Genomic DNA, 72089 nt, shown 5'->3' with positions numbered 1-72089 from the left:
ACCAACCCCGTCCGTACCTCACCAACCCCGTCCGTACCTCATCCACCCCGTCCGTACCTCATCAACCCCGTCCGTACCTCACCAACCCCGTCCGTACCTCACCAACCCACGTCCGTACCTCACCAACCCCGTCCGTACCTCACCAACCCCGTCCGTACCTCACCAACCCGCGTCCGTACCTCACCAACCCCCGTCCGTACCTCACCAACCCCGACCGTACCTCACCAACCCCGTCCGTACCTCACCAACCCGCGTCCGTACCTCACCAAACCGCGTCCGTACCTCACCCACCCCGTCCGTACCTCACCAACCCCGTCCGTACCTCACCCACCCCGTCCGTACCTCACCCACCCCGTCCGTACCTCACCAACCCCATCCGTACCTCACCAACCCCGTCCGTACCTCACCAACCCGCGTCCGTACCTCATCATATCTTGACTCGACCAGGGGTATTCATATGAGGATTCATGGTTCCCGCCTTAATATGAAATTCTCTACTGATGTCTGATTCTACCACTTATCCACAGACGTCACGGGCAACCTACCAACAAAGCTGCAGAGAAAAAAATATATGTATATATCATACATTGCAGTCAAAAGAGATCAAAAAAGGTGTGTATCCATCAACTCGGTGGAATGCCTGACCATAAACTCGCCCACGATTGTATTCATATTTAGAACACAATAAAAAAAACTTCTATTGTATGTGTTTATATTTTTGATGATAATGCAGTTACTTTATCTAGCCATGTAAAGAAAGTTCTGTCAGTGTGAATGAGGAAATGCATTAATAATAACTACGTGTAGAAAATGCGTATGTGTAAAAAAGAAAATATGTAAATGATGCATATTAAATGCGTGATATCAAACCTCAAAAGGAAAATAATATAACGTGTGTGTATAATACGTTTAAGTGAAGGCTAAATGAAATCATATCTAAAACACAAAACAGTTATCGTATACTTATATAAATTAGAAGTGCTTATGACACTAGTCATGGTACTCTCCGTCCTTCCAGGCTAATATAGAAGAAATATACTAATATCTTTTTGAGTATTTCCTTTGATAACAAATGATATGAATAAGGGTTGAATTGATAGGTATATGGCATTGATAAAATATGATCTAAACAGGGTTTGAATTGATGGGTATATGGCATTGATAAAATATGATCTAAACAGGGTTTGAATTGATGGGTATATGGCATTGATAAAATATGATCTAAACAGGGTTTGAATTGATGGGTTTAAGGCATAGATAAAATATGATCTAAATAGGGTTTGAATTGATGGGTTTATGGCATAGATAAAATATGATCTAAATAGGGTTTGAATTGATGGGTATATGGCATTGATAAAATATGATCTAAACAGGGTTTGAATTGATGGGTATATGGCATTGATAAAATATGATCTAAATAGGGTTTGAACTGATGGGTTTAAGGCATAGATAAAATATAATCTAAACAGGGTTTGAATTGATGGGTTTAAGGCATAGATAAAATATGATCTAAATAGGGTATGAATTGATGGGTTTAAGGCATAGATAAAATATGATCTAAACAGGGTTTGAATTGATGGGTATATGGCATTGATAAAATATGATCTAAATAGGGTTTGAATTGATGGGTTTAAGGCATAGATAAAATATGATCTAAATAGGGTTTGAATTGATTGGTATATGGCATTGATAGAATATGATCTAAACAGGGTTTGAATTGATGGGTATATGGCATTGATAAAATATGATCTAAATAGGGTTTGAATTGATGGGTTTAAGGCATAGATAAAATATGATCTAAACAGGATTTGAATTGATGGGTTTAAGGCATAGATAAAATATGATCTAAATAGGGTTTGAATTGATGGGTTTAAGGCATAGATAAAATATGATCTAAACAGGGTTTGAATTGATGGGTATATGGCATTGATAAAATATGATCTAAACAGGGTTTGAATTGATGGGTTTATGGCATAGATGAAATATGATCTAAATAGGGTTTGAATTGATGGGTTTATGGCTTTGATAAAATATGATCTAAATAGGGTTTGAACTGATGGGTTTATGGCATCCCATCTGAAAATCAAATTCTCACCCTTATTATCAGTCTTGATAATCGGATGACAGCCCCATGATAACTTAGAATCAACTGAATGATATATGATCTATCACTTTAGATATCAGTAAGCTAATGATTTTGCTGCACATCTTCCCCTCAAACATCACCAAAATGTAGCATTATACACAATTCCCTTTTTCTAACAGTTCTCACTCCAGTGGGGAATCCATTCTATATAAAACACTCATTACCATCCTCCCCTTCGTGAAAATGCTACCATTCGAGCACTGAACACAAACATATACTGTATTACATAAGTCACTCCTCGCATTTGGTGTGTGATGTCAAACAGCATTTTGAACGAAAACATCAGATCACCATAATTAAAACAATTAAATAACAGCCCATTAAGTCACCATACATCACAACAATTAAATTGAGAAGAAAGGCTCTTTGAATAAAATACTGAATAATAAGCCACACTGATCTATATAATTCGTTTCAGACTCACAGTGAGGGAGAGGAAGAGGAGGAGTCAGCAGTGGGGGAGTAATGGCAGTGGTATAAATAGGTGAGCGGGTCTGTAGCTGTCTGTAGCCTCCTAACCTCTGTCTACCACCACTTCTCCACGCACACTATACCACCCTCCATGCTCCAAGTCCCGAGGCTTGCAAGGATCGTATCTTGGCGGGGGGAGTCATTACGCAGGCGAAAAGCTGGGCCATTTTAATAATCCACTTTGCATTATTCAGCATAACTTCTTGGTGAAAGCAGGTGACACTTAGATCAATAAACCCTACCATGATGGTCATGACATGGTGTGGGAGTGGGAGTGAGTGTGGGGTTAGGTAGGGGTTGACTATACCCTGCCACCTTGATTTATTACCACTGGACCATTTATTAGGACAGACATTTCTATTTTTATTGAGTAGCATATCTAACTGTAAGTTCTGGTTATTGGTGTAATTAGCTCTTGTTACGGCTGATAAAGACGACACACGGGGGGGAACTGACAGCCTTGATATAGATATGAATACTGTGTGTGTGTTTTGTCTCTCTGTACGTCCATTTATCAAGATCGTCGGGAAAAGTAGAATCATTATCAGTGGAGGTTTGTTAGGTGTATGGTAGGAATATTCACCTTTAACTTAACGTCATTTTGTGTTATTATAGTTTACGGTTGTTATGTTTCGTTGTAGCGCAAAGACACAAAAAGATGCTAAAAAAGAAGAAGAGAGAGAGAGACAAACTAAGACAAGAAGAAGAAGAAGAAAGAGCATCTAGAGTAGAAAATAATGAAGAAAAAAGAAATAATAATACTCGTAGGTCACAAAAAAATTAACAAGAAAATCTGAATTGGAAAGAATTGAGAACTCAAAAATCTCGAAGAAAAAAAAGTTGTTAACGGAAACAATCATGTTTAGAAATAAATAGCGAGATACATATTCATCACAGATTTCAAGGAGATTAAAGACAAACAGAATTAAAGACAAACAATGCAAAGAGATCAGGAAAATGAACAAGATAGACCATCCAGTTAAACTGGCATTAAGTGAACAAGATAGACCATTCATTTAAACTGGCATTAAATGAACAAGATAGACCATTCACTGGCATTTATGTTATTGTAATTCGTAACTAAAAAAGAAAAAAGATTCTTTGCCTCAGGTAATCGCCTTTTAATCTATAACAAATAATGATACAGAAAATGAAGTGAAATTCTTTGTATCGTATCAACATTTGGAACGATGTATTGCAAAGAAATCTAACTTGGCCATTTTATACAGACTCTACTCAAATCAAATTGATCCTGCTGGGGTAAGGGTAGGAGTTTATATGTATATCATTTTATGATGTTGATTAATCTGGTTATACATTAAGTTTTCATGGCCTATGATAACCTTTCATTAAACATGAATTTCCATAAAAATCGTCCAGAGGACGATTTTTCCAACTGGTACAATATATATATATATCTTCTTTCTTTCTTTCATACTATTCGCCATTTCCCGCATTAGCGAGGTAGCATTGAGAACAGAGGACTGGGCCCTTGAGGGAATATCCTCACCTGGGCCCCTTCTCTGTTCCCTCTTTTGGAAAATTAAAAAAAAAAGTGAGAGGGGAGAATTTCCAGCCCCCCGCTCCCTCCCCTTTTAGTCGCCTTCTACGACACGCAGGGAATACGTGGGAAGTATTCTTTCTCCCCTATCCCCAGGGATATAAGGTCATAGTGGTGGGCTTGGTCTAGAATATGCATAAAACCACAGGGAAATGAAACACGATAAGTTCCCGAGTGCATTTTCGTGTAATGATCACATCATCAGGGAAGATAAAAGAATGAGATAGACGTAAGAACAGTCAGTTGATTTACAACGGAGACACGTAGCTAATACGCAATAGGTAAAGAAGGAAGATGAACAGCTGGGTTGACTATGGGCCAATTGCCTAGCGGGCCCGCGTGTCAATACTGTGTGTTAATAAGTACGGAAGCCCGAAACTTTACAACTTATATAATTTCTAGATAATCATACACTTGAATATTCTTCTTTTCTCTCCATTTCATAAAACTTGAGAGACAAGACTTCAGATGTTATTGCTCGTATCGTAACTTATATGAACGAAAAAATTTGTAAAAGCGACTGAAAACCTTTTGCTTGATTTCTTCCAGGTCATTATCACTATACGAACTGGATATAAGAATGCAAGCACGTCCATGCAAGCTCTACAAATTCGATATGGTGCAGCGGTATAACTGTTATTCAAAATATGGATTAGAGGGTAAAAAAAGAGCCCCAGCTCAGCATTCCTGGGAATTGTCTACATTATCAATGCGGTCCGACATTGACGTAGGAGCAGCTATCCAATAGTCGCCGCGCTGTGGAGAAACTTGAGTGTGGAGAACCTGGGTGAGTGCCATGTACAAATGCAGATGGTGCAGGACCACTGACTCTTCTTACTTTCCGAGTGCTGGGTTATTGGACTGTCAGTCTTTACGAGGTCCTGTCACGCACCAGTTGTCAATCACCCTCACTTAATGACGCAAATGATGATTATTATAGCAATATAATATAGTCCCCCCCCTCCTCCCTTTTCCTTCATTAGAGGTTTCCACCCATCGCGCGCGCGTGTTATGTATATCAACAGTATAATGAAGGGAGAGTTGAATGCTCAATTGATTATCAGTAATCGACATCAATTGTTCTTTCTCGAATATAATGACGATAATCAAGGGAGGTAAGTCTGCGTCTGGGGGATGTGTGTGTGTGTGTGATGTCACCATGGCTGTTTAATTTGTTTACGGATGGGGGTGGTGTGTGTGTGTGTGTGTGTGTGTGTGTGTGTGTGTGTGTGTGTGTGTGTGTGTGTGTGTGTGCAGGGATCTTGGAGAGGCAACAGGTATGCGGTCTGCAGGAGAAGAGAGGGACATGGGATGTGAGTCACTTGTTGTTTGAAGATGACACCGCGCTGGTGGCAGATTCAAGTGTGAAACTTCAGAATTTGGTGACTGAGTCTGGAAAGGTGAGGGAAGGAAGAGAGTAAAGAGTAAATGTGGATAAAAGCAAAGTAATTCGGTTTAGTGGTGAAAAGAGACAGGTTATTTCAAGCATGAGTTAGAGTGAAGAGAACCTAGAGGAGGAGCAGTGTTTTAGACTCGTCTCTATCGACCTTTCCTCACTCATTCTCTACATATGTCCAAACCATTTCAGCACATCCTCTTTAGCTCTGTCAGCCACACTATTTACTACCATACATCTCTCTTACCCCTTCATTACTTACTCGATCAAACCACCTCACACCACATATTGTCCTCCAACATGTCACTTGCCAACTCATCCACCCACCTCCGTACACCTCTATCTATAGCCCATGCCTCGCAATCATATAATATTGATAGGACGACTATACCTTCAACATACCCATTTTTTTCCTATTCCAAATAACGTTTTTTTTTCTTTCCAAACCTTCCTCAGCACTCTCAGAACCTTCGTCGCCTCCTCCTCCTCCACCTTATAACTTGCTTCCGTTTCCATTCTTCCATTCGCTGCCATGTCCTCTCCAAATATCTAAAACACTTCACTTCCTCCAATTTTTCTCCAATGAAACTCACATCCCAACTAACCTGTCCTTCAGCCTTGCTAAATATATTATAGTTGATCGCCGTTTCCCGCGTCAGCGAGGTAGCGACACACACACACACACACACACACACACACACTCATATATATATATATATATATATATATATATATATATATATATATATATATATATATATATATATATATATATATATCGGCTGCTGAATTCTTATCACCTTCACATTACGTCTTTATATAAACTATCAATCTACATTGTAGGAGAAAATCGCATCTTTCTTATTCCTCGTTTCAAACTGCTCGAGTCATTCAAACGAAAGATAACAAGTGAACAGTCATACCTGAGACAATGATAAGGTTTCTCTGATAACAATCATCATGAAGATCACTGGATAAGGAAGGATATGACAGAGTCCCCGGGAAAAAATTGACAGAAAATTGTGAGGACAGCAATTAACTTCTTGAGCACGATTGGATGGCGGCCTCTGAGCACGAAGCTGCTACCCTTTAGCACGAAGCTGCTACCCTTGAGCACGAAGCTGCTACCCTTGAGCACGAAGCTGCTACCCTTGAGCACGATGGTACGACACCTTGAGCACAAGGTTGTGGCCCTCGAACAAGACGTTACGACCCTTAGGCACGATTGTGCGACCCATGAGCACGACGTGACGACCCTTGGGCACAATGTTATGACTCATGAGCACGACGGTACGACCCTTAGGCACGATTGTACGACCCTTGAGCACGACATTACGGCCCTTAAGCACGACATAACGGCCCTTAAGCACGACATTAAGGTCCTTAAGCACGGCGTTATGGCCCTTGAAGTCGACAGTACGATCCTAAAGCCGTAAGGCCCAACCCCTTAGCTCGAATGGTTAAACCTTTAACCAGGTCCTTCAGACTCAGGTCAACGACTCAGGTTCACCGCACCCAAATGGTGTACCGTTGTGCTCAAGGGCCGTACCGTAGTGCCGTAGTACCACGGTGCAGCAACGGAGGGCAGCACGTAAGGTACTCCACCTCCCTGAGGATTGACAAGGCCGGCCTGGGTGAGGATGTTCGTGTGTCGAGACCATGAACCCGTTCCCCTGGGGCAGTGTAGGGACGTAGGTAGATAAGTAGGCGCGGGGGAAAGCTACGTAGGTAGATAAGTAGGTGTTAAGACAGCTACTTCGTTAGATAAGTAGGCGCGGAGAAACCTATTTAGGTAGAAAAGTAGGTGCGGAGAAAGCTACGTAGGTAGATAAGTAGGTGCTAAGAAAGCTACTTAGGTAGATAAGTAGGTGTCAAGAAAACTACTTAGATAGATAAGCAGGTGCAGAGAAATCTACATAGGTAGATAAGCAGGTGCAGAGAAACCTACATAGGTAGATAAGTAGGCGCGGAGAAAGCTACATAGGTAGATAAGTAGGTGCGGAGAAAGCTACATAGGTAGATAAGTAGGTGCGGAGAAAGCTACATAGGTAGATAAGTAGGTGCGGAGAAAGCTACATAGGTAGATAAGTAGGTGCGGAGAAACCTACATAAGTAGATAAGTAGGTGCGGAGAAAGCTACGTAGGTAGATAAGTAGGCGCGGAGTAAGTTAAGTATGCAAGCTAGTCAACAGATCATGGGGTATGTTAACCCACCAGTTCTGGCAGCTCGGGAGAGATCAGCGTTACTCCCTGCGCGCGCGCAGGGCGTCGTCACTGGACTTTCCCTAGGACGACTCCTACTGCGTCTGACGGTATGCCTCTCCAGCTGTGCTGACTATACATCAGAGGTTATCTTGGCTGGGATGGAGTCCTTCGCCGCCACATTTTCTACCAGATCTTTCTTCTCTCTCTCTCTCTCTCTCTCTCTCTCTCTCTCTCTCTCTCTCTCTCTCTCTCTCTCTCTCTCTCTCTCTCTCTACCATGGTGGGCTATGAAACATTTCTGTATCCCATTCTGCTTCCATATCCGCTTGGAATCGCTACAAAGCTGTTCTTCGTAAAGTCAAGTACACCTTCATAAAAAAAAAAAGAGCAAGGGCGTTGATTTGACTTTTCTTTGGCCTGATAAATCTCTCAGTTTCTTAACATAGATCATCAACAGTATCTTCTGAAATTCAACCTTTCCCCCCTCTCCTTCGACTTGATCAAGCCTATACACAACCCTCCAGCTGAGAAAACCGCTCTTTTCGCGGGCATTATCTTCTCTTTTGATTCTATTTTGGATGATTCCATTTCTCCTTCTCCTTCCTATCTGTCTACTGACCTTGCACCCCCTCTCTTCTTCCTTGTGCAGTGTCCGTGTACCTTTCCCAGCTCGAAGTGGGCAAGGTTTAAGAACCAGATGGCATATTTCGTATACTCGAGCGAGCGAGAGAGAGAGAGAGAGAGAGAGAGAGAGAGAGAGAGAGAGAGAGAGAGAGAGAGAGAGAGAGAGAGAGAGAGAGAGTTCCTCTAGGCCCAAGCTTTGGTCCTCGCTAATTCACTCTGCCTCAAAACACAATCTTTTCATTTTCCTCGGAAGCATGCATGCCTTGGTGCACCCCATCCCAAAGAAAAGAGACCGCTCTAACCAACCTTCCAACTATCGCCCCATTGCTCCCACAGCTGCCATCTCCAAGCTCTTTGAAATTCATCTCATCTCTCACTTTCCCATGTACATTTGAATCACGTCCCCCTTCTTCCCTAACTCCCTTGTATGTCTCTCGTGATGCAAAGTCTACTGGGAATCTCCTCCCCTTTTGTGACTCCTCCCTGGCCCTCTTACCCTAGAAATTCTGATGAAATCTCCCGTTGTGGGCTCCTTGACATGTGAGAACCATTTGACAGAGTTTGGCATATGTCTTTCACTTGACATTTTCGCTTCTCTCTCTCTCTCTGTTGTGTTATTCATAGTTTCTTCTCTTCATTGTTGATGGAGCGACTTCCTCATCTTCTTCTATCAACAGTGGTGTTTCTTAGGGTTCTGTCCTATCACCTAGTCTCTTTTGTCTCTCCGTAGGGCCATCTCTCCTCAACATTCAATCCTATTCTTCGTCCGTTGATATTTCCATAATTCATACTTTATTTTTTCCTCCCTTTCTCAATCTAATACCCGTTTTCTTTCTTGTACTGAACACACACACACTCTCTTAATTTGGACTTGTGCAATATCACGAGACGTAGATACAGAAACTCTACTGCATTTAATTGTGCTAACACGCATTTCCTTCCAGTATCTCTTTCAAGATGTTACTCTTCATCTTCAAAACACAACGTGCAGTAAAGTTGCATGTTATAACCATATCCCTCACTCTATCCTGGATACCCCATATAAACAACAAAATCTGTTTCCCAAAAGCTAGAGACGGTGTATAAATGTCGTAATTACCTCGTTTCTAAACAGCTAGTTACGTCTCCTGTTGCTTTACTACCCCCTAGTATGAAGGAGGACCTCCTCTCACACATTTCGTGTAGCCTACCCTCCACTTCATTACTGGCCAGAGTGGAATTAAAAAAAAAAAATTCCGACTCATTGATTCTCCTGCCATCATCATCTCTCTCTTCAGCCATACATCTCTGTCCACCGTGATGTTGATGCTCCTCTTTCCTTTATCATGCTGGTATTATTTTAGCAACTGCTATTATGATCAGCTGCTTCTCATAGTTTCCTTGTGGAAACCTGACACTCGAGTATCGACCGTTATATTACCTCTTTCTTCCTCGAATAGCAAAATTATGGAGACCATTTCATGTTTATCGTCTCTTTTCATAACCTTTCTACCTTCATAAATCAGGTTTACAAATGCCTAAAGAGCTTTGTCTAATTACGGTATTATTTTCACTCCTATTTTCCTTCAACCTTAAATTGGTCATGATTGGGGCATGTTTTGCCTTCGCCATGGCGGTCGCTATATGAATATAAAGATGGATAACTCAAACAATCTGGCAAGCTATAGCTGCTCGCCTCCCCTATACTCCATCACTAACTATGAACCACCTTCCACTTTCAATCAATCTTCTCGTTTTCGGCACTACCCCTTACAACCATCCACCAGCTCATTACCACTCCCTTAACTACCGTCCATTCCATTTACCCTAAGAGTAGCAATGTTCCTTAGCCACGGAGAGCAAAGGAGTGTTTACGCGTATTTATCAAGGATTGGTCGTAAACGCCTAACGAGCGATGCAATAAATGATAGCAATTCCCAGGTCTTTCGTTCAAACAATAGCACCCGCTAAAGGTCACGCATTTCTTCCGTGTCAACGGAAAGCGAGAACAAAGGAAGGTGCCGTGTGTGCGTGCGTGCGTACATGTCAAAGCTGTCCAAAGTCCCTCCATCTTGTGTACTTCATTTGAGCTGAGGATATTAACGTAATGTCTACACATCGTGAACAAGAAGAGATAACAAAGGAAAGAACAGTATCACATGCAAACAACAGCTGAGGAGCCAGCGAGGAAGGCAAAAGTATAAGAAAAAAAAAAGGACATAAATAATACCAACGAGAACACACGATTCTGGCAAAAATATCGCCCGTTTTCTGTCTTCACCTTTAACACAAGATTCTCAGTAGCTTTGTGTAAAGTATGCAAATGGCACTTGGGGTCCGCATGCATGGACCTTGCTTTGTATGTTTTGCATTATTAACCATGGAGCAGGTGGGGCGGAGGCCGAAGAGAGCTCTTGAAACCATTCTCTCTCTCTCTCTCTCTCTCTCTCTCTCTCTCTCTCTCTCTCTCTCTCTCTCTCTCTCTCTCTCTCTCTCCCATCCCATTCGCGAGAAAAGACGCACGAACCAAACCCCAAAACTATATTTGTCGACTTCCCTCCAGTCAATAATACTAGATAGATATTCATAGTTTTATGTCCTGTCTCCTGGAGTTGAAGTATTATTTTTCTGGGGTTTTTTTTTTCGGTATTTGCATTATCATTTTCGGAGAGGCTAGTTCGTTATCAGATCAAGTAAACATCAATATATCTTCTCTCCAGAGAGAAATATAATTCAGAAGATGGATAGTGAAGGACACACATTTCTTATAACCTCACACACACACACACACACACACACACACACACACACACACAAGAAAATGTAAGGAAGTGTAATTTCAACCACATAGAAAATGTATTAGGATCTAAACGTAATCGGAAATATAAATGTATAATAATAGAATAAGTAATTTTCAAAATGAAACATTCAAAAATAAAGTAAATAGAATGAAAAATATAAGTCACTGAAAACTATGGTAAAATCGTCAGAACATACAACTTGTGATAGAGACGAGGGAAAAAGGCTAACCATACACAGTATACAAGGAGAAATAGATTACTATTTACCGAAAAAAAGAAAAGATGAAATATATGACGGGTCAAACGCGTTCACACAAAAAACATAAATAGAAAAAATAAAAGTATAATATTCGATAATATGACCAAATAAGTGTCTCAAAAAAATATCGCATAAATCTATCGTATATAATTTTCCTTTGCGAATATTTCAATATCTAAAATAACCAATGCTAAGTATACAAGAAGTTGGGACTAATCATTCAGATATTCTTTTAAGGAATGGTAATTAGTCACACACACACACACACACAACTAGCACATATAGCGAGAGCGCGCATAATCTTAGAATTATCTTGAACATATTAGAGACGGGTTTTTAAGTCGTTATGACCGGTAGTTTCAAAATTATATCAGCCACATAATGGCCTTGGAAGACAGTAGGCCTAACTTCAGAAGAACCAACCGACCACCATATTCATCCAAGAGCCCACAGTACTACATGTAGGTGGGTCCGACCCCGACCGAACTGGCCCGTGCTAACTCATGGTCAGTAACGCTAACCATCACATCATGGAAACCCGTGTGTTTGTATGTACAATTACATAGTTCACATGCAAGGTTGAGACGGGGCAAAACAAGCGTAAGACTCTCTCTCCCCTTAACGCATCTATAGTAATCACTGATACAGTAGTAACAGCATCAAAATACTTTTGAGACACTCAAAAAAAAAAAAAAAATGTCATGTGATATCAAAATAAATGTTTTGAATATACTTGTGTAAATTTAGTATATCCGTATTTCAGCTAGTGACAACAGTGATTCGCTTTATCATGAAGGCTAAGTTTATTGTTTGTGAAAACTGTACATATATATATATGAGCCTAGTTCAACCAGTGTGAGAACAACTTACACTATTGAGGCTACGTATGATATGATGTTAGTTTAATTCTGAAACTAGTTTTAGTGTATGCCTAGTAACTATTTGTCAATGTGAGCTTAGTTCTTCAATGAAAGTTTAGTATATGTTTGGCTCAGTTACCCCGGCCATCATATCTTGTATCAGTGAATCTTGATTTTTTTTAATTTACCCTAATCTATCTATTTAATCATGGTTCACATAAGTAAGACTAACTTAAAGATATGAACCTAATTCTTCTGACAAATTTAATTCAATTCAATAATCGCATCTCAACAGTGGGCCTTGATCTTTAGTAAATGTATCAGTAAAATATTGCATTGAAGTACATTGCGTGCCACTTAGAGCAACTGGTGTTTTGAGGAGTTACTTCTTTTGTGTCAATTTTCTTGCCTAAAGCCAAGTCTAACTATTTCAAACGAGTGCTCTCAGGTTACCTAACAGATTGTTCATGTCTGGTAAACCCTTCATTATTTCTGAACAAGTATAGCTTACCCTTCGACAGTGATGTGAATCCTCGCTCTCTGCTGACCACACGAGATGGTGCTCCATGGGCGAGGCCAGCGTCAACAAGCGACCTTTGGACATGGAAAGTCTCGCTTTCTCACCACGAAACCCTCTTGTTACTCTTGTTATCGGTGACGAAAGATATGATGGGATGGTTCTTTCCCCTGTTTGTATTGGATGAAAATAGAAATATTACTATCACAAATTGTCCATAAAGCTGAAAGGCATATGAACAGTACAAGTGCATTATGCAGATTAATTAAGGGGCTCTAGAGACTGAATGAGACATCCATTTTCGTTCGTATTAGCCGTTTATCATCATCGGGTTATACAGAACTGTTTCATTCTCATTTATTTTTATTCATTTATTCATTTATCATACCTAATCGCCGTCTCCCGCGTCAGCGAGGTAGCGCAAGGAAACAGAAAAGGAATGGCCCAACTCACCCATATCCACATGTACATATTCATACATGCTATCTTCATCCATTCCCGCCGCCACCCCGCCACATGAAATGCAAACCCCTCCGCTGCGTGCGTGCGAAGTAGCGCTAAGAAAAGACAAAAGAGGCCACATTCGTTCACACTCAGTCTCTAGCTGCCATGTGTAATGCACCGAAACCGTGGTAATAAAAAGAGTGTGGTTGAGAGAGCAGAAGAGGGTGTTTTGAAATGGTTTGGTCACATGGAGAGAATGAATGTGGAAAGATTGACATAGAGGATATATGTGTCAGAAGTGGAGGGAACGAGAAGTGGGAGACCAAATTGGAGGTGGAAGGATGGAGTGAAAAAGATTTTGAGCGATCGGGGCTTGAACATACAGGAGGGTGAAAGGCGTGCAAGGAATAGAGTGAATTGGAACGATGTAGTATACTGGGGTCGACGTGCTGTCAATGGATTGAACCAGGGCATGCGAAGCGTCTGGGGTAAATCATGGAAAGTTTTGTGGGGCCTGGATGTGGAAAGGGAGTTGTGGTTTCGGTGCATTACACATGACAGCTAGAGACTGAGTGTGAACAAATATCGCCTTTATTGTTTCCTGACGCTACCTCGCGCGCACGCTGGGTAGGGGGTGTCAATTCATGTGTGGCGGGGTGGCGGCAGGAATGGATGAAGGCAGCATCTATGAATACGTACATGTATATATATGCATATGTCTGTGTGTGTGTATATGTATGTATACGTTGAAATTTTAGGTATGTATATGTGCGTGTGTGGACGTTTATGTATATACATGTGTATGTGGGTGGGTTGGACCTTTCTTTCGTCTGTTTCCTTCCGCTACCTCGCGAGACAGCGTCAAAGTATAATAGACAGATAAATGATATATATACATATATATATTCCCCATTTCCCGCGTTAGCGAGGTAGCGTCAATAACAGATGACTAAGCCTTGAAGAGAAAATCCTCACACCCTACGTTTATGTTCCTTCTTTTGGAAAAGTAAAACAGGAGGGGAGGATTTCCAGCCTATCACTTACACACCACATACACCTACCTTAAATGGCCGGTCGCTCCCCACTCAATACAAAATACTAACTATTCTAAGCATGACATACGACACATACATATGTCATCCACTCCCTACACTACCATTGTGAATGCCAGAGCAATAAACAACTTAATGCCTTCAGATCACTACCTGGTATACGATAAGGACATGAAATAGATCCTTTAACATCCACAACAAATAGCCATTCATTTGCTCCACCCTAAACTACGCCTCACCTATCTTGTCATCCACTCTGTCAAAAGCGAATGTAGCATAGCTACAACCACACAAACCAGAACACTCGCAACAATAACCCGCTGCCAAGCAATAACAAATGCTCATCATCTCTACACAGTGAAGCAGTGATCCCAAATTCAATAAACTACTCGATACTCAATCCTATGCAACAGCACTAAACCTTCACATCCAAACCACTTCATAACTGACCACCTAGCTTCGTCTCTTCGATGTATATCAACTGACTTATATTTCTCTCTTGTGTCTCCCCTGATGATGTGATCATTGCACGAAAGTGCACTTGGGAACTTATCGTGTTTCATTTTCCCCGTGGACTCATTGGAATATATATATATATATATATATATATATATATATATATATATATATATATATATATATATATATATATATAGCGCTACCTCGCACACATGACGGGGGAGGGGGATGGTATTCCATGTGTGGCGAGGTGGCGATGGAAATGAATAAGGGCAGACAGTGTGAATTGTGTGCATGGGTATATATGTATGTGTCTGTGTGTGCATATATATGTGTACGTTGAGATGTATAGGTATGTATATTTGCGTGTGTGGAAGTGTGTGTATATACATGTGTATGGGGGTGGGTTGGGCCATTTTTTTCGTCTGTTTCTTTGCGCTACCTCGCAAACGCGGGAGACAGCGACAAAGCAAAATAAGTAAATGAAAATATATATATAAAACCAGTGAAAAGTTTTTATCGAGGATGTAAGGCATGTGTACGTGTAGGAAGAGAGGAAAGTGATTAGTTCTCAGTGAATGAAAGTTTGCGGCAGTGATGTGTGATGTCTCCATGGTTGTTTAATTTGTTTATGGATGGGGTTGTTAGGGAGGTGAATGCAAGAGTTTTGGAAAGAGGGGCAAGTATGAAGTCTGTTGTGAATGAGAGAGCTTGGGAAGTGAGTCAGTTGTTGTTCGCTGATGATACAGCGCTGGTGGCTGATTCATGTGACAAACTGCAGAAGCTGGTGACTGAGTTTGGTAAAGTGTGTGAAAGAAGAAAGTTAAGAGTAAATGTGAATAAGAGCAAGGTTATTAGGTACAGTAGGGTTGAGGGTCAAGTCAATTGGGAGGTGAGTTTGAATGGAGAAAAACTGGAGGAAGTAAAGTGTTCTGGATATCTGGGAGTGGATCTGGCAGCGGATGGTACCATGGAAGCGCAAGTGAATCATAGGGTGGGGGAGGGGGCGAAAATCCTGGGAGCCTTGAAGAATGTGTGGAAGTCGAGAACATTATCTCTGAAAGCAAAAATGGGTATGTTTGAAGGAATAGTGGTTCCAACAATGTTGTATGGTTGCGAGGCGTGGGCTATGGATAGAGTTGTACGCAGGAGGGTGGATGTGCTGGAAATGAGATGTTTGAGGACAATGTGTGGTGTGAGGTGGTTTGATCGAGTAAGTAATGTAAGGGTAAGAGAGATGTGTGGAAATAAAAAGAGCGTGGTTGAAAGAGCAGAAGAGGGTGTTTTGAAATGGTTTGGTCACATGGAGAAAATGAGTGAGGAAAGATTGACCAACAGGATATATGTGTCGGAGGTGGAGGGAACGAGGAGAAGTGGGAGACCAAATTGGAGGTGGAAAGATGGAGTGAAAAAGATTTTGAGTGATCGGGGCCTGAACATGCAGGAGGGTGAAAGGAGGGCAAGGAATAGAGTGAATTGGATCGATGTGGTATAACGGGGTTGACGTGCTGTCAGTAGATTGAATCAGGGCATGTGAAGCGTCTGGGGTAAACCATGGAAAGTAGTGTGGGGCCTGGATGTGGAAAGGGAGCTGTGGTTTCGGGCATTATTGCATGACAGCTAGAGACTGAGTGTGAACGAATGGGGCCTTTGTTGTCTTTTCCTAGTGCTACCTCGCACACATGAGGGGGGAGGGGGGTGGTATTCCATGTGTGGCGAGGTGGCGATGGAAATGAATAAAGGCAGACAGTGTGAATTGTGTGCATGGGTATATATGTATGTGTCTGTGTGTGTATATATATGTGTACATTGAGATGTATAGGTATGTATTTTTGCATGTGTGGACGTGTAAGTATATACATGTGTATAGGGGTGGGTTGGGCCATTTCTTTCGTCTGTTTTCTTGCGCTACCTCGCAAAGCGGGAGACAGCGACAAAGCAAAATAATAATAAATATATATATATATATATATATATATATATATATATATATATATATATATATATATATATATATTATTTTGCTTTGTCGCTGTCTCCCGCGTTAGCGAGGTAGCGCAAGGAAACAGAAGAAAGAATGGCCCAACCCACCCACATACACATGTATATACATACACGTCCACACACGCAAATATACATACCTATACATCTCAATGTACACATATATATACACACACAGACATATACATATATACACATGTACATAATTCATACTGTCTGCCTCTATTCATTCCCATCGCCACCCCGCCACACATGGAATAACAACCCCCTCCCCCTCATGTGCGCGAGGTAGCGCTAGGAGAAGACAACAAAGGCCCCATTCGTTCACACTCAGTCTCTAGCTGTCATGTAATGATGCACCAAAACCACAGCTCCCTTTCCACATCCAGGCCCCACACAACTTTCCATGGTTTACCCCAGACGTTTCACATGCCTTGGTTCAATCTATTGACAGCACGTCGACCCCGGTATACCACACCGTTCCAATTCACTCTATTCCTTGCACACCTTTCACCCTCCTGCATGTTCAGGCCCCGATCACTCAAAATCTTTTTCACTCCATCTATCCACCTCCAATTTGGTCTCCCACTTCTCCTCGTTCCCTCCACCTCCGACACATATATCCTCTTAGTCAATCTTTCCTCACTCATTCTCTCCATGTGCCCAAACCATTTCAAAACACCCTCTTCTGCTCTCTCAACCGCACTCTTTTTAATTCCACACATCTCTCCTACCCCTACATTACTTACTCGATCAAACCACCTCACACCACATATTGTCCTTAAACATCTCATTTCCAGCACATCCACCCTCCTCCGCACAACTCTATCCATAGCCCACACCTCGCAACCATACAACATTGTTGGAACCACTATTCCTTCAAAAATACCCATTTTTGCTTTCAGAGATAATGTTCTCGACTTCCAAACATTTTTCACGGCTCCCATATTTTTCGCCCCCTCCCCCACCCTATGATTCACTTCCGCTTCCATGGTTCCATCCGCTGTCAGATCCACTCCCAGATATCTAAAACACTTTACTTCCTCAAGTTTTTCTCCATTCAAGCTTACCTCCCAATTGACTTGACCCTTAACCCTACTGTACCCAATAACCTTGCTCTTATTCACATTTACTCTTAACTTTCTTCTTTCACACACTTTACCAAACTCAGCCACCAGCTTCTGCAGTGTCTCACATGAATCAGCCACCAGTGCTGTATCATCAGCGAACAACAACTGACTCACTTCCCAAGCTCTCTCATCCACAACAGACTGCATACTTGCCCCTCTTTCCTAAACTCTTGCATTCACCTCCCTAACAACCCCATCCATAAACAAATTAAACAACCATGGAGACATCACACACCCCTGCCGCAAACCTACATTCACTGAGAACCAATCACTTTCCTCTCTTCCTACACGTACACATGCCTTACGTCCTCGATAAAAACATTTCACTGCTTCCAACTACCTGCCTCCCACACCATATATTCTTAATACCTTCCACAGAGCATCTCTAGCAACTCTATCATTTGCCTTCTCCAGATCCATTAATGCTACATACAAATCCATTTGCTTTTCTAAGTATTTCTCACATACATTCTTCAAAGCAAACACCTGATCCACACATCCTCTACCACTTCTGAAACCACACTGCTCTTCCCCAATCTGATGCTCTGTATATCCCTTCACCCTCTCAGTCAATATCCTCCTATATAATTTACCAAGAATACTCAACAAACTTATACCTCTGTAATTTGAGCACTCACTCTTATCCCCTTTGCCTTTGTACAATGGCACTATGCAAGCATTCCGCCAATCCTCAGGCACCTCACCATGAATCATACATACGTTAAATAACCTTACCAACCAGTCAACAATACAGTCACCCCCTTTTTTAATCAATTCCACTGCGATACCATCCAAACCTGCTGCCTTGCCGGCTTTCATCTTCTGCAAAGCTTTTACTACCTCTTCTCTGTTTACCAAATCATTTTCCCTAACCCTCTCTCTTTGCACACCGCATCGACCAAAACACCCTATATCTGCCACTCTATCATCAAACACATTCAACAAACCTTCAAAATACTCACTCCATCTCCTTCTCACATCACCACTACTTGTTATCACCTCCCCAATGACTGACGTTCCCATTTGCTCCCTTGTCTTACGCACTTTATTTACCGCCTTCCAAAACATCTTTCTATTTTCCCTAAAATTTAATGATGCTCTCTCACCCCAACTCTCATTTGCCCTCTTTTTCACCTCTTGCACCTTTCTCTTGACCTCCTGCCTCTTTCTTTTGTACATCTCCCACTCATTTGCATTATTTCCCTGCAAAAATCGTCCAAATGCCTCTCTCTTCTCTTTCACTAATAATCTTACTTCTTCATCCCACCACTCACTACCCTTTCTAATCAACCCACCTCCCACGCTTCTCATGCCATAAGCATCTTTTGCGCAAGCCATCACTGCTTCCCTAAATACATCCCATTCCTCCCCCACTCCCCTTACCTCCTTTGTTCTCACCTTTTTCCATTCTGTACTCAGTGTCTCCTGGTACTTCCTCACACATGTCTCCTTCCCAAGGTCACTTACTCTCACCACTCTCTACACCCCAACATTCTCTCTTCTTTTCTGAAAACCCCTACAAATCTTCACCTTCGCCTCCACAAGATAATGATCAGACATTCCTCCAGTTGCACCTCTCACCACATTAACATCCAAAAGTCTCTCTTTCGCGCGCCTATCAATTAACACGTAATCCAATAACGCTCTCTGGCCATCTCTCCTACTTACATACGTATACTTATTTATATCTCGCTTTTTAAACCAGGTATTCCCAATCACCAGTCCTTTTTCAGCACATAAATCTACAAGCTCTTCACCATTTCCATTTACAACACTGAACACCATTATTCCCTCATATATATATATATATATATATATGTATATATATATATATATATATATATATATATATATATATATATATATATATATATATATATATATATATGAATAAATAAATAAATATATATATATATATATATATATATATATATATATATATATATATATATATATATATATTGATATAAACTGCTTCACATGTCTGCAAACTACACTTACAGATTTCCTCACACCAACAGACACACACCACTGACAAAACACATACCGGAATGACCCGACAAGCACTGAACGAGCAACGAAACCGCCCTCGTAACAATCGTTTTCTGTCAGCAGACATCCCGGTTTACTTTACAACAAAAAACATCAACACTATTGTTCCCTCTATTGCAACACCACCACCACCACAACACAGGGAAGCCTTAGCAACACCTCCCACCCATGAAGGCACTCTGACACAACACACACAAGGGCAACATACACACACACACCTACACACACACCCACCCACCCTCTCTGCAGTACACACACACCTTCTGCAGTACACACACACCTTCTGCAGTACACACACACCTTCTGCAGTAATCCCCTCACCACGTACTGTACTACTGCTATCGTCACTCGACAGCGGCACAAGAAGAACTGGAAAAATCTCACATGCCTCACTCACCTCCCAGCGTGTGTGTGTGTGTGTGTGTGACTGCCACAGTGTGTGTGGGAGGCTCAGTTGAATGCCTTGCCAGAAGGGCTTAACCGTTGCTCCAGTTTTGTATGTTTGTAGATGTACCTTGGAGGTCATGGCTACGAAACAAGTGAAGGTCATTTATCCCGAATTTACACCCGTTAGTCATTGATTTAGACTTCCCAGAAGAGACTGATGTAAAGACATTATTATTATAGCTTAATAGTATGATCATTGAATGATGACTACGCGAGCAATATGCCCTCGTTTATCATGTAAATAATGAAAACAAAAAAAAATAGTAATGATGCTAACACACCAGCTTAGTAGAAGTAGAAAACAGATAAGAAAAAAAAGATAACTTTGCCAACATATCCCGCTGGTTTTGAAGGAAAGTACATGTAATGCAAAGGTTTCTTTTCTTTTAAATGCGAGTCGTACACGCATAGAAAACGAGGACGTGAGCTATCAATATTCTTTATTGACGCGATAGAAATGGAGCATCTTTACAACTGATGCAAATATACGTAAATCTGCTAAACACAGCGTTAGGGAAATGCAGAAAGTAATTGTTACGAACGAGAGAATATTGACCATAATTTGAAAATGGGGGTCAACCTATCCATGTTAATTTAAAGGGGACACGATAAATACATTGATGCATTTCTCGCCTTAGGTATCACTCTAATATATATATATATATATATATATATATATATATATATATATATATATATATATATATATATATATATATATATATAGGCTATACACGCACATATACATACATATACATCCATATACAAAGTCATATACACATGCACATATCTATACTTGCTTGCCTTCATCCATTCCTGGCGCTACCCCGCGCCATAAGAAACAACGTCGCTACCCCCTGCTTCAACGAGGTACTGCATCGCTTCCAGAACTTTCGCCCCCTCCCCCACCCTGTGATTCACTTCCGTTTCCATGGTTCCATTCGCTGCCAAGTCAACTCCCAGATATCTAAAACACTTCATTTCCTCCCGTTTTTCTCCATTCAAACTTACATACCAAATGACTTGTCCCTCAACCCTACTGAACCTAACAACCTTGTTCATATTCACATTTACTTTCAACTTTCTCCTTTCACAAACTTTTCCAAATTCAGACACCAACCTCTGCAGTTTCATACACGAATCAGCCACCAGAGCTGTGTCATCGGCGAACAACACCTGACTCACTTTCCAGGCCCTCTCATTCCCAACAGACCGCATACTCACCCCTCTCTCCAAAACTCTAGCACGCCTCCTTAACCACCCCATCCATATACAAATTAAACAACCATGGGGACATCACACACCCCAGCTGCAGACCGACACTCACTGAGAACCAATCACTCTCCTCTCTTCCTACTCGTACACATGCCGTGTATCCTCGATGTAAACTTTTCACTGCTTCTAGCAGCTTACCTCCAACACCATATACTCATCCATCAACCCTATCAAATGCCTTCTCCAGATCCATAAATACTACACACAAATCCATCTTTTTTTCCTAAACATTTCTCACACACATTCTTCAAAGCAAACACCTCATCCACACATCCTTTACCACTTCTGAAACCACACTGCTCTTTCCCAACGTCACTCAGTACATACCTCCACCCTCTCAATCAATACCTTCCCATACAATTGTCTAGAAATACTCAACAAACTTATGTCGTTTGTCTTCAATGATTTAACAGGCTTTTTTTTTAATGACAACACTAAGTTCCAGATCCAGTAACTTTCTTATTGGTATAAATACCAAGTGATGGAGCCATAAACTTGATATTCCTTTCATTGCAAACTACCTTACTGTGATGAATTGATTGCTTTAGGTGCATGACGCTACAGTGTGGGAGTAGGTCAGGTTAGTGGCACGCCCGGTACATCTGCCTTAACTTCCTCCCCCTAGAGACAATTATGTTAAATCCAGATCCAACTCATTTGATAACCTCAAGCGAAATTCGTACATAATAGTCTCACGGACTGTCATTCACAGTATGTTTGGACGTAGTGTTCTGACATACAGCATAATTTCTAAGATTCTGTAACTCAGTTGTGATTATCCAAAACTATCTATAATAAAATGAAAACTTAAGTTACCCTTTTAACGTTACTTATAAAGAGAGAATAAGTGATATAGTATAACAGTCACAAGTTACAGAGTAATTGGCAACTCAGCAGGCCACAATATCATACCACACTTTTTCTTTTTTTTCTTTCTTTTTTCAAATTCTGATGTGGTGTGTCATACAGTATCTCTCCGTAAGGGCAGCGAATAATTTTTTTTTGTTATCATCGAGCGTTTTTGTCCCCATCGAACAAGGTCAACTTTCTGCCTATACTAGAAAACAGGTCGGCCTTACCAAGGTCCCTTCTTCAGGAGGTCAAGAGGTGAGGTAATTGCTCACACTGAAGTGGTTGTGGCCGAGGTGGGAGGAGGGAGAAGAGAGGGAGAGCTTGACAACGACATGGAGGGAGGTACGATCGACTGGTGCATCGACTCACTGCTGAAACCAGCATATGAGGAAGCCAACGGGACAATATTGAGTATCAAAAACACTCTCTCCCTCTCTCTCTCTTAGCACACAAGTAGTGATTGCTGAAACCAGCATAAGAGGAGGCCAAAGGGACAATAATGAGTATCAAAAACACTCTCTCCCTCTCTCTCTCTTAGCACACAAGTAGTGATCACAAAGACAGTTTTTGTATCAATCAGGGAAGCTGATGTTTAATTCATGTTGATGTAACACCTTGACAAACTACGCTGGAGAAAACAAGGGTGGAAGACACGACCATATGAAAGCAGAGGCGATTCATCCCCTTCTGTCATCTGAAGTCTCGGCCTTATTGTTTGGCCTTCACGACAATTCACGGTGAACACAACATCAATATAGAACGTCTGGGTGATGTGCAAGGCCATTCACGGTGAACATAACAACACCGATATACGTAGAACGTCTGGGTACAGATTGCACGACTGAGGGAGCTATCAAGATGGCAGTAAAAAGGTCTTTTAAAAGTAAGTTGGTCAACGTTGATGTTCATTTCGTTGACGATATTCTCCGTCGACTCCTTCCTCTTTCGAAAACCAGACACGGCTAGAACAGTCTTCTGCTAACGAATGATACACTAAGACAACACATCAGATGAACGAAGTATCAGGTGTCAGTGTGGGAACCGAGCCATCAGCAGTATACCAAACTCTGCTGATGGAACAACGTACCGGTGAACAAAAGAAGACCAGAGACCCGACTCAGTAGGTATATCCTGCTTCTTTCTTCATCGTCTCAGTGTATCCTGCTTCTTTCTTCATCCGTCTGTCTATCCTGCTTCTTTCTTCACCGTCTCATTCTATCCTGCTTCTTTCTTTACCCGTCTCAGTCTATCCTGCTTCTTTCTTCACCCGTCTCAGTATATCCTGCTTCTTTCTTCATCCGTCTGTCTATCCTGCTTCTTTCTTCACCCGTCTCAGTCTATCCTGCTTCTTTCTTCACCCGTCTCAGTCTATCCTGCTTCTTTCTTCACCCGTCTCAGTCTATCCTGCTTCTTTCTTCACCCGTCTCAGTCTATCCTGCTTCTTTCTTTACCCGTCTCAGTCTATCCTGCTTCTTTCTTCACCCGTCTCAGTATATCCTGCTTCTTTCTTATTCGTTCCAGTACCATTTGTGATGACTGGTTGTGGGTGTTGAGGCCAGTGTGAAACACTCAAACTACCTCGTATCCTAATCTTGTATGTATACGTACTGTGTCTTTCCCCTTATGTGTGAATAATTAACCAGTTTAATGACAAAGTTATTATTATTAGTATTATGATACTTTGTCGCTGTCTCCCGCGTTAGCGAGGTAGCGCAAGGATCAAGACGAAAGAATGGCAAAGTACATCACAAAATAGCACAAGACGCGTGAGTAAATCTACACATTCTCCTTCTGTCCAGAAAAACACGGTTGTAGTAAATATACAAGCCTGTCTCATATTCCTTAATGTTTAAGTAACAATTCGCATGTTCACTCATCACTGTTATAACCAGTATCATGCACCTCTCTCTTCAGAAACGAAAGAAAAAAAGTCCGTGTAAGGTCATACCTCCGCTTACATGATAACTTTACTTGTTGTATTTGTCACACGTCATCAAGTATAGTTTCACACACACACACACACACAACACACACACACATGCACCTTACCTGTAGCCATGTACTCAACTATGTATCTCTGAATGTGTGTGTGTGTGTGTGTGTGTGTGTGGCTCTAAATGTCCTTCTTAACATTCACGTACATAGTTATTTGCCTTAATGAAGGCATTCGTCTGAGGTCACTGGCCAAACAAATGGATGTTTACTCAAGTCCGTAATCGCGTCCATACGTTAGCAAATGTAAAACTACAACCGATCATCCAGGTGCTGTGATCTTAGCATAAAAAAAAGAAAGATATATTCCTTACTCAACTATGGCGAGGATAAATGGACATAATACACGGTAAGCCGAAACTCACTCACCACAAGCCGTAGACGATGATGAGTTTATGTCCACTCTCTGGACAATTACTTTTCAGCAAACCTTTGTTGCACTCCGTCTCTATATAGATAATATTTGGTCTCCAGTACGTTACGTGAACCTGTGCCACCAAATACACTCGAGCGTTAGAGGTAAAAACCCCATTTTCACCCGGTCACGCATGCGTCCTGAGAGAGAATGATTGAGGTGACGTGGTGTGAGGGAGGAGGAGGAGAATAGAAGAAGAGGGAGGGAGGGAAGTGAGGTGACGTGGTGTGAGGGAGGAGGAGAATGGAAGAAGAGGAAGAGGGAGGGAGGTGAGGTGACGTGGTGTGAGGGAGGAGGAGGAGAATGGAAGAAGAAGAGGGAGGGAGGGAGGTGAGGTGACGTGGTGTGAGGGAGGAGGAGAATGGAAGAAGAGGAAGAGGGAGGGAGGTGAGGTGACGTGGTGTGAGGGAGGAGGAGGAGAATGGAAGAAGAGGGAGGGAGGGAGGTGAGGTGACGTGGTGTGAGGGAGGAGGAGAGTGGAAGAAGAGGGAGGAAGGGAGGTGAGTTGACGTGGTTGAGGGAGGAGGAGAATGGAAGAAAAAGAAGAGGGAGGGAGGTGAGGTGACGTGGTGTGAGGGAGGAGGAGAATGGAAGAAGAGGAAGAGGGAGGGAGGTCTGTCGCCGGAAGCGCTGCCCGTTTGTTGTCAAAATGATAACCAAAAAAATAAAGCGGTTTTATTTATAGTATAGGTTCACAATGACTCTTGGGTCATCCTGTATAATGGATTATAATAGATGAAGGGACTGGTGATGACAACACCCGCCATTAAGCTCTCATTGGTCGACCCTGACAGTGAAACGAGATGAAAATGGCCGTTACCTCGTTAGGCAAGGCCTTGTCTCCCGCCCCGCCCCCCAATACACGGGAGGCTGATATCAACAGACGGAGGGAGGGAGGGAGTGAGTGAGCTGTCCTCACACCCCGATCGAGGTAGTGTAGCTTGTGTGCTTATATGATTCTGAAACTTTGTACTTGATTATATAGCCGAGTGAGTTAACTAAATTTTTAAGACACACCCTAACGCTAATGTGATCATTGTTTTGAATGCATAGTTTAGTGAAGTCTATTAAATAATTGTTGTTTCATTTAAGCATTGAACACACTGTCTATAACTTTGTGAAAATTACAGTGCGATTCATTAGTGACGAAAATATTAGTTGAAATAATATATACAAAAATTAGACTCGCTTCAGCCAGTGGAGAAATTAATTATTTGCTGTTACAATACAGTAAAATATATGTATAAGAAAATGTCAAATATCAGATATAATATCCGCTCCTGTGTTGACCAAGTCATAGTGATCATCTTACAAGTGGTATTTTCTTCAGTGGTGTGTATTGTAGAAGGGCGTCAGTCATCTGAACTAGTGGAAAAAGTGTGTTAAGTGAAAATGAAAAGCGAAAATTGGTAGCAATAAATTGCAATAGTGAACAGTTTAATGGAGTTATTGCAACATAAAACTAGTGATCAACGTGGCGGTATTACAGAAATAAGGTACGTATAATGATTAGGACTAGAATTAAGGTAGTAGTATAGAAATAGAATTGAGATAGTAGTTTATATGTTGTGAAAATAAGGTACATTGCGATGGAACTACTTACGTAGTGGAACATAGGAAATTACTCTGGTAAAGAATATGGTGAATATATATATATATATATATATATATATATATATATATTTCTTTTTTTTTTCTTTTTTTTGTCGCTGTCTCCCGCGTTTGCGAGGTAGCGCAAGGAAACAGACGAAAGAAATGGCCCAACCCACTCCCATACACATGTATATACATACGTCCACACACGCAAATATACATACCTACACAGCTTTCCATGGTTTACCCCAGACGCTTCACATGCCCTGATTCAATCCACTGACAGCACGTCAACCCCGGTATACCACATCGATCCAATTCACTCTATTCCTTGCCCACCTTTCACCCTCCTGCATGTTCAGGCCCCGATCACACAAAATCTTTTTCACTCCATCTTTCCACCTCCAATTTGGTCTCCCTCTTCTCCTCGTTCCCTCCACCTCCGACACATATATCCTCTTGGTCAATCTTTCCTCACTATTCTCTCCATGTGCCCAAACCATTTCAAAACACCCTCTTCTGCTCTCTCAACCACGCTCTTTTTATTTCCACACATCTCTCTTACCCTTACGTTACTTACTCGATCAAACCACCTCACACCACACATTGTCCTCAAACATCTCATTTCCAGCACATCCATCCTCCTGCGCACAACTCTATCCATAGCCCACGCCTCGCAACCATACAACATTGTTGGAACCACTATTCCTTCAAACATACCCATTTTTGCTTTCCGAGATAATGTTCTCGACTTCCACACATTCTTCAAGGCTCCCAGAATTTTCGCCCCCTCCCCCACCCTATGATCCACTTCCGCTTCCATGGTTCCATCCGCTGCCAGATCCACTCCCAGATATCTAAAACACTTCACTTCCTCCAGTTTTTCTCCATTCAAACTCACCTCCCAATTGACTTGACCCTCAACCCTACTGTACCTAATAACCTTGCTCTTATTCACATTTACTCTTAACTTTCTTCTTCCACACACTTTACCAAACTCAGTCACCAGCTTCTGCAGTTTCTCACATGAATCAGCCACCAGCGCTGTATCATCTGCGAACAACAACTGACTCACTTCCCAAGCTCTCTCATCCCCAACAGACTTCATACTTGCCCCTCTTTCCAAAACTCTTGCATTTACCTCCCTAACAACCCCATCCATAAACAAATTAAACAACCATGGAGACATCACACACCCCTGCCGCAAACCTACATTTACTGAGAACCAATCACTTTCCTCTCTTCCTACACGTACACATGCCTTACATCCTCTATAAAAACTTTTCACTGCTTCTAACAACTTTCCTCCCACACCATATATTCTTAATACCTTCCACAGAGCATCTCTATCAACTCTATAGTATGCCTTCTCCAGATCCATAAATGCTACATACAAATCCATTTGCTTTTCTAAGTATTTCTCACATACATTCTTCAAAGCAAACACCTGATCCACACATCCTCTACCACTTCTGAAACCACACTGCTCTTCCCCAATCTGATGCTCTGTACATGCCTTCACCCTCTCAATCAATACCCTCCCATATAATTTACCAGGAATACTCAACAAACTCATACCTCTGTAATTTGAGCATTCACTCTTATCCCCTTTGCCTTTGTACAATGGCACTATGCACGCATTCCGCCAAGGAATAGTGGTTCCAACAATGTTGTATGGTTGCGAGGCGTGGGCTATGGATACAGTTGTGCGCAGGAGGATGGATGTGCTGGAAATGAGATGTTTGAGGACAATGTGTGGTGTGAGGTGGTTTGATCGAGTGAGTAACGTAAGGGTAAGAGAGATGTGTGGCAATAAAAAGAGCGTGGTTGAGAGAGCAGAAGAGGGTGTTTTGAAGTGGTTTGGGCACATGGAGAGAATGAGTGAGGAAAGATTGACCAAGAGGATATATGTGTCGGAGGTGGAGGGAACGAGGAGAAGAGGGAGACCAAATTGGAGGTGGAAAGATGGAGTGAAAAAGATTTTGTGTGATCGGGGCCTGAACATGCAGGAGGGTGAAAGGAGGGCAAGGAATAGAGTGAATTGGAGCGATGTGGTATACCGGGGTTGACGTGCTGTCAGAGGATTGAATCAAGGCATGTGAAGCGTCTGGGGTAAACCATGGAAAGCTGTGTAGATATGTATATTTGCGTGTGTGGACGTATGTATATACATGTGTATGGGGGGGGTTGGGCCATTTCTTTCGTCTGTTTCCTTGCGCTACCTTGCAAACGCGGGAGACAGCGACAAAGTATAATATATAAATAAATAATATATATATATATACATATATATATATATATATATATATATATATATATATATATATATATATATATATATATATATATATATATATATATGAGAGGCAAGTGTTTTGGGAGCAGCTGAATGAGTGTGTTAGTGGTTTTGATGCACGAGTTCGGGTTATAGTGATGGGTGATTTGAATGCAAAGGTGAGTAATGTGGCAGTTCAGGGAATAATTGGTATACATGGGGAGTTCAGTGTTGTAAAGGGAAATGGTAAAGAGCTTGTAGATCTATGTGCTGAAAAAGGACTGATGATTGGGAATACCTGGTTTAAAAAGAGAGATATACATAAGTATACGTATGTAAGTAAGAGAGATGGCCAGAGAGCGTTATTGGATTACGTGTTAATTGATAGGCGCGCGAGAGACTTTTGGATGTTAATGTGGTGAGAGGTGCAACTGGAGGAATGTCTGATCATTATCTTGTGGAGGCGAAGGTGAAGATTTGTAGAGGTTTTCAGAAAAGAGGAGAGAATGTTGGGGTGAAGAGAGTGGTGAGAGTAAGTGAGCTTGGGAAGGAGACGTGTGTGAGGAAATACCAAGAGAGACTGAGTACAGAATGGAAAAAGGTGAGAACAAAGGAGGTAAGGGGAGTGGGGAAGGAATGGGATGTATTTAGGGAAGCAGTGATGGCTTGCGCAAAAGATGCTTGCGGCATGAGAAGCGTGGGAGGTGGGCAGATTAGAAAAGGTAGTGAGTGGTGGGATGGAGAAGTATTATTAGTGAAAGAGAAGAGAGAGGCATTTGGACGATTTTTGCAGGGAAATAATGCAAATGAGTGGGAGATGTATAAAAGAAAGAGGCAGGAGGTCAAGAGAAAGGTGCAAGAGGTGAAAAAGAGGGCAAATGAGAGATGGGGTGAGAGACTATCATTAGATTTTAGGGAGAATAAAAAGATGTTTTGGAAGGAGGTAAATAAAGTGCGTAAGACAAGGGAACAAATGGGAACTTCAGTGAAGGGGGCTAATGGAGAGGTGATAACAAGTAGTGGTGATGTGAGAAGGAGATGGAGTGGGTATTTTGAAGGTTTGTTGAATGTGTTTGATGATAGAGTGGCAGATATACGGTGTTTTGGTCGAGGTGGTGTACAAAGTGAGAGGGTTAGGGAAAATGATCTAGTAAACAGAGAAGAGGTAGCAAAAGCATTGCGGAAGATGAAAGCCGGCAAGGCAGCAGGTTTGGATGGTATTGCAGTGGAATTTATTAAAAAAGTGGTTGACTGTATTGTTGACTGGTTGGTAAGGTTATTTAATGTATGTATGATTCATGGTGAGGTGCCTGAGGATTGGCGGAATGCTTGCATAGTGCCACTGTACAAAGGCAAAGGGGATAAGAGTGAGTGCTCAAATTACAAAGGTATAAGTTTGTTGAGTATTCTTGGTAAATTATATAGGAGGGTATTGATTGAGAGGGTGAAGGGATATACAGAGCATCAGATTGGGGAAGAGCAGTGTGGTTTCAGAAGTGGTAGAGGATGTGTGGATCAGGTGTTTGCTTTGAAGAATATATGTGAGAAATACTTAGAAAAGCAAATGGATTGTATGTAGCATTTATGGATCTGGAGAAGGCATATGATAGAGTTGATAGAGATGCTCTGTGGAAGGTACTAAGAATATATGGTGTGGGAGGCAAGTTGTTAGAAGCAGTGAAAAGTTTTTATCGAGGACGTAAGGCATGTGTACGTGTAGGAAGAGAGGAAAGTGATTGGTTCTCAGTGAATGCAGGTTTGCGGCAGGGGTGTGTGATATCTCCATGGTTGTTTAATTTGTTTATGGATGGGGTTGTTAGAGAGGTGAATGCAAGAGTTTTGGAGAGAGGGGCAAGTATGCAGTCTGTTGTGGATGAGAGAGCCTGGGAAGTGAGTCAGTTGTTGTTCGCTGATGATACAGCGCTGGTGGCTGATTCATGTGAGAAACTGCAGAAGCTGGTGACAGATTTTGGTAAAGTGTGTGAAAGAAGAAAGTTAAGAGTAAATGTGGATAAGAGTAAGGTTATTAGGTACAGTAGGGTTGAGGGTCAAGTCAATTAGGAGGTAAGTTTGAATGGATAAAAACTGGAGGAAGTAAAGTGTTTTAGATATCTGGGAGTGGATTTGGCAGCGGATGGAACCATGGAAGCGGAAGTGAATCATAGGGTGGGGGAGGGGGCGAAAATCCTGGGAGCCTTGAAGAATGTGTGGAAGTCGAGAACATTATCTCGGAAAGCAAAAATGGGTATGTTTGAAGGAATAGTGGTTCCAACAATGTTGTATAGTTGCAAGGTGTGGGCTATGGATAGAGTTGTGCGGAGGAGGGTGGATGTGCTGGAAATGAGATGTTTGAGGACACTATATGGTGTGAGGTGGTTTGGTCGAGTAAGTAATGTAAGGGTAAGAAAGATGTGTGATAATAAAAAGAGTGTGGTTGAGAGAGCAGAAGAGGGTGTTTTGAAATGGTTTGGTCACATGGAGAGAATGAGTGAGGAAAGATTGACCAAGAGGATATATGTGTTAGATGTGGAGGGAACGAGGAGAATTGGGAGACCAAATTGGAGATGGAAAGATGGAGTGAAAAAGACTTTGAGTGATCGGGGCCTGAACATGCAGGAGGGTGAAAGGCGTGCAAGGAATAGAGTGAATTGGAACGATGTGGTATACCGGGGTCGACGTGCTGTCAGTGGATTGAACCAGAGCATGTGAAGCGTCTGGGGTAAACCATGGAAAGTTGTGTGGGGCCTGGATGTGGACAGGGATCTGTGGTTTCGTTGCATTATTACATGACGGCTAGAGACTGAATGTGAACGAATGGGGCCTTTGTTGTCTTTTCCTAGCGCTACCTCGCACACATGAGGGGGAAGGGGGTTGTTATTCCATGTGTGGCGAGGTGGCGATGGGAATAAATAAAGGCAGACAGTATGAATTATGTACATGTGTATATATATATATATATATATATATATATATATATATATATATATATATATATATATATATGTATATGTCTGTTTGTGTATATATATGTATACATTGAGATGTATAGGTATGTATATTTGCGTGTGGGGACGTGTATGTATATACATGTGTATGTGGGTGGGTTGGTGCCATTCTTTCGTCTGTTTCCTTGCTCTACCTCGCTAACGCGGGAGACAGCGACAAAGCAAAATGATAATAATAATACGTGTGCCTAGACTCGAGCAGCTGCCAGCGAATGTTTAAACATTGTGTGTGTGTGTGTGTGTGTGTGTGTGTGTGTGTGTGTGTGTGTGTGGAATGGGAGGATCCTGTTTTTGTGGAAAGCTAAAATTAATCCCCCAGCTTATTCTAGTGGTTACTGGTGCCAAGGGTTGACCTGAAGTGGTAAAATATAGTGAAATAATGTATAAATGTCGATAAGTCTTTAGGTATGCATTGCAAGAAGTCCTGAGATGATGGTGAGCATAAAACCTGTCCATTTAGTGTTGAGATTAATGCGCGTCAGTTGGTCCACATCCTACCTAGGTGTTCATCCTCCCCTCGGCGCTAGTCGATAAATGAGCACTTAGGTTAGAATACACACACACACACACACACACAAGGCAGAAGACATAGTATATAGACAAGGTTTAGAGATCAGGTAACACGAGAGGAAAGACTCATATGTAACACAGACAGGAATCACAAAGCTCAGACAGGAACTCCGTTTCAGTCGCCAGAATCAAAGTGCCACCAGTTACGTGCGTACTGTAGGTAAAGATCATGGCGAAGGGGGAAGGCACAGGGTATCTGTTGTCATTACAGCACATGACAACATTGAAGAAAGACGAGGAGTAGTTCTAACTTACAAGATCTTTCATTGAGATAACAAAGGAAGTGAAAAGGTTAAATTGAAATAACGAGATGTGAATATAGTGATAAATTTCGTTACTAGTATCTAGTGATAATATAGTTTAGGGGCCCTAGAGATATCCACTGTCACTGTTTGAATATTTTTTTTATGTGACCTGAGGGATGCAAGCACAAATAAGTAAGCTCTTCATTTTGTTTTCTGTTTCGGTCCTAGGCTGTTGACGTGTCCTTACTGAGTCTGTCATGAAGGGTAACAGACAAAAGTGAATATTTAATCGTAGTAATATATCATGAAGAGTAACAGACATAAGAGAATGTTTCATCGTCGTAATATTAATTTTACGAGAATACTGGAGGCATTTCTGATGATAGATTTGATACTTGCCATATTTCGCTTTTGATTACAATTATCACTGAACATTGTAGTTAGGAGTTCCTGGAGAAAATAATCTTTTACATGTGAAGCGTTTGGGGTAAACCATGGAAAGTTTTGTGGGGTGTGGATGTGGAAAGGGAGCTGTGGTTTCGGTGCATTACACATGACAGCTGGAGACTGAGTGTGAACGAATGTGGACTTTGTTGTCTTTTCCTAGCGCTACCTCGCGCGCGCGGGGGAGTGGGGGTGGGAGGTGCCATTTCATGTGTGGTGAGGTGGCGACGAGAATGGATGAAGGTAGCAAGAATGAATATGTACGTGTATATACGTATATGTCTGTGTATGTATATGTATGTATACGTTGAAATGTATAGGTATGTATATGTGCGTGTGTGGGCGTTTATGTATATACATGTATATGTGGGTGGATTGGGCCATATCTTTCGTCTATTTCCTTGCGCTACCTCGCTAACGCGGGAGACAGCAACTATAATAATAATGATAATGATTATAATGATAATAATAATAATGATAATAATAATAATAATAATAATAATGATAATGATAATAATAATAATAATAATAATAATAATAATAATAATATACTTTTAATTTGAAAATCATATTTTGAATAAAACATTATTTTGATTCTATGAGAAGCCACATTAGCGATCCTATCCACATACTTTTTTTCTTTTAATTCTGTAAAGAATTTAAACCTGTGCAGACCAAGGTCCATGGGGTTCGAAGCGACAGATCTAGCTAGCTAGACCGTTGAGAACCACTTACGTAACGGACGCCTTCCTCACCTTCCACCTTCGAGAAGGATGGCCAACTGGTGGTTGATCTGGCTGCAATGGATGATGGAAAGGTAAGCTCTCGACAACACATGATATTACAACATTGGTTATTTACGCATTCTTTTCTGCTGTGAGGGTGAATAATGAATGATTAGTTACAAAGGTGCCTTGATTATAATCAATGATAGGTAATTTATTGAAAGTAATTAATTACGATTATTCTCTTTATAGGTAATCTATCAGTAAATGATGAAGAACCTGGCCAATCCAAAACATTCAAGTCCTCCGGAAACTCTGCCAACTCAGAGACGCGTTCGTCTTGCCATTAAAGCGTGGAGTATGCGTCAAAGAACACCATCTTGGGTAAGATATATCTGGTTTACAGTTTACTGGTTGAACCATTACTGACTCTTATGCAATGTGTAAATGTTTCATACTGTGCATGTTAGATAGAGCATATTGACGGTGCCTTTGCACACACTAGGTAATATGTTAAGGGAGAAATGTTCACTATTGATGGCTGTTTTGATTGGCGCGCTTTGGCCTGAGGTCTGACTAAATCAAAACATTCAATGTTTTCTTCATTCGTTGTGCCCATTTGTCATCGTATCAAGATAGTCATTCCAATTTTGTGAACTTTATCTCATCTATTGTTGTGGCGGTCAAATGGTATCATTCTGATTGAAGGCTGGTTCTTCTTTCATTAGAATTTACTCATGTGGAAGGTTATGTTTCGGTAGCAATGAAATGCCATGCTCCATGCAAGCGAGCCTGTGATACATGGAAGTAAGAAGCGGAATGGTTCCGTTGTGAAAGTTGATGTTACGGCAGGGTGTGTGTGATGCCACCGTGGCTGTTTAATCTTTTGTGGATAGGTATGGTGAAGAAGGTAAAATGCGAGGGTCTTGGATTTTGGAGTGGGAGGGAAGCTGCTGCTGTCTGCTTATGACACGCTTGTGGTGACAGACCCCGAGTGAGAAACTGTAAAAGCTGATGTGTAAGTTTGGGAATGTGTGTGTGAAAGGGAGAAAAAATAATAAGTTAGTGTAAATAAATGTAATTTATCAAGTCTAGCAGGGAAGAGAGACAAGTTGGCTTGGCTGTGAGTCTAAATAGAGAGAAGTGGGCTATTACAGATACCTAGGAATGGGCACATAGACCCGGGAGGAAACCAGAAGAACTGGTCGGGAGTTGGTGAATGGTTGGTGGAGAAAACGGGACGGTGGGCTGTTAGAGGGATGCGGTTGTTGGAGGTTGGAGGGTTGGCGGCGGTTGTTGGAGGTTGGAGGGATGCGGTTGTTGGAGGTTGGAGGGATGACAGCGGTTGTTGGAGGTTGGAGGGTTGGCGGCGGTTGTTGGAGGTTGGAGGGTTGGCAGCGGTTGTTGGAGGTTGGAGGGTTGGCAGCGGTTGTTGGAGGTTGGAGGGTTGGCAGCGGTTGTTGGAGGTTGGAGGGTTGGCGGCGGTTGTTGGAGGTTGGAGGGTTGGCAGCGGTTGTTGGAGGTTGGAGGGTTGGCAGCGGTTGTTGGAGGTTGGAGGGTTGGCAGCGGTTGTTGGAGGTTGGAGGGTTGGCGGCGGTTATTGGAGGTTGGAGGGTTGGCAGCGGTTGTTGGAGGTTGGAGGGTTGGCAGCGGTTGTTGGAGGTTGGAGGGTTGGCAGCGGTTGTTGGAGGTTGGAGGGTTGGCGGCGGTTGTTGGAGGTTGGAGGTATGCGGTTGTTGGAGGTTGGAGGGTTGGCAGCGGTTGTTGGAGGTTGGAGGGATGCGGTTGTTGGAGGTTGGAGGGTTGGCAGCGGTTGTTGGAGGTTGGAGGGTTGGCAGCGGTTGTTGGAGGTTGGAGGGTTGGCAGCGGTTGTTGGAGGTTGAGGGTTCGGTTGTTGGAGGTTAGAGGGTTGGCAGCGTTGTTGAGGTTGGAGATGCGTTGTTGGAGTTGAGGGTTGCAGCGGTTGTTGGAGGTTAGAGGGTTGACAGCGGTTATTGGAAGTTGGAGGGTTGGCAGCGGTTGTTGGAGGTTGGAGGGTTGACAGCGGTTGTTGGAGGTTGGAGGGTTGGCAGCGGTTGTTGGAGATTGGAGGGGTTGGCAGCGGTTGTTGGAGGTTGGAGGGTTGACAGCGGTTGTTGGAGGTTGGAGGGTTGACAGCGGTTATTGGAGTTTGGAGGGTTGGCAGCGGTTGTTGGAGGTTGGAGGGTTCGGAGCGGTTGTTGGAGGTTGGAGGGATGCGGTTGTTGGAGGGTTTGCAGCGGTTGTTGGAGGTTGGAGGGTTGGCAGCGGTTGTTGGAGGTTAGAGGGTTGGCAGCGGTTGTTGGAGGTTGGAGGGATGCGGTTGTTGGAGGTTGGAGGGTTGGCAGCGGTTGTTGGAGGTTGGAGGGTTGGCAGCGGTTATTGGAGGTTGGAGGGTTGGCAGCGGTTGTTGGAGGTTGGAGGGTTGGCAGCGGTTGTTGGAGGTTGGAGGGTTGGCAGCGGTTGTTGGAGGTTGGAGGGTTTGCAGCGGTTATTGGAGGTTGGAGGGTTGGCAGCGGTTGTTGGAGGTTGGAGGGTTGGCAGCGGTTGTTGGAGGTTGGAGGGTTCGGAGCGGTTGTTGGAGGTTGGAGGGATGCGGTTGTTGGAGGGTTTGCAGCGGTTGTTGGAGGTTGGAGGGTTGGCAGCGGTTGTTGGAGGTTGGAGGGTTCGGAGCGGCTGTTGAAGGTTGGAGGGATGCGGTTGTTGGAGGGTTTGCAGCGGTTGTTGGAGGTTAGAGGGTTGGCAGCGGTTGTTGGAGGTTGGAGGGATGCGGTTGTTGGAGGTTGGAGGGTTGGCAGCGGTTGTTGGAGGTTGGAGGGTTGGTAGCGGTTATTGGAGGTTGGAGGGTTGGCAGCGGTTGTTGGAGGTTGGAGGGTTGGCAGCGGTTGTTGGAGGTTGGAGGGTTGGCAGCGGTTGTTGGAGGTTGGAGGGTTGGTTGCGGTTGTTGGAGGTTAGAGGGTTGGCAGCGGTTGTTGGAGGTTGGAGGGATGCGGTTGTTGGAGGTTGGAGGGTTGGCAGCGGTTGTTGGAGGTTAGAGGGTTGACAGCGGTTATTGGAAGTTGGAGGGTTGGCAGCGGTTGTTGGAGGTTGGAGGGTTGACAGCGGTTGTTGGAGGTTGGAGGGTTGGCAGCGGTTGTTGGAGATTGGAGGGTTGGCAGCGGTTGTTGGAGGTTGGAGGGTTGACAGCGGTTGTTGGAGGTTGGAGGGTTGACAGCGGTTATTGGAGTTTGGAGGGTTGGCAGCGGTTGTTGGAGGTTGGAGGGTTCGGAGCGGTTGTTGGAGGTTGGAGGGATGCGGTTGTTGGAGGGTTTGCAGCGGTTGTTGGAGGTTGGAGGGTTGGCAGCGGTTGTTGGAGGTTGGAGGGTTCGGAGCGGTTGTTGGAGGTTGGAGGGTTGGCAGCGGTTGTTGGAGGTTGGAGGGTTGGCAGCGGTTGTTGGAGGATGGAGAGGGTTCGCAGCGGTTGTTGGAGGTCGCATTGAGGGGGTCGTACCGTCGTGTTCAGGTGGTCGTACCGTCATGTTCAAGGGTCTGGTACCGTTGTGTTCAAGGGTCGTACTGTCGCGCTCAAGGATCGAACTATCGTGTTCAAGGGTCGTACCGTCGTGTTCAGGGGTCTGGTACCGTCGTGTTCAGGGGTCTGGTACCGTCGTGTTCAAGGGTTGTACAGTCGTGTTCAAGGGTCGTACCGTCGTGTTCAGGGGTCTGGTACCGTCGTGTTCAGGGGTCTGGTACCGTCGTGTTCAAGGGTTGTACAGTTGTGTTCAAGGGTCGTACCGTCGTGTTCAGGGGTCTGGTACCGTCGTGTTCAAGGGTCGTACCGTCGTGTTCAGGGGTCTGGTACCGTTGTGTTCAAGGGTCGTACCGTCGTGCTCAGGGGGTCTGGTACCGTTGTGTTCAAGGGTCGTACCGTCGTGTTCAACCTTTGTAGCGCCATGCGCAAGTTGATTATTCATCATCATTCTTGCTTCTGTTATTTTTCAACAGGAGACATCGAGTGTCATAATATTATCTAGTGAACTTGATGATCAAGGTTTTCGTCACAGAATCTTATCTAAGTTATACCTGTGAAGTTATGGTTTACCTTCTGCTACATAACTAAGTAAAGACATGTTAAATGAGGAATAATGACATATGATATTGATATTTATTAGTTAAATTTATCTTTTCTCTTCGTCTTATAAGACACAAATGGTATTCATTAGTTAGATTTCTCTTTCCTCTTCGTCTTATAAGACACAAGTGGTGAACATTTCTCAAACGCTGCAGACGAACATGTTATGTCGAAATGCAGGATGAAGGCGTTTAGAACTCATCATATTCTTGATTCCTGAGTCCCTTCTATGGGGGCTCCAGCAGCGCTCAGGAGTCGTCCACGTCCACTCAGCTGAACCGACAGGTTGTGAGGCGTAGTAATGGTGTGTGTGTGTGTGTGTGTGTGTGTGTGTGTGTCTGTAGGTGGTGTCAGTACAGGTCGCCCCCATCTTGAGCATAAAGGGGTCTTGCTTCTCATATGTTAAAGTGGCGTCTGTAATGTTGGTTCCATACGTAGTAGTATCCAGATCACACACACACACACGAGAAAGCGTGACTCGTGCGTGCCTGAGGGACGGACTTTCCAATGGGTTTTTGCCTGGTAGTGATGGTGGTGGGGTGGGGGGGGGGGTTAAGAACGGGCTAAGAGGGCGTTAGTTTACCGCTTCTTGGGCTATTTCGGTGTATATGTATTCAGTGGGGGAAGAATGGAATATATATGAGTATAAGCTATTTCGGTGTATATGTATTCAGTGGGGGAAGAATGGAATATATATGAGTATAAGCTATTTCGGTGTATATGTATTCAGTGGGGGAAGAATGGAATATATGTGTATAAGCTATTTCGGTGTATATGTATTCAGTGGGGGAAGAATGGAATATATGTGTATAAGCTATTTCGGTGTATATGTATTCAGTGGGGGAAGAATGGAATATATGTGTATAAGCTATTTCGGTGTATATGTATTCAGTGGGGGAAGAATGGAATATATGTGTATAAGCTATTCCGGTGTATATGCATTCAGTGGGGGAAGAATGGAATATATGTGTATAAGCTATTCCGGTGTATATGTATTCAGTGGGGGAAGAATGGAATATATGTGTATAAGCTATTCCGGTGTATATGTATTCAGTGGGGGAAGAATGGAATATATGTGTATAAGCTATTCCGGTGTATATGTATTCAGTGGGGGAAGAATGGAATATATGTGTATAAGCTATTTCGGTGTATATGTATTCAGTGGGGGAAGAATGGAATATATGTGTATAAGCTATTCCGGTGTATATGTATTCAGTGGGGGAAGAATGGAATATATGTGTATAAGCTATTCCGGTGTATATGTATTCAGTGGGGGAAGAATGGAATATATGTGTATAAGCTATTTCGGTGTATATGTATTCAGTGGGGGAAGAATGGAATATATGTGTATAAGCTATTTCGGTGTATATGTATTCAGTGGGGGAAGAATGGAATATATGTGTATAAGCTATTTCGGTGTATATGTATTCAGTGGGGGGGAAGAAGGAATATATAAGTTGTTGCAGTGAGAGGCAGGAGGTCAGCTTCCTATATGCAGCTAGGAGCTGGTGGCTGTTTATGAAGTGCTTTGGATGAAGAGAATCGAGTTCTGTTAAGCATATTGAGTTGCGATTGTACTAGAAGTAATTTTGTTTCATGGCACAAGTGTTCAGAATGTTTTTAGCTGCGAGGCAGCCGGTGATTGTTCTGAGGTGTCTATTTTGCGCGTTTTTATTTTCAATTTTATGTGTACTTTTGACAGCGTAGATAACTAGGCAGAGAGAGATTGTGTGTTTTGGAGCGATGTGGTATACGGGAAGCGACGTGCTGTCAGTGGACTGAACCAGGGCTTATGAAACAGACCGTTGCAAACCATGGAAAGGTATGTGTGGGGTCTGGTTGTGGATAGGGAGCTGTGGTTTCGGTGAATTACACATGACAACTAGAGAATGGGTGTGAGAGATGAATAGGTGGGAGATGAAGTGTGTGCCAACCACAGCAACTTGGGTTCGAATCTACGCGGATTCGTGAATGCGTCCAGAGTCAGCAACGCTAACCGCTACACCACGGTGGTCCTTCACTATTCGCTTTCACCCTCAGGAACATTTTTTTTTTTAATGTTCTTTAAGATTATGATTTGATTTCCCCTTCCGAGATCCCCAGTCGGTCCATTGCGACATGTCATGGTGTCTACACTGCTTTCGACGCTTTTATTGAGTTTATACATTTTACATGGCGAGCACTCTCAATGTATAACAATATCACAGTGAATATATAGTTCATATCTAGTCAAATTATGATTATGCGACTTGATGATAAAGGCATGATTATTATCTACACAAATTGTTCAGAGAAACATTGATATCAACAATGTTTTCTGCACGAAAACATTGTAATTTCTTCTCCATATGACCACAGCATCACTCACCCAGTCTGGCATCATCTGGAACTTATTAGAATCACTTTCAAGGGTGTATAGAAAGAGCAGGTGTCATAAGGTCTTCTGATAGAGAGCAGGTGTTCAAAGGTCTTGTACTGGAGAGCAGGTGTTCAAAGGTCTTGTACTGGAGAGCAGGTGTTCAAAGGTCTTGTACTGGAGAGCAGATGTTCAAAGGTCTTGTACTGGAGAACAGATGTTCAAAGGTGTTTTACTGGAGAGCAGACGTTCAAAGGTCTTGTACTGGAGAGCAGATGTTCAAAGGTCTTGTACTGGAGAGCAGATGTTCAAAGGTCTTGTACTGGAGAGCAGATGTTCAAAGGTCTTGTACTGGAGAGCAGATGTTCAAAGGTCCTCTAATAAAGATGAACCGTTTGGTCAGCGGCAGCAAACTGGCCGTGGAAGGTGGACGGGACGGTCCCACAAGCCTGGAACTCAACCCGAGCCATCTCAGTCCACGTCTCCGGGTCCAACACCAGCAACGCTACGAACTTCGGATCCGCCTGAGGACAAAGAGCTGTCTTCAGCTGTGGCACAGATTGTGGACTTAGACGACTATTCCTAGAACATACCCGTTGGTTCCTTGGTAAGAAACACGGAACTGAAGGGACAGTAACTGGCCGATTTAGACCACTATACCTAGAACATACCCGCTCGTTCCTTGGTATGAAACACTGAACTGAAGGGACAGTAACTGGCTTAGGGAGATGGTCAGGTGAAGATGATCAGTAAATATGAGACCCAACCATCGCATTCATACATCACAGTTGATCTACCCACATTCCTCATGGGGTCCTGCTCACGAAAGGGGGTGTTGGTGTGGTTTTTTTTCTGGTCGTCCAGCAGCTCGGCCCGCGATAGAAACCGAGAACCAGACAACTGATGATGGTGGTGAGTCATGGGAGTGTGATAGAAACCGAGAACCAGACAACTGATGATGGTGGTGAGTCATGGGAGTGTGATAGAAACCGAGAACCAGACGACTGATGATGGTGGTGGTTTATGGGAGTGTGATAGAAAACCGAGAACCAGACAACTGATGGTGGTGGTGGGTTATGGGAGTGTGATAGAAACCGAGAACCAGACAACTGATGATGATGGTGAGGCATTGGAGTGTGACAGAAACCGAGAACCAGACAACTGATGATGATGGTGAGGCATTGGAGTGTGATAGAAACCGAGAACCAGACAACTGATGATGGTGGTGAGTCATGGGAGTGTGATGGAAACCGAGAACCAGGCGACTGATGATGATGGTGAGGCATTGGAGTGTGACAGAAACCGAGAACCAGACAACTGATGATGATGGTGAGGCATTGGAGTGTGATAGAAACCGAGAACCAGACAACTGATGATGATGGTGAGTCATGGGAGTGTGATTGAAACCGAGAACCAGGCGACTGATGATGGTGGTGGTGGGTTATGGGAGTGTGATAGAAACCGAGAACCAGACAACTGATGATGGTGGGTTTTGAGAGTGTGTGATAGAAACCGTAATGAAGAACAGAGGAAATTCTTTGGACAAGAGAGATTACAAAAGACGAAGTTAATAAGATGAAATGTGGAGTCCTGAGGCATTATGGGAATAAGGAATAAATATTATCAAAAAAAAGTAATCCAGGTGATTGAAAGTGAGATGTTGAACGTACAGTACAAACAGGAATTGACATCATAAGACTATGTATGCAGATGGAGGAACAAGTCATGGATAAACAACAACAAAAACAAGTGTAAGGAAAATGAAACATTTTGATCCAAATGACTCAATTCTGTCTGAGCCATGAACACGAGAACAGCTTTCCATAGGATGCAGATGACAGACAAGTGGGCTTGTCCCAACACCTGCTGGTCCTGACCTTATCTATGAGGCTGTAACCTCTGTAGCTTGACCCAACACCTGCTGGTCCTGACCTTGGCTATGATAGTGGAGAGCACCACGCCGTCATCTTCCCTCGTGCCTCCTGGGGTCGCCACGAACACTGGCTCGCTCACCAACTTGCCTTCCTCACGCCACAACCATGTCTCACCAGTCTGCACGTTCATCTTCACCAGCTGCAGAGAAACAGACATCCATGTGACACTTCTGTCTCTAAATATGTGGGGTGGGGGAAATCTTGTGGTTTTATATATATATATATATATATATATATATATATATATATATATATATATATATATATATATATATATATATATATATATTGGAAAGGATTAGAATTTTGCGCGTCATCAAGATATTCCTATGAGTCCACAGGGAAAATGAAACTTATCGTGTTTCATTTTCCCCGTGGACTCATAGGAATATATATATATATATATATATATATATATATATATATATATATATATATATATATATATATATATATATATATACATATATATATTTTATTTTTTTTTTTTTTTTTTTTTTTGCTTTGTCGCTGTCTCCCGCGTTTGCGAGGTAGCGCAAGGAAACAGACGAAAGAAATGGCTCAACCCACCCCCATACACATGTATATACATACGTCCACACACGCAAATATACATACCTACACAGCTTTCCATGGTTCACCCCAGACGCTTCCCATGCCTTGATTCAATCCACTGACAGCACGTCAACCCCGGTATACCACATCGATCCAATTCACTCTATTCCTTGCCCTCCTTTCACCCTCCTGCATGTTCAGGCCCCGAACACACAAAATCTTTTTCACTCCATCTTTCCACCTCCAATTTCGTCTCCCTCTTCTCCTCGTCCCCTCCACCTCCGACACATATATCCTCTTGGTCAATCTTTCCTCACTCATTCTCTCCATGTGCCCAAACCATTTCAAAACACCCTCTTCTGCTCTCTCAACCACGCTCTTTTTATTTCCACACATCTCTCTTACCCTTACGTTACTTACTCGATCAAACCACCTCACACCACACACACACATATATATATATATATATATATATATATATATATATATATATATATATATATATATGTATATATATATATATATATATATATATATATATATATATATATATATATATATATATATATATATTCTTTTCATACTATTCGCCATTTCCCGCGATAGCGAGGTAGCGTTAAGAACAGAGGACTGGGCCTTTGAGGGAATATCCTCACTTGGCCCCCTTCCCTGATAGAGCAGTTAAGAGAACATAACATGAAATCAAGCAAGGAACTTGTTAAAGAAGATGTGGACGTTTGGAACATAGTGACTGAGGCCATGGTTGAAACAGAGAGGAGACGTCGATATTAAAAAGTTGTATGATAGAGAATCTTCAAGAGATGGGGTCCCCACCAGTTAAGAACTCCCTCACTATATAGTACAAATAGCTTAATAACACACACACACACACACACACACACACACACACACACACACACACACACACACACACACACACCCGTCTGAGGCGGTGCTCAGCATCACAAAGACACAATTGTACGTCAGCAATCGGGAAACTCCCCCGAACATTCACAACGGGGGTCATATTCATTTACCTCAGCAAACTCAGCTTTAGTGTTCACTTCAACACCGTAAGCGTAAGTATATTCCTTGCCATTATACTTGTAGTTGATTCGAGGAAGGTCGAAGGCTTGTTTGGAGATGACCTCCGCCTGGAGTTGGATGGTTCCATCCCTGCGCTTGTAGGCGGAGCACTTCGTGTCCTTCAGCGTCACTTGAGGTTAGAAGAAATACACATATCATTTACTGATGATTCTTAACGTGTTTAGTTGTCTTAAGGTACAGCTTGGCGGGCGTTTGGTAAGCTTGGGGTTTTAAAAACACAGGGACGGAAAGAACTAACGAGAAATTCTACACTGAATTTTATGAAATTTATCTGATACAAGAGACCCATATACATGTATCAAATCACTGTACCTATTTTTTTAAGCGAAACAAGTCCATATATATATATATATATATATATATATATATATATATATATATATATATATATATATATATATATTTCTTTTGTTTTTATTTTGCTTTGTCGCTGTCTCCCGCGTTAGCGAGGTAGCGCAAGGAAACAGACAAAAGAAATGGCCCAACCCATCCTCATACACATGTATATACATACACGTCCACACACGCAAATATACATACCTATACATCTCAATGTATACATATATATACACACACAGACACATACATATATACCCATGCACACAATTCACACTGTCTGCCTTTATTCATTCCCATCGCCACCTCGCCACACATGGAATACCATCCCCCTCCCCCCTCATGTGTGCGAGGTAGCACTAGGAAAAGACAACAAAGGCCCCATTCGTTCACACTCAGTCTCTAGCTGTCATGCAATAATGCCCGAAACCACAGCTCCCTTTCCACATCCAGGCCCCACACAACTTTCCATGGTTTACCCCAGCCGCTTCACATGCCCTGATTCAATCCACTAACAGCACCTCAACCCCGGTATACCACATCGATCCAATTCACTCTATTCCTTGCCCTCCTTTCACCCTCCTGCATGTTCAGGCCCCGATCACACAAAATCTTTTTCACTCCATCTTTCCACCTCCAATTTGGTCTCCCACTTCTCCTCGTTCCCTCCACCTCCGACACATATATCCTCCTGGTCAATCTTTCCTCACTCATTCTCTCCATGTGCCCAAACCATTTCAAAACACCCTCTTCTGCTCTCTCAACCACGCTCTTTTTATTTCCACACATCTCTCTTACCCTTACATTACTTACTCGATCAAACCACCTCACACCACACATTGTCCTCAAACATCTCATTTCCAGCACATCCACCCTCCTGCGCACAACTCTATCCATAGCTTACGCCTCGCAACCATACAACATTGTTGGAACCACTATTCCTTCAAACATACCCATTTTTGCTTTCCGAGATAATGTTCTCGACTTCCACACATTCTTCAAGGCTCCCAGGATTTTCGCCCCCTCCCCCACCCTATGATTCACTTCCGCTTCCATGGTTCCATCCGCTGCCAGATCCACTCCCAGATATCTAAAACACTTTACTTCCTCCAGTTTTTCTCCATTCAAACTTACCTCCCAATTGACTTGACCCTCAACCCTACTGTACCTAATAACCTTGCTCTTATTCACATTTACTCTTAACTTTCTTCTTTCACACACTTTACCAAACTCAGTCACCAGCTTCTGCAGTTTCTCACATGAATCAGCCACCAGCGCTGTATCATCAGCGAACAGCAACTGACTCACTTCCCAAGCTCTCTCATCCCCAACAGACTTCATACTTGCCCCTCTTTCCAAAACTCTTGCATTCACCTCCCTAACAACCCCATCCATAAACAAATTAAACAACCATGGAGACGTCACACACCCCTGCCGCAAACCTACATTCACTGAGAACCAATCACTTTCCTCTCTACCTACTCGTACACATGCCTTACATCCTCGATAAAAACTTTTCACTGCTTCTAACAACTTGCCTCCCACACCATATATTCTTAATACCTTCCACAGAGCATCTCTATCAACTCTATCATATGCCTTACCCAGATCCATAAATGCTACATACAAATCCATTTGCTTTTCTAAGTATTTCTCACATACATTCTTCAAAGCAAACACCGGATCCACACATCCTCTACCACTTCTGAAACCACACTGCTCTTCCCCAGTCTGATGCTCTGTACATGCCTTCACCCTCTCAATCAATACCCTCCCATATAATTTACCAGGAATACTCAACAAACTTATACCTCTGTAATTTGAGCACTCACTCTTATCCCCTTTGCCTTTGTACAATGGCACTATGCACGCATTCCCAAGGCACCTCACCATGAGTCATAGATACATTAAAGAACCTTACCAACCAGTCAACAATACACTCACCCCCTTTTTTAATAAATTCCACTGCAATACCATCCAAACCTGCTGCCTTGCCGGCTTTCATTTTCCGCAAAGCTTTTACTACCTCTTCTCTGTTTACCAAATCATTTTCCCTAACCCTCTCACTTTGCACACCACCTCGACCAAAACACCCTATATCTGCCACTCTGTCATCAGACACATTCAACAAACCTTCAAAATACTCACTCCATCTTCTCACATCACCACTACTTGTTATCACCTCCCTATTTGCGCCCTTCACTTAAGTTCCCATTTGCACCCTTGTCTTACGCACTTTATTTACCTCCTTCCAGAACATATATATATATATATATATATATATATATATATATATATATATATATATATATATATATATATATATATATATATATATATATTCATACATATTCTCCTTTCCCGCGTTAGCGAGGTAGCGTAAGAACAGGCATCCATCGAACAAGTCAATTTTTTCAGGCAGCCGTACATTCCTGATAATATCATGCTATTCAGAACTATCAAATCAATTTCGGAAAACACATATGTGTTTTCATCTATTTTTGGTTGTCATACGTGGGCGATAAATGTGGGGAATGGGAAATTACTATTAGCACGCCCATAGTAAAACTGATAGGTTATATCAGTATTATGCTGTCCGGGGAAATTTCCTGTTGTCGTTTCATCATACAAACGTAATTTAGAACAGCTTGGCCCTTAAGGAAGATGTGTTGAAATTCTTCAGCCTTTTTAGTTTTCATATCAGTGGGAGCCGTGTACACCACTATCCTAACAAATTTATATATTTTGACCTCTCTAGCTACTGTGTTTATAGCTGAGGTAATCTATTATCATACAGAGATCATGTGATGTTCTAACAATGAGAAATATGAAGAGTCGTATATCTAAAATTCTTAATATATTTGTGATTATGCGAATCCAAATTGCTGTCGCTAGGGCTTGGTTGAAAAAAGCCCAAACACAACCTTCCCCCCCAAAAAAATTTACTCGAGTGAAATCAGGATCAACCCTTAAGCTGGGTATAACAGAAAAAAAAAGCTCACAATATTGATAAAGCTACATTAGCCATATAACAGTGAAGTCCAAAACGTTGAATGTCGTAACGAAACAGCCAGCCATCATCTTTTCAAAGAAAAGAATTTCTCCCGTATCCTTATTGTGTACATAGGCGCCACCATTGTGCCGTACCAAGTAAGTAGAGTAATAATCTATTTGCTAATACATAAGAGTTAGTAATGATTCACCAGTAAACTATAAACCAGATATATAAGCTTACCCAAGTTGGTATCTGCTGATACATCGTCCACCTCCAGTGGCAAAACGAAACGTCTGTGAGTCGACAACATCTTAGCAGATATCTCGTGTTCCGATTTCTCAAAGTTCCTCAACATGAACTGATTGATAACCTGTAATATCATATTCATTATTCCGCGTTTAATGGCACGGGCTCGAACAAAACTCCGTTGCTCTTCATCAATTTCTCTTAAAGCAGAGAGGAGAGGGGGCCAAGCTAACCCATACATAGGAAAGAAGTAACCTCAACACTGTAGTTCATCATGGTTATTTTTGTTCAAGTATTTAGTGGTTGTCCTACAGGGAGCTTACCTTTCCATCATCCATTGCAGCCAGATCAACCACCAGTTGGCCATCCTTCTCGAAGGCATTAGTGTGGTGGAAGGTGACGAAGGCGTCCGTTACATAAGTGGTTTTCATCAGTTCGAGTGTGTCACGCCGTACCACCCGGAACTTCGTCTGTAGAGAACCGAGAGTTCTTTGTACTTTGACACAGTTACACAACTTATGTGCAGGGGATCATTCTCTAAAGCTCCGCAATAAACAAAATGAAATGTCAATGGTTTTGTGCAGTACCAGTGCATATTGAAACATCATCCTCTGTGACCCCGAAATGTGGGAAATATTAAATCTTGGCAACCGAAATTTTCACAGTGCTGAATTGAACATTTTATGTTACCTGATAGAGCATATTCAGTAAGGTGGGCTGCTTAATTTCAGCTAAGATAGAAAGCAATCAAAAGCTGAGCCCCTGGACTACTCCTACTAGTGATGATGCTGGTTGCATTTGATACCATCACTGGTTTTACTCGTAGAATCGCATCCCTTTTCCCTTTTAACCTCTTCACCTCCTCTCGTTTATTCCCATGTGGAAAATCTTTCAAGTTGACATCACTTTCCACCTTTCCTCCATATCAACCCACAACAACAAAGGATAGACCCTCTGTTATACTTGCAAAATTTCACGTCAAACCATAAATTTCTTGGTATCAATACTAAACCTTGTAATGTTCTCAGGTACCATCATGTACATACCTTCCCCTTTTTCTCCTTGATCATTAATACATGCAGCCTTGAAGCACGAAGGTGAGCCACTTCTATAAACTATTCACAAAATTGATGATTAAGGATTTAAGTAATCATCAAAAACTGAATTGTTATTTTTTTCGTAAATCCTTCTTGCAAGTGAGTCTGTTGTAATCATTAATGCCACAATTAGAATGAACAGCAAATATTGAGACCCACATCATCCACTGTTGTATAAACAAAATCCTAACACCAGGAAAACATAGTCTGTATTGACCTTTTGATCAGCGTACCACTCTACTGCCCCGAGGTAAGGCCTGTGTAGGTAGTGGTTGAGGAGGAACTTCTTCAGATTGAAGACGAAGGGTTGCTCCACGAAGACGAAGTAGTTGTCGGTGATGCCGAAGGAGTGGTAGTAGGAGGGATACATCTTCCACTGACAGGGGATGGTAGCGATGATCTCCGCTTGCTCCACGGAAGACAGATTCTGACCTGTCCAAATTAACCTTTCACATGACTCGTATACCACGCACCTCTTCTGCAATGCTCATGTGGTCATCAACAAAATGACGGTATCTTTTATGTAAGACTATTTCCCATACGAAAGTTGTTTGACGTCATTCAGTACCGTAAATTGTGCTTTGATTTAAACCTATTTAAAACCTATGTAAAACTATTTGTTTCAGAACAAACTAAAAGTAGAAAATCGCGAGCACATCTTGCCTTACCATTGACCACCTTGGGTGGTGGAAACTTGATGATGTTGTAGGTGGGTCCCTTCTTGTTGGCATACGAGTTACCCATATTGTAAACAGTACCATCTGGGTCCACATGTGGATGGGCGGTTGCAGTGTTCACGGCTATGTATTGGTCCAATTTAGTCTGGAAAACACAGGTAGATGTTTTATAAGAGATGTTAGTGTTATCAACTTACGAAGCAGACTACGATGGAAAAAAAGGACTTATATATCTTTCTTGTATCTCCCCTGATGATGTGATTATTACACGAAAGTGCACTTGGGAACTTACCGTGTTTCAGTGCTGTTAGAACAATTACCGGCTGCCCGGCAAGATCTAACACTACTCAACACCTTCACAGTGAGACGAAGATCCTCCCAACACAGACCCACCTCAACATGCTTGGCACCCAGGTCTATACAACCGCACTAGACCAAACCCCTCCCACCGTAAACACACTGTAACTAACCACCAACCCCCAAGGAGAATTAAAAAGACACCAAGCACTTATTATCCCGTTACCCTGCACTCTAATGCACATACACGTACACACAACAATAACACAACACTTTATGACCTTTCGTAGCGACTGGTGGACGTGGCTAAGCTTCCCGAGTGCGGCAAAAGCCTCATAAATACAGGAGAGACTCGTGAGGTGTAGGAAGTAACTGGGTAATCAAATGATAGAGTAATGCCATGTGAAATTTGTACATTATATCAAGAGTGGGAGGACTATCGTTTTCTGTTCGTCCGTTTTCTGTTAGTTTGAGCATCACTTTTGGCTACCGTTATACTAGGTCCTGATTTGCTTGCCGCCCGTTACGTGCTCTCAGCTTTGTGTGTACCCACTGAGGACACAGTCAGCCTTGTGTGTACCCACTGAGGACACAGTCAGCCTTGTGTGTACACACTGAGGACACAGTCAGCCTTGTGTGTACACACTGAGGACACAGTCAGCCTTGTGTGTACACACTGAGGACACAGTCAGCCTTGCGTGTACCCACTGAGGACACAGTCAGCCTTGTGTGTACCCACTGAGGACACAGTCAGCCTTGTGTGTACCCACTGAGGACACAGTCAGCTTTGTGTGTACCCACTGAGGACACAGTCAGCCTTGTGTGTACCCACTGAGGACACAGTCAGCCTTGTGTGTACCCACTGAGGACACAGTCAGCCTTGTGTGTACCTACTGAGGACACAGTCAGCCTTGTGTGTACCTACTGAGGACACAGTCAGCCTTGTGTGTACCCACTGAGGACACAGTCAGCCTTGTGTGTACCCACTGAGGACACAGTCAGCCTTGTGTGTACCCACTGAGGACACAGTCAGCCTTGTGTGTACCCACTGAGGACACAGTCAGCCTTGTGTGTACCCACTGAGGACACAGTCAGCCTTGTGTGTACCCACTGAGGACACAGTCAGCCTTGTGTGTACCCACTGAGGACACAGTCAGCCTTGTGTGTACCCACTGAGGACACAGTCAGCCTTGTGTGTACCCACTGAGGACACAGTCAGCCTTGTGTGTACCCACTGAGGACACAGTCAGCCTTGTGTGTACCCACTGAGGACACAGTCAGCCTTGTGTGTACCCACTGAGGACACAGTCAGCCTTGTGTGTACCCACTGAGGACACAGTCAGCCTTGTGTGTACCCACTGAGGACACAGTCAGCCTTGTGTGTACCCACTGAGGACACAGTCAGCCTTGTGTGTACCCACTGAGGACACAGTCAGCCTTGTGTGTACCCACTGAGGACACAGTCAGCCTTGTGTGTACACACTGAGGACACAGTCAGCCTTGTGTGTACACACTGAGGACACAGTCAGCCTTGTGTGTACCCACTGAGGACAGTCAGCCTTGTGTGTACCCACTGAGGACACAGTCAGCCTTGTGTGTACCCACTGAGGACAGTCAGCCTTGTGTGTACCCACTGAGGACACAGTCAGCCTTGTGTGTACCCACTGAGGACACAGTCAGCCTTGTGTGTACCCACTGAGGACACAGTCAGCCTTGTGTGTGCCCACTGAGGACACAGTCAGCCTTGTGTGTACCCACTGAGGACACAGTCAGCCTTGTGTGTACCCACTGAGGACACAGTCAGCCTTGTGTGTGCCCACTGAGGACACAGTCAGCCTTGTGTGTACCCACTGAGGACAGTCAGGCCTTGTATGTACCCACTGATGCTGACTTGAGGGATGATCTGTACTATTACATACACGATCTGCCTCGTTTATAGCACAGTGCAGTATATTGCAGTACAGTGCAGAGCAGTACATTGCAGTGCAGTGCAGCGCAGTACATTGCAGTGCAGTGCAGCGCAGTACATGGCAGTGCAGTGCAGCGCAGTACATGGCAGTGCAGTGCAGCGCAGTACATGGCAGTGCAGTGCAGTGCAGTACATTGCAATGCAGCGCAGCGCAATACATTGCAGTGAAGTGCGGTTCAGTACATTGCAGCGCAGCGCAGTGCATTGCAGTGCAGCGCAGCGCAGTACATTGCAGTGCAGCGCAGCGCAGTACATGGCAGTGCAGTGCAGCGCAGTACATGGCAGTGCAGCGCAGCGCAGTACATGGCAGTGCAGTGCAGCGCAGTACATGGCAGTGCAGTACATTGCAGTGCAGCGCAGTACAACGCAGTACAGCTACATCATACTGTGTTATGTTGTTGATATCAGCTTGGTTGAGACATGGCACGTTACGTGTATATACACCTGCGTAGGAGGCCGGAGTACGCACTGCTAGGTTATGATCATAGCCTAGCAGTAGTGCTCCCGCCTCCAACGCAGGGGACCCGGGTTCGATCCTGGCTGTTGGAGATTAGTGTGTTATAAGGTAGTGCGCGTTCATATGCACTATTTACGTATATATATATATATATATATATATATATATATATATATATATATATATATATATATATATATATATATATATATATATATGTATATATATATATATATATATATATATATATATATATATATATATATATATATATTTTTTTTTTTTTTTTTTTTTTTATACTTTGTCGCTGTCTCCCGCGTTTGCGAGGTAGCGCAAGGAAACAGACGAAAGAAATGGCCCAACCCCCATACACACGTACATACACACGTCCACACACGCAAATATACATACCTACACAGCTTTCCATGGTTTACCCCAGACGCTTCACATGCCTTGATTCAATCCACTGACAGCACGTCAACCCCTGTATACCACATCGCTCCAATTCACTCTATTTCTTGCCCTCCTTTCACCCTCCTGCATGTTCAGGCCCCGATCACACAAAATCTTTTTCACTCCATCTTTCCACCTCCAATTTGGTCTCCCTCTTCTCCTCGTTCCCTCCACCTCCGACACATATATTCTTTTGGTCAATCTTTCCTCACTCATTCTCTCCATGTGCCCGAACCATTTCAAAACACCCTCTTCTGCTCTCTCAACCACGCTCTTTTTATTTCCACACATCTCTCTTACCCTTACGTTACTTACTCGATCAAACCACCTCACACCACACATTGTCCTCAAACATCTCATTTCCAGCACATCCATCCTCCTGCGCACAACTCTATCCATAGCCCACGCCTCGCAACCATACAACATTGTTGGAACCACTATTCCTTCAAACATACCCATTTTTGCTTTCCGAGATAATGTTCTCGACTTCCACACATTTTTCAAGGCTCCCAAAATTTTCGCCCCCTCCCCCACCCTATGATCCACTTCCGCTTCCATGGTTCCATCCGCTGACAGATCCACTCCCAGATATCTAAAACACTTCACTTCCTCCAGTTTTTCTCCATTCAAACTCACCTCCCAATTGACTTGACCCTCAACCCTACTGTACCTAATAACCTTGCTCTTATTCACATTTACTCTTAACTTTCTTCTTCCACACACTTTACCAAACTCAGTCACCAGCTTCTGCAGTTTCTCACATGAATCAGCCACCAGCGCTGTATCATCAGCGAACAACAACTGACTCACTTCCCAAGCTCTCTCATCCCCAACAGACTTCATACTTGCCCCTCTTTCCAGGACTCTTGCATTTACCTCCCTAACAACCCCATCCATAAACAAATTAAACAACCATGGAGACATCACACACCCCTGCCGCAAACCTACATTCACTGAGAACCAATCACTTTCCTCTCTTCCTACACGTACACATGCCTTACATCCTCGATAAAAACTTTTCACTGCTTCTAACAACTTGCCTCCCACACCATATATTCTTAATACCTTCCACAGAGCATCTCTATCAACTCTATCATATGCCTTCTCCAGATCCATAAATGCTACATACAAATCCATTTGCTTTTCTAAGTATTTCTCACATACATTCTTCAAAGCAAACACCTGATCCACACATCCTCTACCACTTCTGAAACCGCACTGCTCTTCCCCAATCTGATGCTCTGTACATGCCTTCACCCTCTCAATCAATACCCTCCCATATAATTTACCAGGAATACTCAACAAACTTATACAAACTTATACCTAAGGTGAAGATTAGTATGGGTTTTCAGAAAAGAGGAGTGAATGTTGGGGTGAAGAAGGTGGTGAGAGTAAGTGAGCTTGGGAAGGAGACCTGTGTGGGGAAGTACCAGGAGAGACTGTGTACAGAATGGAAAAAGGTGAGAACAATGGAAGTAAGGGGAGTGGGGGAGGAATGGGATGTATTTAGGGAATCAGTGATGGATTGCGCAAAAGATGCTTGTGGCATGAGAAGAGTGGGAGGTGGGCTGTTTAGAAAGGGTAGTGAGTGGTGGGATGAAGAAGTAAGAGTATTAGTGAAAGAGAAGAGAGAGGCATTTGGACGATTTTTGCAGGGAAAAAATGCAATTGAGTGGGAGAAGTATAAAAGAAAGAGACAGGAGGTCAAGAGAAAGGTGCAAGAGGTGAAAAAAAGGGCAAATGAGAGTTGGGGTGAGAGACTATCAGTAAATTTTAGGGAGAATAAAAAGATGTTCTGGAAGGAGGTAAATAGGGTGCGTAAGACAAGGGAGCAAATGGGAACTTCAGTGAAGGGCGTAAATGGGGAGGTGATAACAAGTAGTGGTGATGTGAGAAGGAGATGGAATGAGTATTTTGAAGGTTTGTTGAATGTGTCTGATGACAGAGTGGCAGATATAGGGTGTTTTGGTCGAGGTGGTGTGCAAAGTGAGAGGGTTGGGGAAAATGATTTGGTAAACAGAGAAGAGGTAGTAAAAGCTTTGCGGAAGATGAAAGCCGGCAAGGCAGCAGGTTTGGATGGTATTGCAGTGGAATTTATTAAAAAAGGGGGTGACTGTATTGTTGACTGGTTGGTAAGGTTATTTAATGTATGTATGACTCATGGTGAGGTGCCTGAGGATTGGCGGAATGCGTGCATAGTGCCATTGTACAAAGGCAAAGGGGATAAGAGTGAGTGCTCAAATTACAGAGGTATATATATATATATATATATATATATATATATATATATATATATATATATATATATATATATATATATTCGCGAGGTAGCGTTAAGAACAGAGGACTGAGTCTGAGAGGGTTAGGGAAAATGATTTGGTAAACAGAGAAGAGGTAGTAAAAGCATTGCGGAAGATGAAAGCCGGCAAGGCAGCAGGTTTGGATGGTATTGCAGTGGAATTTATTAAAAAAGGGGGTGACTATTGTTGACTGGTTGGTAAGGGTATTCAATGTATGTATGACCCATGGTGAGGTGCCCGAGCATTGGCGGAATGCGTGCATAGTGCCATTGTACAAAGGCAAAGGGGATAAGAGTGAGTGCTCAAATTACAGAGGTATAAGTTTGTTGAGTATTCCTGGTAAATTATATGGGAGGGTATTGACTGAGAGGGTGAAGGCATGTACAGAGCATCAGATTGGGGAAGAGCAGTGTGGTTTCAGAAGTGGTAGAGGATGTGTGGATCAGGTGTTTGCTTTGAAGAATGTATGTGAGAAATACCTAGAAAAGCAAATGGATTTGTATGTAGCATTTATGGATCTGGAGAAGGCATATGATAGAGTTGATAGAGATGCTCTGTGGAAGGTATTAAGAATATATGGTGTGGGAGGCAAGTTGTTAGAAGCAGTGAAAAGTTTTTATCGAGGATGTAAGGCATGTGTACGTGTACGAAGAGAGGAAAGTGATTGGTTCTCAGTGAATGTAGGTTTGCGGCAGGGGTGTGTGATGTCTCCATGGTTGTTTAATTTGTTTATGGATGGGGTTGTTAGGGAGGTAAATGCAAGAGTTTTAAAAGAGGGGCAAGTATGAAGTCTGTTGTGGATGAGAGAGCTTGGGAAGTGAGTCAGTTGTTGTTCGCTGATGATACAGCGCTGGTGGCTGATTCATGTGAGAAACTGCAGAAGCTGGAGACTGAGTTTGGTAATGTGTGTGAAAGAAGAAAGTTAAGAGTAAATGTGAATAAGAGCAAGGTTATTAGGTACAGTAGGGTTGAGGGTCAAGTCAATTGGGAGGTGAGTTTGAATGGAGAAAAACTGGAGGAAGTAAAGTGTTTTAGATATCTGGGAGTGGATCTGGCAGCGGATGGAACCATGGAAACGGAAGTGAATCATAGGGTGGGGGAGGGGGCGAAAATCCTGGGAGCCTTGAAGAATGTGTGGAATCGAGAACATTATCTCGGAAAGCAAAAATGGGTATGTTTGAAGGAATAGTGGTTCCAACAATGTTGTATGGTTGCGAGGCGTGGGCTATGGATAGAGTTGTGCACAGGAGGGTGGATGTGCTGGAAATGAGATGTTTGAGGACAATGTGTGGTGTGAGGTGGTTTGATCGAGTAAGTAATGTAAGGGTAAGAGAGATGTGTGGAAATAAAAAGAGCGTGGTTGAGAGAGCAGAAGAGGGTGTTTTGAAATGGTTTGGGCACATGGAGAGAATGAGTGAGGAAAGATTGACCAAGAGGGTATATGTGTCGGAGGTGGAGGGAACGAGGAGAAGTGAGAGACCAAATTGGAGGTGGAAAGATGGAGTGAAAAAGATTTTGTGTGATCGGGGCGTGAACATGCAGGAGGGTGAAAGGAGGGCAAGGAATAGAGTGAATTGGATCGATGTGGTATAACGGGGTTGACGTGCTGTCAGTGGATTGAATCAGGGCATGTGAAGCGTCTGGGGTAAACCATGGAATGTTGTGTGGGGCCTGGATGTGGAAAGGGAGCTGTGGTTTCGGGCATAATTGCGTGGCAGCTAGAGACTGAGTGTGAACGAATGGGGCCTTTGTTGTCTTTTCCTAGTGCTACCTCGCACACATGAGGGGGGAGGGGGATGGTATTCCATGTGTGGCGAGGTGGCGATGGGAGTGAATGGGGGCAGACAGTGTGAATTGTGTGCATAGGTATATATGTATGTGTCTGTGTATGTATATATATGTGTACATTGAGATGTATAGGTATGTATATTTGCGTGTGTGGACGTGTGTGTGTGTGTATACATTGTGTATGGGGGTGGGTTGGGCCATTTCTTTCGTCTGTTTCCTTGCGCTACCTCGCAAACGCGGGAGACAGCGACAAAGCAAAATGAATAAATAAATAAATATATATATATATATATATATATATATATATATATATATATATATATATATATATATCCCTCTAATGTGTACTCATTTACACCCGTACCTCTCTGTCTCTCTGACCAATACACTCACTCATTCAGTCTCGTCCACCAACATCTCTTCCCTCATATAACCCTGCCAGTAACCTTACTCACACAGTCTCATAACAAACACCTTCTTGACCTTCACTCGTGAACTTATCCCCTCTACAGACGCTCATAGAAACATCACATCTCTCACCCCTGTGATTATAATCTCACACACTTATATAAACCTCCCGATACCCCTTTCCACTGACACATCCATAGATAACCCGTCCATTCCACAACGATCATTTAACAACAGAGATAAGGCAACAGTCCCTCACTCAGCCCAGATCAAAGAAAAAAGATCAGTGATGGTTATTGACGTAGGGGGGCGTCATAGATGGCGCAGGAAGCAGTGAGGTGATGGTTATTGACGTAGGGGGGCGTCATAGATGGCGCAGGAAGCAGTGAGGTGATGGTTACTGACGTAGGGGGGCGTCATAGATGGCGCAGGAAGCAGCGAAGTGATGGTTATAGACGTAGGGGGGCGTCATAGATGGCGCAGAAAGCAGTGAGGAAGATGACTTTGCTGGGCTGAGGGAAAGGTCTAGTCCGATAGGCCGTCGTCCCCTGTGAGGAACGAGACAGGAATACGTTAGATCCTCACGAGGCTGAGAACACCAAGAGGTTCAGGTTAGATCCTCACGAGGCTGAGAACACCAGGAGGTTCAGGTTAGATCCTCACGAGGCTGAGAACACCAGGAGGTTCAGGTATCTACCGTAGACCGTTCACTTCTGCCATCACCAGTGTAGCAGGTGTCGCTAAGGGTTCGAGGTGAGGATGTACCATCTCCAGCAAGACTTAAAACATCAGACACCAGAAACCTTGAACTGGGAAGCACTCCCCATGAACCTCCATTTTTGGAAAAGATGAACCAGCAGTTTAAACAGATTAAACAATATCAGACAGAGTCTTTAAAGAGAAAACATCGACTCAGAATAAAGGACATGTTGAAGAATGAAAACTATAAAGCCTTACAGACCTTCATCAAGGACAGACTGGGAGGTTGAGTTCCAACCCTTGGCTGTACAACAGTGGTATGCTAAAGTCTGTGAGAATCTACAACGAGGGAGTAGAGAAGTATGTACCAACAGTAGTAACAGCGAGACAGTAAAATATTAACAGAAACGCACCAGTGAAGAGATATATGGAAGACAGAGGATGCATTTGGCATACAGAAGGAGACTAGGAATGACTGCATCAGTATAAGAAGGAAGGAACACGATTGAAGCATGAAATAAACATATGAATGGTCATTAGTTTTCCAAACACCATCCAAAACCACTTCACAGATTCACGAGGAGGAAATTAACAGGGCCAGATCATCAAGTTGAGCAGCTCGGAGGAGACGTTTAGTGCAACAGATGAAAACAAATTGAGCTGAACCTGAAATTCCACCGTGTATAAACATAAATTCAGTCGGCAGTGAGAAGGTACGAGACAACGAGATCATAGACGAGATAACATATGTTTCAGTCTGTGCCCAGATGGTATCCAGCACCCCTCGCCGTATCACTAGTGATGCTCAAGATGTCCCTCAGTGAGGCTACCGTCTCGGGAGAGTGGAGGAGAGGCAACGTAGCCACACTGGCACTTATGTGGGTGATGCCATGCGATCCGACTCTGTATGTAACACCCAAGTAGCACCATCAGCACCCCCTTTGGGAAAGAGAAGGATAGGTACGGGATGGCCGGCCTCCTGAATGCTCTTGGATAACCAGACGGAGGATTGTGTAGATAAACGTACTACGTTGGGTTCAGATGAGATCTCCTCAGCACGACACGTACCTCGGTAGGAAGGAAGGAGGGAAGAAAGAAGGAGGGAGAAGAGGACATGTATCAGGGGATCCTTAACATAGGGGAGAGGGTAGGAAACGGGTTGTCCCCCTCAAAGATTATCATGATTATCGTGAATGTTTAGCCAGGCGAGATGGAGTCTTGGCTGAATATGTGGAAAACCACAACACAAGTGCAAATCAAGCGAGGGGAAAACAACACAAGTGTAAATCAAGCGAGGGGGAAAAACACAAGTGTAAATCAAGCGAGAGGGAAAACACAAGTGTAAATCAAGCGAGGGAGAAAAGAAACACAAGTGTAAATCAAGCGAGAGGGAAAACACAAGTGTAAATCAAGCGAGGGAGAAAAGAAACACAAGTGTAAATCAAGCGAGGGGGAAAAAATACAAGTGTAAATCAAGCGAGGGGGAAAAAACACAAGTGTAAATCAAGCGAGGGGGAAAAGAAACACAAGTGTAAATCAAGCGAAGACTGCGAGAGCTTGTTATTGAAGACACGTCTACACAGAATGAAGCATCAGTCCAAAGAAATGACAAACGAAACTGAACCATGTGAAACGAACAGTAAGACTGTAACCAGATTACCATATCGATAAGATACATTACAATAAAGTAACCCCCGGTGAAGTGAGAGCGTCGTAACCTGTTATCAGATCATGTGAAAAGACATGACAAGAGTGATATAACGCGAGTTTGGCCAATGTCAAACACACCCTTTTCAAGGACACGAAGAGTGAGTGAGTTACGACGAAGATATACACGACACACATCACCCACTCAACTGGACTATACCAACAACAGCAGTGTGCTTCTCCTTTACGCGAGCAGCTTTAGAGGAACGGCTGGCATGGTGCCACTGGAATGAAGGAACACTGGTACCAGACCTGAGTGGAATGAGCTACGTAGAGAGGACGGGGAAAGCCCTCAGTCTGCCCGCCAAGTAAAGGAGAAATGGAAGACATGATCAGTTCATAGACATCCATAAAAACACCCCGAAGACCTTGACACAGAGAACGCTTCCCCGATGCTGTGAAGGCGAGTCCAGGATAAGAAGGCACAGCTGGATCTTAAAAGAGACCAGGACTGGTACAGTGAGACGTGAGGAACCATTCCCTCATCAACCGTGTTGTGGACACGGAGAACACACTGAGCCCAGAGAATGTGGACACGGTGAACACACTGAGCCCAGAGAATGTGGACACGGAGAACACACTGAGCCCAGAGAATGTGGACACGGTGAACACACTGAGCCCAGAGAATGTGGACACGGTGAACACACTGAGCCCAGAGAATGTGGACACGGTGAACACACTGAGCCCAGAGGATGTGGACACCGGGACTTCAACAGGTATTAGAAAAAAAAGACTTTGTGATAAAAGATACGGATAAGAACTGTGGTCTCACGAGCGTACAACGCCATCTTCGTGCGTAGTTAGGACCTAATTGTCTTCTACATACCAACATGTGCCTCATATCGTTCTCCGTTGTCACATATTTCTCACTGGACACACATACAATAATATTTCAGTTTAGATCGTATGTCAATAGACTATTGTGAGGTCAACGTCTAGCGCAAGTGGAAGACAGGGAAAATGCAAGTGTGACACGAGAGTCTATATCACAAGCAGTTCCTCCAGTGGGGTAGTTAACATCTGTCACATCTTGGCTCTTGTTACATAACCCAAAGCTTACTACATACCCAACACAGGAGATTAAAGCTAGCTCACATGTTCAGGCTGGGGAATATTAAAGTTGGCTCACATATTCAGGCTGGGGGAATATTAAAGCTAGCTCACATGTTCAGGCTGGGAATATTAAAGCTAGCTCACATGTTCAGGCTGGGGGAATATTAAAGCTAGCTCACATGTTCAGGCTGGGGAATATTAAAGCTAGCTCACATATTCAGGCTGGGGAATATTAAAGCTAGCTCACATGTTCAGGCTGGGGAATATTAAAGCTAGCTCATGTTCAGGCTGGGGAATATTAAAGCTAGCTCACATATTCAGGCTGGGGAATATTAAAGTTGGCTCACATATTCAGGCTGGGGGAAAATTAAAGCTAGCTCACATGTTCAGGCTGGGGGAATATTAAAGCTAGCTCACATGTTCAGGCTGGGGAATATTAAAGCTAGCTCACATGTTCAGGCTGGGGAATATCAAAGCTAGCTCACATGTTCAGGCTGGGGAATATTAAAGCTAGCTCACATATTCAGGCTGGGGAATATTAAAGCTAGCTCACATGTTCAGGCTGGGGGAATATTAAAGCTAGCTCACATGTTCAGGCTGGGGAATATTAAAGCTAGCTCACATATTCAGGCTGGGGAATATTAAAGCTAGCTCACATGTTCAGGCTGGGGAATATTAAAGCTAGCTCACATATTCAGGCTGGGGAATATTAAAGCTAGCTCACATGTTCAGGCCAGGGAATATTAAAGCTAGCTCACATATTCAGGCTGGGGAATATTAAAGCTAGCTCACATGTTCAGGCCAGGGAATATTAAAGCTAGCTCACATATTCAGGCTGGGGAATATTAAAGCTAGCTCACATGTTCAGGCCAGGGAATATTAAAGCTAGCTCACATGTTCAGGCTGGGGAATATTAAAGCTAGCTCACATGTTCAGGCTGGGGGGAATATTAAAGCTAGCTCACATGTTCAGGCTGGGGGGAATATTAAAGCTAGCTCACATGTTCAGGCTGGGGAATATTAAAGCTAGCTCACATGTGCAGACTTAGTGGGGGGGGGGGGAAACTACACATGTACAGACACACAAACTACAGGTAACAGACATATCCAGACGGCACACATGTACAGACAGACGCCACAGGCAACACACACACACACACACACACACACACACACACACACACACATACACACACACACAGATAGATAGATAGATAAATAGTTTATTAACCACAATAAGATAAGATTGACATTAAGCATACATGAATACAATTAAACGTTAAATCTAAAGTAACAATAATCACTAAATCCACTTTTAATGTTGATAATGTAGTCCACAGAATATTATCTTAAAGTTATTTAATCATACATTCCTAATATCTTAAAAGTTATTTCACAACATGTTTTACTTCTCACCTTTTCTCCAACTGTGGCCAGAGTCTCAGGGTCGATCCTTCTCATGTTTTTAGTCTCAGTCAGAGCATAGAGTTGGTCGCCATAGTGACACACGTTCACCACACAGTTGTCTGTTGGGTCCACCTTGGTGATGGGAGTGAAGTGGCTCATGAACCTACACACCAGTGGAAGAGAAATGATCATAAACAACTTTAAACAAAATCACCTGCCATGTTGTTATTAACACAACATCACCAGCCATGTTGTTATTAACACAACATCACCAGCCATGTTGTTATTAACACAACATCACCTGCCATGTTGTTATTAACACAACATCACCTCACCTGCCATGTTGTTATTAACACAACATCACCTGCCATGTTGTTATTAACACAACATCACCTGCCATGTTGTTATTAACACAACATCACCAGCCATGTTGTTATTAACACAACATCACCAGCCATGTTGTTATTAACACAACATCACCAGCCATGTTGTTATTAACACAACATCACCAGCCATGTTGTTATTAACACAACATCACCTGCCATGTTGTTATTAACACAACATCACCTGCCATGTTGTTATTAACACAACATCACCTGCCATGTTGTTATTAACACAACATCACCTGCCATGTTGTTATTTACACATCAACCATGTTGTTATTAACACAACATCACCAGCCATGTTGTTAATTAACCTCGTCGGTTTTAACCAAATACAAATGAATGATGAAAATAGTTTCTGACGTCATTCATCAAAGATATTCTCTTTGGCTGAATGTAAACTTCGTTTTGAAGTAAAGCATTTCCTGCTGTGTAACTAGAAATGTTACTTTCCAATATGCGCCATAGACACTTCAGTCCGTGTATTTACTTTTGATTCACAGTAGTTTATTTTCCCATATGTGAGCTTATTGTTACAGATCGAGTTACATAATCTATAACGAATATATATATATATATATATATATATATATATATATATATATATATATATATATATATAATATTTATATCTATTTTGCTTTGTCGCTGTCTCCCGCGTTAGCGAGGTAGCGCAAGGAAACAGACGAAAGAATGGCCCAACCCACCCACATACACATATAGATACATACACGTCCACACACGCAAGTATACATACCTATACATCTCAACGTATACCTATATATACACACACAGACATATACATATATACACATGTACATAATTCATACTGTCTGCCTTTATTCATTCCCATCGCCACCACGCTATACATGGAATAACAACCCCCTCCCCCCTCATGTGCGCAAGGTAGCGCTGGGAAAAGACAACAATATATATATATATATATATATATATATATATATATATATATATATATATATATATATATATATATATATATATATATATATCAACACCACTCCGTGGTAGAGGCCATCTTGCCTCTCCCGTCACACTGCTATCTGTGGTCCACCGTGAGCCTCGCCTCGAAGCCTCGCTCACTGGTGAACTGTCAGCCAGCGGCCCGACAACAACAACAGCCCACGTCAACGCTCCCTCCCAGTGTAGGAGACTCCCTCTCTCCCCTCACTCCTTCCCTTGCACTCTTATCCCATCCCGTGCAACTGACCTCCCACTCGCCCAATCCCTGACCTATCCCACGGCCTTCTTCCCTGACCCCCAACCCAACCTTGCACTGAAGACCTGATCGATAAATGTTATAACTTGTTGTGACATTATTATTAACCACTGCCGTACGATATTATTCTGATGTTAGAACGCCAATGGTGTTCATTTTCTTTTTATATGTGTCATTGTACTCAATGACTGCAGTGGAAGTGTAAGATGTGAAACCATAAGATGAATTCTTTAAAAAGTAATATATTTGAGTTGCAAAGATCCACAATACTTGGGACTGATGATAATGCATCGCTGATGACGGATGTATAAACACCTAGTTGTGTTTCACGCTGCAAAACGATCATGAGTGAGTATGGTATTCGGTACATTCAAAAGTGATGTGTGTTAAAGCAAGATATCTTTTTTGAACAGAAAATTTAGAAAATTAAATCTAGCGATGTGTTAGTTATTATTCATTCTAAATTGGGCGAGTATCGTATTATTCCCATAATTATACACCGGGTAAACCCGGCCAAGTTTCATACCTCTATATAAACAAGCCATCACAGCCTTCGTCTTATGATAAATACTCAACAGCCTTTAAAATTAGGCTATTATGAATGACCAGTTATTTATCCGATAGACACTTAGTCATCCTGAAATGTCAATCTCGCTCAAAATTATATATAAAAAAAAACCGTAATTGTATATACTTCCAATCTCAGAGAGGGGAGGGAGGGGGGTGGTGGTTAATACCATAACATAACTTCTGGATTTATATATAAAAATCCAGTGTTATGTAATCAAGACCTTCATTTATCGTTGTCCGTTATGGCCAGCACCAGTCAGTACATTTGTACATTTGTGATGTACTCCTGTCCTCATGTTTACCAGCGTGATGTAACCTCGTATCTTACAGTTGGAACTTTCTCTTTATTGTATGTTACCATCCCAATCACCTACAGTAGATTGGATACCGTCTCTTGTTATCTTAATCAAGTATTATTCAGGTCTGTTTTCCAACTTTGCGTTTCACTGTTATCTTAAAGTTTCCAACGTTGCGTTTCACTGTTGTCTTAATAAAGTTTCCAACGTTACGTTTCACTATTATCTTAATAAAGTTTCCCACGTTGCGTTTCACTGTTATCTTAATAAAGTTTCCAACGTTGCGTTTCACTGCCTTTGTCAATGTTGTCTTTCTGAAGGTAGAAGAATAACACACTTCACATGTCATCATTAATATTCCCAATAATTCCACAAAAAGAGAACGGGGATAAGGGGATTACTGGTAAACACAGCCAAAAATCTCATTCAAAGTATGTTCTTATTTTTCCATTGCTCACATATCAAAGTCACGAGTTCCCGAAAACCATAGAAAATAAATAGATAATAATACTAAAAAACTCAGGGATAACTAAACCAATTTACATAAGCACCCTATATGATTCAATTCACTCATTCCTAAGGGCAACTAAATGAAACACATTTCTACCAACCTTTGTAAGATGTTTTTACATGGGTCGGGATACGCTGCCGTGCCGAACTCAGACACCACAATGCGATCTGCTTTTGTGTTTTTCTTGTAAGCGTCACTCTGGAGATACCTGTATGACATGTATGTTAATGATGATGGAAGATTAAACTCCTTTCTCAGTAATGGCACAAGGAAATTTTTGAGGCAGAACGATCACCTTTCTTAGGCGTTGGGATGTATCAATACATGCTTCCAAGAGGGAAAAGTTTTGTTTTTAGTAAATGGAATAGACGAGCAAGCACAGGTGCAAGTTTCAGAGGCACACACTCTTTCAGTACACGGGGATGGATGCCATCAGGACCATAATCCTCGCTTGTGTCCAGAGAAAGTAGCGCTTTTTGGACAGTCCGAAAAAAAAAGAGATTAGGGGAGGAGACATAGGACTAGTAGGAGGAGCATTGGTGGGTGAAGGAATGTTAGGGTCATCCAAGATGGAGTTAGAGGAGAAACGGGAACCAAAGAGAGTGGCTTTGTCTACGGGAGAGACAACTATATTGCCTTCAGAATGGCCAAATGAAGGAGACGTAGAAAGACAAAAGTTGTTAGAGATGCTGCCAGCTAAAGACTAGAAAGACATATCAGTGAATGACGAGGAGCGGTTATCGCACTAACTTTGAATAAAGGAATGCTTTGTGTCTCATGGATAACGTGCTTGCGGTGATTATAGACAGTGATAACTGAATGGGAGTCTGAAGAAAGAGAGTTTTGCCAAGCCCGATATATCTGATCCCTTGCCTGAATGGCCTTAGAACAGGAACGGTTGAACCATGGATTGAATGAAGAGGTACACGTCTTGGAAGAGGAAGGGATATATGCTTCCATTCCCGCTAGAAAAAAACACACAAACATCACGACATAAGAGACAGTAAGTAATTTACCCAAAGGAAAGTTACAAAAGAAGTTACGTAAGTTATTCCAATCAGCTTTTGTTGAGATGCCAGTATCTTCGTTTAGAAGGAGCTGCTGGAGGGGAAGATGCCGTTTAAATACATTGTGTGGACAAACTGTGTCATGTTAATGTCCATCAGGGTTACTCTAAACAAATAATGAGTCTAAACCTTGTGTCAATATGATACAGAGAAAGTTTCCTTCCAGAATATCATTAAACTTCTCATCAGCTTTATGTTGAAGGTTCCAATCATGGACAAAAGTGTTCACGTGAAGGCCGGGTCTTCATTGAAATATAGAGAATTATGAAAGGGGAAAAAAGAAGAAACGAGGGAAAGTGGTTACGAATTTTAGAGGAAGTGAAAAACCTGTCTTTCAAAATGTGCCAGGTCATAGTTATTGAACAAGACATAAGAAGGTAGGGAGTTCCAAAGCTTCGACGTGTATGGAAAGAAGGAGGTATCAAAACGGCCCACCCTTGAATTGCTGATGCCCACACAATAATCATGAGACGCAGCAGCTTGCCGAGTATTGTGTGGTGTAGCTAGTGGTGAGGGGGGAACACAAGCAGCCAGCTCTCGGGTGCAGAAACCAATAGTCAGGTAACTTTACTATCCCTCACCTAGACTGGTAGAAAACCTTTCCGTCGTTGATGATAAACTGGTGGACGTAGGATGACCCGTCGAATAAGTGGTTGAAGCGAGTTTTGCCATACTGGACTTTGCCCGGCCCGTTGCGCGTCAAACGACCATTGAGCCAGGGAGGAAGGTTCCCTGTGGAGAGGGAACACCAGATAGATGCTGTAGTGTTGCTTCGCGTCATTAAGAAACACTATTGTGTTGGGGAGGAACTGAAGGAGAGGGGTGACTTAAGAAGTGTTTCTTGGCATCGATGTACCAGAAACTACAACCAAAAAAAATTTTAAGAACACAGAGAACAAGCTGACGAGACATTAATACTGAGTTTAGAAGTTATTTAAACAACACAGCTGCAGAACCACAGCGTCTTCACACCCAGACGTGGCAGTCAAGTTTGCCTCTCAGAATACGGGGTGGACTACTGGCGTACAGGATATGAGTTACTTGTGTAATTCATCTCCTAATAATCAACTTAAGCTTTGATAAGAACCGCTTGGTAAGATTGTTAACTGATTCACCCTCCCTAACATAGATAATGTCAAGTGGTTATGGGTCAGACACCCACGATAAAAAGATAAAGACAAGACCAATTTCTCCTTGTCTTCGTAGATAGATTACATAACCCTCTGAATTTACCACTTTTCTCCTGTTTAGATTCATGAATGAGTTTACAGGGTTTTTCTCATAAAAAACAAGTAGAGATATTCTTATACAGTGTGCATGAGGACATTGAATTATCTTTCAGGAGTCAGTTCATAGCAAGGGGATGATAAACACACTCTTTTTTTGTCGGCCTAATATCTCTCTCTATCTGTGTTACCGTCATGACAGGTCCCGCCACAAAACTCACCTTTGACTTTGCCTTCTACAGGTTGCAGCGTCTCCTTCTCACACGTCCTGAGCCACACAGGGGACGCCGTGGTAGAAGCTTGTGTGTTGTCCTTCTGGTCCTTATCCATTGTTGGTGGTGGTGCAGCTGCCTACCTTCCCCCAAGGTAAGGCTTGTGTGTGGAGATAAATTGGCTGGGTCGGTCCTGTGTGAGATAACCAGAACTGACATACACAATCCATGTTGTCAGAGAGGCCACAATTGTTTTCCAAGATGATGAAGGTCATTTTTGTAGACAGAACTTTGATCTTGCCTCGGGAAATACTCTCAGTCCTATTCTTAGTTCACTTATTAATGGAATATTTTGAGACTGAAATTCTAACTTCAATTGATAATCATGTGAAAGTCTGGTTTAGATACGTTGTTGATGTGTGGCCATCTTCCCAAGATTGTGATGTTTTCTTTAATGAATTAAATCACATCCACTCCACCATCAAATTCAAGATCGAATGGGAAAAAGAAGGCAAACTGCTCTATCTTGTGGTGTTGATAACTAGAGAATCTGATCATTTGCGCTTTAAGATCTACACGAAGCTCACCAACTTTGAGAGTTATATTCATAATTTTTCAGTACATGATTCTTCTATAAAACTGTCTGTAGTTAGGTTTATGTTTTTTTATGAGCACTACGGATATGTGATCCCATAAGCCTGGTAGACGAATGCATTCACATAAGACATATCCTTAGGTGGTTATATTATCCCAACTGGTTTGTGAATAAAGCTTACTGGGAAGCTAGGAAGACATCTTATGTATCTAGTCATAAAATTGTGACAAATGAGGATAGGTCTTAATGTTTAATGCTACCCTATTCTCCCAACTTAGATGATCTAAGAAATGTAATTAAAAACAGTGCTTGTAGTGTTGCCTTCTGGTGCAGTACCACTATCAGTAAGACCTTAATAAAAAAGTTGGCCAAATCATTCAACAGTTGGGAGTGTTTACGCCGTCAAATGTAAGGCATGTAGATATATATATATATATACATTGGCCAGACCGAGAAAACTGTAACGGAGAGATGTTATTGGCACCGTCACGCAGTACGCAGGGATGACCACAAAAAAATAATAATGCGATCGCTAAACACTGTCATGAAAAGAACCATCTTGTAGATCTTAAAAATCCAGTTATTCCATACCCTTCTCCTGATTATGCCACATGCAACGTCATTGAATCTGTCTTGATTGCGAATACCAAGTGCTTCAAACTTGTCCCTGGGCAACTTTAAAGTCCATCCTATCATTATAACCAAATCGTTATGAGAGAATTGACGAAAAGCATATAGAAATAAAAGTGGTCCATGACACACCCAGCTACGCAGGTTCGATCCCGCCACATGACCACCTCTTACATACTCAGCCTTTTTACGGTTACTGTCTGTGTGTTTTGTATGTCTGTAGATGCTGTACGTGTAGTTGAGACTTGAATAACTTTTGGCACCTGATGAGGTGGATAGTCTCCATAAAATCATGAGCTACTGAAGTGCGATTACACCTTCATATATATATATATATATATATATATATATATATATATATATATATATATATATATATATATATATATATATATATATATATATATATATATATATATATATATTATACTTTGTCGCTGTCTCCCGCGTTAGCGAGGTAGCGCAAGGAAACAGACGAAAGAATGGCCCAACCCACCCACATACACATGTATATACATACACGTCCACACACGCACATATACATACCTATACATCTCAACGTATACATATATATATATACACACCCAGACATATACATATATACACATGCACATAATTCATACTGTCTGCCCTTATTCATTCCTGTCGCCACTCCACCACACATGAAATAACAACCCCCTACCCCGCATGTGCGCGAGGTAGCGCTAGGAAAAGAAAACAAAGGCCACATTCGTTCACACTCGGTCTCTAGCTTTCATGTATAATGCACCGAAACCACAGCTCCCACAAAACTTTCTATAGTTTATCCCAGACGCTTCACATGCCCTGGTTCAATCCATTGACAGCACGTCGACCCCGATGTACCACATCGTTCCAATTCACTATATTCCTTGCACGCCTTTCACCCTCCTGCATGTTCAGGACCCGATCGCTCAAAATTTTTTTCACTTCATCCTTCCACCTCGAATTTGGTCTCCCATTTCTCGTTCCCTCCACCTCTGACACATATATCCTCTTGGTCAATCTTTCCTCACTCATTCTCTCCACGTGACCAGACCATTTAAATACACCCTCTTCTGCTCTCTCAACAACACTCTTTTTATTACCACACATCTCTCTTACCCTTTCATTACTTCCTTGATCAAGCCACCTCACACCACATATTGTCCTCAAACATCTCATTTCCAACACATCCACCCTCCTCCGCACAACCCTATCTATAACCCACGCCTCGCAACCATATAACATTGTTGGAACCACTATTCCTTCAAACTTACTCATTTTTGCTTTCCGAGATAATGTTCAACGCTCCCAGAACTTTCGCCCCCTCCCCCATCCTGTGACTCACTTCAGCTTCCATGGTTCCATCTGTTACCAAATTCACTCCCAGATATCTAAAACACTTCACTTCCTCCAGTTTTTCTCCACTCAAACTTACCTCCCAATTGACTTGTCCCTCAACCCTACTGTACCTAATAACCTTGCTCTTATTCACATTTACTCTTAACTTTCTTCTTTCACACGCTTTACCAAACTCAGTCACCAGCTTCTGCAGTTTCTCAAATGAATCAGCCACCAGCGCTGTATCATCAGCAAACAACAACTAACTCACTTCCCAAGCACTCTCATCCAGAACAGACTGCATACTTGCCCCTCTCTCCAAAACTCTTGTTCACCTCCCTAACAACCCCATCCATAAACAAATTAAACAACCATGGAGACATCACACACCCCTGCCGCAAACCTACATTCACGAGAACCAATCACTCTCCTCTCTTCCTACACGTACACATGCCTTACATCCTCGATAAAAACCTTCCACTGCTTCTAGCAACTTGCCTCCCACACCATATATTCTTAATACCTTCCACAGAGCATCTCTGTCAACTCTATCATATGCCTTCTCCAGATCCATAAATGCTACATACAAATCCATCTGTTTTTCTAAGTATTTCTCATATACATTCTTCAAACACCTGATCCACATCTCCTCTTCCCAATCTGATGCTCTGTACATGCTTTCACCCTCTCTATCAGTACCCTCCCATATAATTTCCCAGGAATACTCAACAAATTTATATCTCTGTAATTTGAACACACCTTTATCCCTTTTGCCTTTATAAAATGGCACTATACAAGCATTCCGCCAATCCTCAGGCACTTCACTGTGAACCATACATACATAGAATATTCCCACCAACCAGTCAACAAGTCACCCCCTTTTTTGATAAACTTCACTGCAATATATATATATATATATATATATATATATATATATATATATATATATATATATATATATATATATATATATATATATATATATATATATTAATCATACTTTGTCGCTGTCTCCCGCGTTAGCAAGGTAGCTCAAGGAAACAGACTAAAGAATGGCCCAACCCACCCACATACACATGTATATACATATACGTCCACACACGCACATGTACATACCTATACATTTCAACGTAAATATATATATATATATATATATATATATATATATATATATATATATATATATATATATATATATATATATATATATATATATATATATATTGCTCTGACTTGGAGATGACAAAATATACACGACGAGTACTTACCTTTGGCTGACGGGGCCAGACTGGTAGGGAACTTCTCATCGGCGCGTCAAGTGTGTGTCTGTGTCGCTTTGGCACAACTCCCGGGCGATGGCGGCAGAGAGGTATGACGTAATTTATCCGTACAGGTCGTCTGCACTTAAGTAACAAAAGTAAGCTATTAGATTTTAGGGCCTTCATCAAGTGGCTTCGCTTATACATACATTTTATTAGTGTGTATTTTGTTTTATGGTCATTTTTCCGCAAGTTTTCATTCGTTCTCAAGAGAGAGAGAGGGAGGGGGGAAAAACCGGTAGTCATTGTACATCTATCCCATGTAACGAAAGCTTACGCTGTGGTTAAGCGCCGGTCGTCGGTAATCAAATCTTTGAGGACAAAATTCGTCAGAATCAGTGGAAACTTACCTTCTAGAACAGCATGAACCAAGCAGTAAAAAGATGTATTCTAGAACTAGAATAACCTAGTAGTAAAACAAATCAAGTGAAGTGTCCTCTTCTTGGAGGTTGGCTGTCTAAACTTAAGAAAATATCTTCACATGTACAGCAATGCAGTCGTTCACTCTCAAGTTTGAGGAAGAATTGTATGATGATCCAAGGTACCAGTTTGTGTGTGTGTGTGTGTGTGTGTGTGTGTGTGTGTGTGTGTTCTTATACTTGTTTGCCGTTTCCCACACAGAGATGGAGCGCATGGACAAAAAAGAGGAGTGTGGTGACCTTCGATGCATATACTTACACTAGAGATGCCTTTATCCAAAGCCAGGCCCCACGGACCTTGTCGCAGTTTCCCCTGCTTTGTATGTCTTGGCTCAGACCATTGACTGCACTTCACTTCGTGTATGCCACATCGCCCCAGTACGCTCTATCCCATGCTCGCCTTGCATCCTCTTGCATGTTCAGGCCCCAATATCAAAAACCCTCTTTAACTTTATCCTTCCACCTTCTCCTTGCTACCCCCCCCCCATCCTTCCTTCTCTCTCTCTCTCTCTCTCTCTCT

The 72089-nt window shown here is 42.6% G+C and overlaps 2 protein-coding genes across 2 annotated transcripts in view; both read right to left on the bottom strand.

The window, feature by feature from the left end:
* Positions 1-12981, bottom strand: part of LOC139756102 (uncharacterized) — a 39576-nt gene extending 26595 nt beyond the window's left edge. Inside the window, exon 1 of the mRNA XM_071675173.1 lies at positions 12813-12981. Coding sequence (XP_071531274.1) covers positions 12813-12905 — 93 coding nt within the window. The 5' untranslated portion in view covers positions 12906-12981. The remainder of the gene's footprint in view (positions 1-12812) is intronic.
* A 27071-nt stretch (positions 12982-40052) lies between these two features.
* LOC139756101 (carotenoid-cleaving dioxygenase, mitochondrial-like) lies at positions 40053-71254 on the bottom strand. Its single transcript, XM_071675172.1, has 12 exons — positions 71100-71254; positions 67275-67458; positions 66409-66559; positions 64861-64968; positions 61773-61926; positions 49218-49371; positions 48767-48981; positions 47776-47922; positions 47447-47576; positions 43806-43984; positions 42212-42352; positions 40053-40803 (listed from the first exon to the last, which is right to left on the bottom strand). The coding sequence occupies exons 2-12, from the start codon at positions 67381-67383 to the stop codon at positions 40657-40659; spliced, it is 1635 nt and encodes a 544-aa protein (XP_071531273.1). The 5' UTR covers positions 67384-67458; positions 71100-71254; the 3' UTR covers positions 40053-40656.
* Positions 71255-72089: the final 835 nt, after the last annotated feature.

The sequence above is a fragment of the Panulirus ornatus genome, chromosome 20 (genome assembly GCF_036320965.1).
Source record: "Panulirus ornatus isolate Po-2019 chromosome 20, ASM3632096v1, whole genome shotgun sequence".
NCBI lineage: Eukaryota > Metazoa > Arthropoda > Malacostraca > Decapoda > Palinuridae > Panulirus > Panulirus ornatus.
Note: the sequence above shows the minus strand (reverse complement) of the source record. Positions and strands in the feature narration are given on the sequence as shown.

Excerpts from the sequence above, each read along its gene's own strand:
- LOC139756101 (XM_071675172.1), bottom strand. The coding sequence starts at position 67,383 with ATGGATAAGGACCAGAAGGACAACACACAAGCTTCTACCACGGCGTCC. Across the intron at positions 61,927-64,860 it reads TGTAAAAACATCTTACAAAG|GTTCATGAGCCACTTCACTC; the intron begins GTTGGTAGAAAT and ends ACTGGTGTGTAG. Across the intron at positions 40,804-42,211 it reads TCTCCACTATCATAGCCAAG|GCGGATCCGAAGTTCGTAGC; the intron begins GTCAGGACCAGC and ends CTTTGTCCTCAG.